The 72,089-nt window shown below is 38.3% G+C and overlaps 1 protein-coding gene across 1 annotated transcript; it reads left to right on the top strand.

The window, feature by feature from the left end:
- Nucleotides 1-24,934: 24,934 nt before the first annotated feature.
- On the top strand, nt 24,935-64,519 carry MAT1A (methionine adenosyltransferase 1A). The gene is made up of 9 exons (XM_036735224.1): nt 24,935-25,277; nt 32,909-32,986; nt 36,511-36,633; nt 45,090-45,202; nt 47,934-48,077; nt 55,293-55,511; nt 59,673-59,855; nt 60,614-60,747; nt 61,624-64,519. Exons 1-9 carry the CDS (start codon nt 25,184-25,186, stop codon nt 61,724-61,726), a joined length of 1,191 nt encoding a protein of 396 aa, XP_036591119.1. The 5' UTR covers nt 24,935-25,183; the 3' UTR covers nt 61,727-64,519.
- Nucleotides 64,520-72,089: the final 7,570 nt, after the last annotated feature.

The following is a 72,089-nucleotide window of genomic DNA, read 5'->3' as shown; positions in this document are numbered from 1 at the left end:
GTTTTGCTTAGGACTAATTTCTCTTCAATTTACTCTCGTTCTTGTTCCCCTTTTTCCTTCTCCCCACTTCCCACCTGTTTCCCTGTTGAGTGAAATGTATTTCTGTGTATGCATGTATTCACCCCTCTTTCATCTAATTCAGAAAAGAGTGAAGTTCTTGAACTTCTTAAACTTGAAGTTCTTCTATTTATAAATCCCAATTATGTGAGATAATTCTCCACAACCTTCTTCTCTCTCCCCTCACCCCAGAGTATTCCTTTCACCCTCATTTTCCATTTTTTCATTTAATATTACTAAAATATAATAAAATTATGATTACTTAATCATATTTACCTTTTTATGTTTCTCTTGATTCCTGACACTCTGATGTTTTCATCACAAATATTTAAAAGTCCTCTATTTCATTAAAAGTGAATTTCCCCCACCTGTAATATTATCCTCAGTTTTTCTGAGTAAGTTATTCCTATTTGTAAACCTATGTATTTTGACTTCTGGAACATCATATTCCAAGCTCTCTGCTCCTTTAAAATGGTGGCTGCTAAATTGTGTATGATTCTGACTATGGCTCTTCAGTATTTGAATTCTTTCTGCTTGAAGCTTCTCAAGGCATTTTTCTTCAATCTGAAAGTTCTAGATTTTAGCTATAATGTTCCTGGGAATTTTCATTTTGAGGTTTTAGGAGTTGATTGGTAGATTCATTCCATTTTTACTTTGCCTTCTGATTTTAAGAGATCTGGGCAATTTTCTTTTATGATTTCTTAAAATATGATGTCTATGATTTTTTTTAATAAATCATGGCTTTTAGGTTGTCTGTTGATTGTTAAATGATCTCCACTCAATCTGTTTCCTAGGTCAGTTGTTTATGCTATGAGACACATTATATTTTCTTCCATTTTTTCACTCTTTTGATGTTGTTTTAATATGTCTTGTTATCTCATGAAATCATTGGTTTCTATTTGGTCCATTCCAATTTTTAGAAAGTTTGTCGTTTGAGTAAGGTTTTGTATCTCTTGGTTCAAAATATTAATTCCCTTCCGAATTCTTTCTTCCAGTCTTGTTTCTTTTCCCATTTTTTCCTCCAGTGCTTTCACTTTATTTATTTTACCCTTGCTTCATCTCTTCGGGATTTTAGTTGAATTTGTGCCCTAGCTATTTTTTTAAAACTTTTATTGCAAATATTTTTGAATCATTCTCTTCATCTAGACGTGTGTTTTCAGTGACCCTGTTACCATAATAGATTTTTATGGTGGGATACTTTTTTGGTTACTGATTCTTCCAATTACTTCCTGGCTTTGGAGTTTATGTTAGAGTTAGGCTCTTAGCATGTCTGGAAGAAATATCTGGGCTGAGTTTGCATCTTTTTGGGTCCTATTTGGTTCAGATGCTGCTTTCTTGGAGTACTGAATGTTGTGTTATTCTAGGATCACAGGATATAGCTCAGGTTGGGGATCTACAAGCTTTAATTGACCCCAAATTAGTCTGATTTAGAGCAAAGTCTAATTATTGCCACTATGGTTGTAACTCTGCAAATTCCTGTCCTGGGTTTGAATTTGAGCAATACAACTGTGGGCTTTCCTTAGGTTGAAGTTCCAGTAGGATGCTGTTAGACTTAGCCATTATTAGCTAGCTGAAAGATTCTATGGGGTTGCTAAGAGAAAATTCACGGCTCTCACTAATCTGAGCTCCCTGTCATGGCTATCAGGCTTCAGACTGGGCTGAGAACTGGAACTTGAGACTCATCTCCACTTTTGGGGTTAGAGCCTTACAGTTGTTTTTGAACTTGCTTCTTGCTCAGTATGCAGCCTATGTCCTACTATTACATCTTACCATGGAATTCCATTTCTAGGGACACATGGCTTTCTCAGTTCATTCTGGATTTGTGACCCAGAAATGAGTGAATGACAGAGCTGCCAGCTGGCACCTGTTCTTGTACTCTGCACAAAAGTTTGACCCCTCTTGATCTCTTCTTGTTGGGGCACATAGCCTTGGTCGTTTTGGTTGCTGTGCTGAGTATTCAAATGGCTGTTACTGGTTAGACCTCATCTCCAATATCCACAGAATGTTTGTCTGTTTCTTTTTGCTGACCAGGGCCAGAAAAAAATGACGCACTTGATTTTTTTCTTGAATTTCCTAACCAGGATTCAATCTAGTGTATTTGCTAGGTCTTTGTGAAAGAGTTGTAATAGTACTCCAAAACTGTTTTCTTGAGCAGTTGTTCTAATTCACAGCTCTATCCACAGTGCATTAGAGAACCTATGTTTTCATAGTTCTCCCCTCCTTCCAACATTTGTTACTTTTGTAAAGATATCATTTAAAATATCAACACTTTATGATTCTCATTGAATTGTCACCAAAGTTCTAGTAAATCTATTTTTCCTCATATTGCAACTAGATCTCAATTTCTTTCTTGTTTATCTTTATCTTTGGTTTCTTTAGGTTTGAAAGGAGCATACTCAAATCAGCAACTATTGCTTTTCGTTTTATCTTGTAGACCTTGTTCAGCTAGATTTTTCCTTAAGTACTGAGATGATATGGCATTTGGTGCATATCTTTAGAATTAATTAATAATGTTATCCATGGTATCTTTAAACATAATGTTGTTTTCCTGTATTTCTCTCTTTACTATGTTTTTACTATTGCTTTTTTTTGAGATGATTATTTCCTCTCTTATTTAATTTTATATGGATCTTTCTATTTTAAATATATTTCTTGTAAAATGGAAATTGTTGTGTTTTGCTTTCTGATATATTCTATGACCCTCCTTTATTTAAGGGGAAGTTCATTTCATTCACATATACGGTTATGATTGTTAGGTTTGTTTACTCCTCAACCAGATTCCATTATACTCTTTCCTCTATTTGATTCCCCACCCTATTATTAAAAAGAAAAAGAAAAGGGGATCAGAGAGAGTGAAATCAATTCTAGCTTTCTCCAGTTGGAAGAGTATAATGCAAATTTTTTCTCTTCCCACTTTTGCCTAGCCCACAACAATAGATCTGTGTGGCCAGAGTGGCCTTTGTTTTCTTTGAGTGACTCAGTTTATCTCATTGAGCCTTGCTGGGTGCTGGGTCTGAAGCTTCTCTTCCGGGGCAGGAAGCCCAGAGACCCATGCCTGGGAGCAGAGAACTTCCTGTGTGATGATTCATGGGGCTGGCTGAGGGGAGGTGTTGACTCCAGAGCCATGCCCTATTGGGTGTTAACCTAGGGCAAGGGGCCAACTCAAGAACCAATCGGCCCTGGTCATTCAGGCGGCGCTTGATGATGTCAAAAACTCTGTAAGAGGGGAGAAGACGGCTTGAAGATCCCTTTTTTCCTTTCCGTTGGAGCCAGAAATGCCTATAGCTGAAGCTGACGCAGGAGCAGCAGCAGAGCTGACCCACATGTGGAGCGAGGAGTGCTGAGCAAGGACTTGAGGCCAGTGGGTAATCTTCTTACCGTAGAGGGGAAGCATGTACACTATTTTGATTTATACCATCATGCTTCTCTGTGGCCTCCTGATTTCTCTTGTGAGGCAGACTTATTGGGCCTGGAAGCTTTTGATCAAAATATCAAAATGGGGATGCTAGTTTGTGGGTCTGGTACTGTGGAGTTTAAATACGTGCTTTAGTTCTTCTGCCTTCTACCTAGAGAATTCCTTATATCCTGCAGTTCCGTACCTTTCAGGCATATATATGATTCTCTTTGAAATCATAAATTCTGCCTTCATAATACAATCTGTCTTTGTCTCTCTCACTAATCCCTCTGTGAAGTAGGTTTTTCTTGTTTCCTCTTTCTCCTTTAAACCTCCCTCCTTCTGACCCTTTTTATACTTAGTTACTTGTTTACTTTATTGCATTTCTATACTAAATTTTATTCACCCACCCTACCTTTTCTTATCTGACTCTATTTGAGCTGTGTGAGGTTCATGAAATCACCACTCTTCTCTTTCTCCACCTACGTGCTTGTATAATCTTGATTTGTAATGCCTTAATTTTGGCAAATAGTTCCTCCTCTTTCCTCTACATTTCATCCCTAATTGTTCTTCTTTTTTCCTCTTCTCTCTCCTTTTAGTGGATAGAATATTAGATCCAGAGTCAGAAAGATGTGAATTCAAATCCAGCCTCAGACATTTACTAGCTGTGTAACTCTGGCAAGTCACTTAACCTGTGTCTGCCTCAGTTACCTTGTATGTAAAATGAGGATAATAAAAGCAGCTCCCTCCCAGAATTATTGTGAGGATATATGAGGTCATATTTTAAAACACGTTGCAAACCATAGCATGATATAAATGTCATAATAATAATTTATTTATTATATACCCTTGCCCTGTGTGTCTATCTTTGTTCCCTCAATGACCCTTATAGTAATCTGACCAATACTCCTTCCTCTCAGAACTGTCTTAGACTAGGTTTTTGAAGAGATAATAGTGTAATTTCTCCTTTCAGATTATAGACATTTGATCATTTAGCTCTCAAACTTGTTTATTTTTCTAGGTTTCTCTTTTATATTTGTATGTCAAAAATTCTACTCAGCTCTTGTTTTCTTAACAATTCTTCCATTTCATCAATTCTATTAAAGGTCTATTCCCCCCACACCCCAAAATGGCTTTTAATTTTGCAGAATAAGTTATTCTTGGTGTGTACCTTTTTATTTTGCCTCTTGAGAGATCATATTGTATTTATTTCTTTTCTTTTTTATATTTGTTGTACAATCTCAAGTGATTCTGACTTAACCCATGGCATTTCTTCAGTCTTAGTAATTTTTTTATTGCTCATTTCTTTAATCTCTCCAAAATTTCGTATTATGTGATTTTTTTTCCTGGTTGCTTCCAGTATTTGTTTGGCGGTAACATTTATAAGTATATTAAATTAGGAATTTTTTTTAGAAGGTGGCATATGGATTGTATTTTTTATTTGCACCAGAGTCTAACAGTTTGGGGGTATTTTCCCTTAATGGGTTCTTGAAACTTGGTGTGTAAGTTTTTTTTCTTTTAGTTTCATCCTGCTTTTCAGAATTCTCAGAGATTTTTAAATGATCTCACCTTATCCTACTTTCTTGTTCACTTTTTTTAACCCTAGGTATATTAAATATTTTTCCAATTTATCTGCCTTCTGAATTTATGTTTTCTTTTTGAATTATTGAGTTTTTAAATTCTGATTCATCTGTTTTATTTTTCAGGATATCAACAGCTTTGGAGAGGTTTTCCAGCTTCTCTCCTAAGCTATTTATTTTCCTTCCAAACTTTTTCCCTTAAAGATTCTAATTAGACTCTTCAGAATTACCTTTATCCCTTCCTCATATTTTTTAGTAGACCTTCCATCTACTCTTGAAGTTCTGATGTTCTGTTCTCTTTTCTGGTGTTCTACTTAAAATTCTTCTCAAGTCATTCTCTTCTCTTGGAGTTATATCATGGGGTTCCCTTAACCCATGGCATTTCTTCATTATCTTAGCAATTTTTTATTGTTCATTTCTTTAACCTCTCCAAAAGAGATGTCTGGTGAGGGTTCCTTCCTTTTGCCATTTCTTCTGAACTAAATTTGCTTTTGTAGTTGCTAAAGTTACAGCTGCAAATGCCCTTCAGAGCAGGGTTAGTAGTGATTTGAGCAGCAGTATAGCCCTTGCCTATCATCCTCAGCCCTAGGTTCAGAAATATGGCAGCTTCTCTTCCCCTTCTGAACAGCCAAACAGAGGTTTCAAAAGCCATCATTGTGGCCCCTCCATCTCAGAACTGTCTTTGAGTAGGTTTGATTAGATCAAGTTGAGGATCAGTGGTATAATGGATGGTAGTATAAGGTTCTGTAGTGTTACCATTGCCTCTCCTCTTAGCTCTTCCAACTGTCTCAGAGTAGATGGATTGCTTATAGTATGGTCCTTTGTTGTTTTCTCTTTGTTGTTATTTCTCATGAAGCCTGCCTTGCTGTAGAGTCTTTCTATTCATTTTTTTTACTTTAATTTCATTTGCACATTTTTAAAAATGTGGTTTTAGAAGGGAACTGATTTCAAATGGAGTTTTTCATGTTGCCATCTTTTTCTCCCAAGATTTTCAAGAAAGGATTTATCTTAAATGAGCTAATGTATATGAATGTAAAACACATGGCATAATTTATTTGTAATAAATTATCATGACTATTATTAGAGGACTAATTGGTACTAATTATGACTTTTACTGCCAAGTAAAAGTGCTATTTGTACACTAGTACAGCATATTCCATTGTTCTTCAATAGGTATACAACTTTTTTGTCTTCAAAAGGTCATATGAGTTCTTTCTCTACCAAAAAGACTCAAATAGATGATCACTATGTGTCAAATAGTGGTTTCCAACCTTTGTGAAATAACAGTACTCTATCAATGTTAGTTTGATTTTGTGACACAGCACCTTCATGTGTTATATTTCACATATTCAGTATTTTAGTTTTAGTGAATTAAAATTGATTTTGCCCTTACTGTTTTATAAGATAGTTGGAGATACTCTCTTAAAACCTCATCTAAAATGAAATATCAAAATCTCAAGTGATATCTCTGAATAAATTGTGATTTCTTATTATTTACTTTTATTCTCCTTAAAATTGAGGCATGAAGGCGTGTTGTCTAAACAAACCTATTGATTATTTTCAGATTATTTCTGAATATTTTTGATATTAATTCATTCCTTGCTCTGGTATCTTTAAAGTCACTTTGGGGCTTGAGTAGGACAGAAGTTGCCTACTGTTTACAATACAAGAATTTACTTTATCCCAAGTGAATTCTGATTCTGGGACAGAGTTGAATAATGACATATTATCAACTCATTCAGAAGAAACTCTGGGTATTGCATCAAATAAAAAATTTTCATCCAAATCAAATGAACAAATACTTATTGGACACATAGAAGATACGGTGGAGATGAGGTGAGGAGATAAAAAGACTTTTTAAAGATATGGGTCTTGCCCTTATGTATTTCTAAAGATTATGCCCCCCCCCAAAACACTATGTCCTCATAACTTTAACTATTTAAAAAATTGGTTTTCATTGTTCATTGACTTTCTTTTGCTCTTTATTCTTAATTTTAAAAAAAACCACTGTGATTTAATTAGTATAGATGTCTCCCAATGAGGAAACATCACCTGCCAATGCAAGTAAGAACCTGATCTACAATTTATAATGTTAGGGAGCTCCCTGGAACAAATTTTGAGAGGTGAACACTTGCCCAAGGTCACCTGTCCATTCTGTTGCAGAAGTTCTTGAACCCAGGTCTTCCTGGCTTCAGGCCTGGCACTCTACCCACTGTGCCACCTAGCTGCCCTTATGCCATACCTCTTTTTCTAACTCCTAAAACAAGTTGAAGACTGAAGTGAAGGATAGCTCTTTAGGTAAGCAATGATTAAACACTGAGAAATCCAATAGAACAAGCAACAAAAAAAAGCTTTTTGGGTTAATTGGAAACTCATAGCGCCTTGTTGACACAAAACATTAATGTTTTACTTATATGAAACCCACTTTTAAAAGGCCAAAGGATATTGAGTTATTGTACTGACCTTGAGATTTTGGAGGGATTCCAAGTTCTCTTCTGTTTGATCAAGAAGAAAAAAAAGATAAATAGAAAGAAAGAAGAGGAAGAAGGGAGGAAAGAAGAAAAGAGAGAAAGAAAAAAGAAAAAAAAAGGAAAGTATGCTCTGCATACCTACTTGCTTACCTAATAGAGGAATAATTCTGTCCCAGATGAAAATGTCGACCTATCACTCATTACCAGTTAATTTCAAGTTTGGGGGCTTTGGTGCTCTGTTTTTAGGATTTCAGTTGTAAAACATGATAATGTTGAATTCTCTAGGATTCATTTGATCTGAATTTTTCGAAATATCTTTATAAGTAAATATTCCTCTCCATGCAACCATATCTCTTTCCAGCTTTTCTTTTCTTTAAGCTCTATGGTCATAATTCCTGCATAATTTTCTCAATTCTATCTATCATTTATTTAGTCCCTTCCAGTCTCATATGGCCTAGTCATCTTAATCAAACTTAGTATTTGAGGGAAGAATGTTATCTATTTCAGCATGCTACAAAGGCAGAAGAAGGGGAAGTTTTTGAATCAAAGAAGATGACCATCAGAAAGAGAACTGACTCAAGCCTGGCTGTTTCATCAGTAGATATGTAGTGGGGCTTGTTTGGACAGTGCAAAGCTGACATGAAACGTAAAATGGCTAATCAGTGATTGGACAAACTGCTTTATGTTCTGATGGGGTTCAAGGACCAGTCATCCAGTAGATTTTAACAATAGTTATAAGTTAAGTTACTAAATCCTTTTTGAAGTCTGTTTTCACCAAATGCAAGTGTTCTATTTTTAGCATTTTGTCTGTGTGTAGGAAATAAATAATTATTCCAGCCCTGATTGTTATATATTTTGAATGCTTTTCTACTCTCCCTTTTGGAAAAAAACCCTAGACATGAGCCTAATCCTGAACTTTTAATGAAAAAAAGTAAATGGGAAGTTAGGAAGGACTATGTGTTTTGGATAAAAGGAAGTAACAAAAATTCCAATTTTCTTATTTACAAAATGTTTTCTTCATAACCATCCTGAATATCATTTTCTCATCCACAAAATGGGGGCATTAATACCTGTAGTACTTACTTCACAGTCTAATATATATGTAAAATGCCATTCCACAAACATGACAAGATTGTTCTAATGTCTGTTTTTGGAGCCATGTTGTTCCTTGTAGGGGTCTACTGGATGTGTAAGCTTTTCCTTTAGGGAAATGGCTCTGAATCTCTGTGTGTAGACCCTCTCCTGTCCATGTTCCCTTTGGAACTGGATTTTTCTAGTTCTGTTTTGCCTTTTTAAAAGCAAGGTCTAACAGTATAGCTCAGTTATTACTTTTGTAGCAATCATTTATTGACTGGGCAAGTATCAACTTGTACATTTCATTAAGATGAGGTTAATTGAGTGGTCCTCAGGACAAAGGCAGTTCATACATTGTTAAAAAAATAGATGCCAGAACAAAGGTTTTACCCCTGTTAACCTTTTTATCAAGGAGTTAAATCTAACAAGGAATTAACTATCTCAAGAGAACCTCAAACTTCAATAGGAGACACAAGAGGGATTGATTGATTTTTCATTACTCCCCAACAGGTAGTCTCTGGACCAATAAATATAGTCTTCTCACTATCCTCCTAACGAGGGAGGTTGTGTAGCAGAGTGGATAGTGTCCTGGAATTGGAATCAGGAACACTTGGGTTCAAGTCTAGCCTCTGACATTTACTCAGCTAAGTCACTTAATGACCCTTACTTTGCAGTTAAATGTTTGCCATCTAAATTTTATATCTAATTCAAAAGAGTAAGTACCATATTTCCTTGTGTATGAGAGGCACCCTTTTTCAAAAAAATTTGGGGTCTAAAAACTGGGTGCGTCATACAGTGGTTGTAGATTTTTTTACTTGCATTTCTCGCTTTTTTGCACTTGTTGTCTTTGCGCTCATTGCTTCACATTTGTTACTGGTATATTAGGTTACTTTTTGCCACGTTCTGCCCAGAAATGGCTCAGAAAAGATTTTTGCACAGTGCTGAAATCAAGTTAAAAGGGATCCAGTTTGCAAAGGTGAATGGAAATTGTGCTGCTGAATGGAAGTTTGGTCCTCCTCCAACTGAGAAAACAATCTGAGACTGGCTACGGGAAGAAGAAACCCTACTGAAAACACCATAGCAGAAGGCCACGAGAGGCAACTCAGCAAAAAGGGAATTGAAGATATGGATTGAAGAGCAAGGCAATTGGAATTCCTGTGTCTACAAACATGGTTCGGCATGAAGCAAGAAGAATTGCTGATGAAAAAGAAGTTACTGATTTCAAAAAAGGACACAATTGGTGCTTCAGGTTCATGAAACTGAATGGACTAAGCATGTGTACATGCACTAGACTTGTCCGAAAGATGCCTGAAAGCTATGAGCAGATGAATAAAACTTAAGTTCAATAACTTCATGTAATACATTTTTTTTTCAAATTTCGGGCCCCCAAATTAAGATGAGTCTTATACATGGGGAAATACGGTACATATCTTTAGGGCAGGGCGTCTTAACCTGAGACGGGTAAGCTTGCTTTAAAAATATTTTGTCAACAATATTTCAATATATTGGTTTTCTTTGTAATTCTATTTTACTTTCTGCAATTAAAAACCATTATTCTGAGGAGTCTATAGACTTCATCAGACTGCCAAAGGGGCCTATGGCACAAAAAGGTCAAGAACCCCTACTTTAGGGTGAGATTTTGCAATACTGTTACAGATGATAGATTGTTGATGATGTATGCTCTACTTTTAAAATAAAATTTATTTCATGAGCCATGAATGGGTTGTTCAAGTTGAAGGCTGTCTCATGGAAGTAAAATTTATTGCGATCCTTTGATGTTAGGTTGCGCTTGGGTAATCACTGAGGGATAGTAGAACTAAGGGAGAGTTGTTTATATTTGTTAAAATCAAATAGGGGAATAGAATACCTTTGGGTTCACATCCCAAAGAAACATCCTGATTTCCTGAGCAAGGTCTGTCTGTTCCTTTCTGAAGGAGGCAAGGGGCTGATTCTTTGTGAATTTGAAATGCCCAGTAAGGTGTTTCTCCAGGTTTCTGGGTTGGATGAAAGTGAGCACAACACCACAAAGGAAACCTGGACCTTTCATAATCTGTCCTTTAACTATGAATTACATAAGACATTTTTGGAGCTATTTATATTCTTCACTTACCCCCTTGTCCCCTTGGGATAACAAATTCAATACATTTATTTTTTACTGTGTATATATGTTTATATTTTTTCTTACATATTAAAACAGTGTTTTCTGCCTCATGAGATTTTTCAGACTTGTTGGGATTTGTTGTAGCCGGGTGCTTTTCAGCATCACCTCCCTCTTCTGGATCTCCGAGGGATGTGATGGAGATTCTATACAATGTACTGGGAAAAGCAATCAAAGAGAGGAGACATCTTGGTTTAATTTTCAGGAACTGCAGCTATTTAACAGGGTTGTTGTTGTTGTTGTTGCTGGTGGTGGTGGTGGTGAGATCATGTGAGGGGTTGATTAGGGGGAAAATCCAAGAGGAAGAGTTAGAAAATCCAAGACGACATAACAGGGAGTCTTTTTTGTTGTTTGTTTTTGAGAAATCCAAAAGAAGAGTTAGAAATTCAATTTAAGAAAATAAGAAAATGCATTAACTATCTGGGAATTGGCCTATCAAAACACACATACCATTTACATAAAGAAAACTATAAAAACATTTTAAACTGAAATAAAAGAAGATCTAAATAATTGGAGAGGAAATCAGTGCTCATTTTTAAGCTATGTCAATGCAGTAAGAATAAAGATACTACTGATACTACTCTATTGATTTAATATATTAATCAAATTTGTTTTTGTTTGGTCATTTTTAGTCTTATCCAACTCTTCTTGATTCCATTTCGGATTTTCTTGGCAAAGATCTGGAGTGGTTTGCCATTTCCTTTTCCAGACCATTTTACAGATGAGGAAACTGAGGCAAGATGCAGTTAAGTGACTTGTCCAGGTCACATAGCTGAGACCACATTTGAACTCTGGCCTGTCACTCTATCCACTGTGCCATCTGGCTAACCATTAATCAAATTACCAAAGGGATATTTTAGAGAATTAGTCAAAATATTAACAAAACTCATTTAGAGGATTCTTCAACTCTCTTGATGGGATTTTTTGGTGTAGGAACCCATACAGATTGCATCTATGATTTAGTGATATGTCCTGAGACACATAGATGTTAAATGACTTGCCCGTGGACATGTGACTAGTATCAGAGGTGGAATCTAAACCAAGGTATTTTTGACCCTGACTCCTGAAATCTGTCCATTATGCCAGTCATGCTACATTGTAAGCATGGTCCTTCCAGGCTGCACTACCCATGGTTGGAGACGTCAGTTTGGGCTGTGCTTTTCCAAGTTGTTGGGTCCATTCTGAGGAACCTCATGAAGTTAAGTGATTTGCTGGGTTCACAAAGTTAAGCTTCTGAGGCAAGATTCAAACACAGGTCTTCCTGACTTCAAGTGCAGCACTCGATTCTATATTCCATGCTACCTCTCATGACTTTTGTCGACTTAACTAGGCATTGAATTTGGTATTGATTCAGGTATACTGTCTAGTAAGCCCAGGAATGGTGTCTGTAGGCTGAGGTCTTCATAATTCATGTCACATCAATACTGTCATACCCTTTGATGAACTGACCAGTCAAAGACTATCAGTTTCCTGGGGACAAATCAAAGACCATCTAGTGGTCCTAGAGCAACATCCAGGAGCTACCAGCATGTTCCATAATGGATACTTTCTTCCCTTCTAGAACTGATAGATCTGTTAGTTGGTGGTTTCAGCATCAGAAGCATTATTGAAAAACTTCCGTAACTCCTACTGGAAAGGTTAGGAACTTATTAGCAGGGTAGTTTTCTATCAGGTAGGGCTCATCCTAGACAGGAGCTCTTCTTCTATTAAACGGGCTGTCTGAGCATCCTTGGAATAAGTCTTTGGAGACTGGAAGCCAACAAGTTTTTGCAACTGGGCAATGGATCCATTGTCATTGTCAACTGTAGAATTAATGTTATTCACTGCCTTTACTTTCCTCCATGGAAGTTACTGTAGAACAGAAGGTAAATGATTCCAGGGGTAGAAGTTAGTTATGTGTTAAAATGGCAGCCCATGGGGTCAAAAGCTGGTGGGTATGGCAGGAAGTAAATCAAGAGTGAGTTGAGATGGATCAAGAGAATAGGGATAAGGGACAATACTTCCTGATGAGTTTAGGTTGTATGAATAGGTGTAAACTGACTGAGATTGGGCAAGGGAAAGGGGTAGGGGGCTTGTTTTTAGGGATTAGAATTTCAAAATTCCCAATCTTAGTTTACAAGTCTGAGAGATGATGAGGCCTCATGAGTGGTTGTAACAGAGACAGGATCAGAAGGTGGTTACTGAAGTTGGGTAGGTTGAGGAATTAGCAGATCGGGTTATTGGAGGGGATATCAATATAGATATGGACATCCTCAAGAATATTACTAGGGGATGGTATGGAAAAAGACAAGATACTGAAGTCAATATAAAGTTGGGAGAGTGACATGGATAGGGAAAAATGGTATTAAAAAATCACTGCCATTAAAATAAGATGTCACTGAGAGATGGTATAGAGGAATATTGTGAAAGTGGCCAGTAGGAGAAAGGATTTATGTTCATCCCTTCTTTTAGCCTTGTGAATTTGGTGAAGTAGAAGAATGGATGGCCTCCAGTGAAAAGGGTAGGAAAAGATGTGGTATATTAGTTGAGAACCAGATTTCAGTTAAAGAAAGGAGGTGGAAATATTGCCAATTAAAAAGCTTGAGTATAGAGGGGAGTTTGTTAAGAACAGAGCAGGGAGTCCAGTGAGTATCATGGAATGGGCTAGGATATAGCCAAACTGGGTTGGATTGATTAGAAAAGAGATGTGGTTTTGGAAAGTGAAAGTATGGGCATACTGCTTGTACACAAGGTAACGTGGCTAGATCACTGGGATTGGGTACCCAGTACAATGCAGTGTAGTTTACAGGTGATATGCTCTGTTGATAGAGTTTAACCAATGGATTATATTTCTTCCCTTGATAGGGTGTAAGTCCCTTAAAGGCAATCACTGTTTCATTTCTGTCTCTGTATCCCTACCACCTAGCACAATGGCTGGCATGTAGAGAAGGAGGCACTTCATAGATATTTGATTAATTAATAGAATATTTGTAGATTTTCCCCAATATTTTGAAATAGTTTGGGATATTGTTTTTGAGTCTCATCTCATGGTTTGTTGCTGCCCACTTAAGGGTTGGAAACATTGGAAAGACAGCTGATTCAAGGAAGGGCCTATACCAGGAGTGGAGATCCTGTAACCTCTAGGCTACAGTCTAGATGGTGATAGTGGGGTAAAGCAGTAAATATTCAGTTAGAATTAAGGTCCTCAAGTGTAATCCTTTGACTGAATCCAAACTTTACAGAACAAATCATTTTATTAAAGGGATTTATTAAGTGGATCTGTTCTGTGAAATTTGGATTCAGTCAAAGGGCTGCACTCGAGGACCTAGAAGGCCACATGTGGCCTCAAGGCTGCAGGTTCCCCACCCCTGGGCCCTATACAATATCTCATCTCCTGGTGCTCTGCTGCTGCTTCCCTGAAATCTGGTTACAGATGTTGTCATTATCTCAATATCAGCTAGATGTGAGCAGTCATATTGAAAAAGGATTAGTTGACAAGGGTCAAAGTTAAGGCCTAACTTATAAGACTGAGTCAAAAGGTAAAATGGCAGACATATATCAGGACCATCTCAGTCCAGGTTTGGGACATAGAGAACAAAACATCACCCTAAAAGACAAAAGATTTGGAGAAATAGGCCAAATGAGCAAAATATCAACCCCTCTGATGTATTCCATATCTTGCCTTCTGATCCAGGACCCATCTCCTAGACTAGATCTCTTCTCCTGTAACTGGTTCTCCTGCTTGTCTCACCCCTTGCATCATACATTCTGAAGCTATCTTGGTACTGACTCAATGTGACCTTTTGGTTGATACTTTTGTATTTTAATTCAAACCCCAACCCTCTTCCTAGGAGGAGACTGCTTTCCTTCTAACCCTGATCTTGCCCAATTCCTGGCATGTGAAGGCCTTCCCCTTGGTGGTGGCAGTAGGGATGGGATAGTAGGGTAAAGCAGTAAATATTCAGTTAGAATTAAGGATGAAGATAAGATGGTATATATGATTAAAGAAGCTACAAGTTATCAACTGTGAGAAATGGGAAATTTCCACAAATAGACATTCATTCTGAATGTCAGCATTTCCTTTTCCCTCCATTTTCTGTTTTCATTTTCATTTTCTTTTTATTTTGAACATCACAAAATCAAATAAAATTATTATTTCTGTATACAATTGTAACGTAGAAACAGAGTATTATACATGAAGCTATGACTTTCCACTATGTAGTACATGCTTTTTTTTAAAAAAGTAACTTTCAAAGCTATACTGCTTGTCTATGATTACTTCTGACCTTTTTTTCTGTTTTCTTTCTTTTTTGTTGGAGGTGGGAGATTGAGTAAAGAAGGACAGAGGGTAGGATGCCCTGTCCCTAACGCCCATTCCCTCTCACTTCCTGCTCCAAGTGAAAAGCAAAGCAACAAATATCAGGATTTATTAGCAAACTTTAACTAATGGAAAATAATCACAATTAAGAGGCCAAAAGAGACATGGAGTTAGTCAACAAACACTTAATCATTATCCTAAATGGAAACACATGGCAGCCAAGGAAACACTAGCTGACTAGTTTAATATACAAGCTTGTTTCAAAACATCATAGAAGAAGATGATGGAAGACTATGAGTAGTATGACCTTGCAAGACAGTGAAAATGGTTGAGGAGAAAGCAAGCATATGTAGAGTTGGTATGAGAATATCGTAGATTGTAATGTCAGAATTATTACAAATATACAAGAAATAGAACAGATTTGCCAATATTTTTATAGTGATTTATTTTTATTGGTGACAACATATGGACTCATCTCCTTTAGACTTTATGGTATTCATGTCCAATATAATACAATAACAGTTGACAATGGTAATTAAGAAGGTGAAGTTGGGGAGAATGACTACATATTACCCAAAATGATTTGAACACATCTGAGTTGATAAGCACACTGACATCCATGTTTCAAAGAGCTTCAAAGAAAATTATGAAAGAAAAGGTCACAGTTGGCGCTTTACTCCCACCTATTCCCTCTAACTGATGAGAAAACACCAGCAAGTACTTTGCTTGCTTTCTCATTTCTACAAGCTTTTTATGAGGATGGTTTATGTACACATTGAAAATATCCTTGATTTTATTTGGAGTCAATTCTCAACATCTGTGGGGGAAACGTTCCTAGAAAATGGCATGAAAGCAAAACACTCAAATGTTGATACCTTGAATTTATGGAAAAATAGGGGGTTAGGCTCCCGTGACCACTAAAAACTGTAATCTTTGGCTGGAGAATGCTGAAAATACATGTTTATGTATACAATTCTTTATTACAAAACATTAATTCTGACAATATGTACTTTTCCTAATATATTAACTAGGAAATAACCCATAAGATGCAGTACGAAAAATAAAATTGGGAACATGCAAAACATTTTTTTCTGGCTAGTAATTCCCTAGAATTCTGTGACCTTTTGTGCTAACATCTTAATAACAATAAAAAACCCATGTGAATTTCAGACAGCATTTACATTTCATTACATGTGAAATCTACAATACCATAAATAAGGTACAGCAAATACAATTCTTAAAACTAAAACATTTTAAAAATCTGACTCTTGCCTTTCACTGTCAGATGGTAGTGTGCGTCTGTTTTACTGTATACTATATTGATGTAAACCTCTACGTTGGCCACCCTTGGTTTTTCATGAAGGGAGAGGTTGCTAGAATTTTAGTCACTCAGCCAGTCGGCCAGCACCCCAGGAAGGCCAGTTCCCTGTTCCCCAGTCTCTATCTCCATTTAAGCACCCCAACAGTTCTGGAAGCAGAGCCAGTGCTCTCCAAAAGCTTCCCAGGGAAGAGTGCCCTCCCCCTCCTAGCTAAGCACCTCAGGCCATGCAGCTGTGTTCCTTCCCTCCTGAGCACAAGAAGAGTTTGGCTCCAGGATAAGCAAGGAAAAGCCAAAGGAGGCAGTCAAGTTTTGCCCCTAGCAACTTCCCCATTTGCTCAGAAGATGCAGAGACTGGTGAGGTCCTGATATCACCACCCATATTCTTTCTCTACTGAGCATAGCCATGAATGTGTGTGGCATTGCCAACCTAAAAGCAAAAAAGAGGCTAGTAATAAAATCATACGAATGCTTGAAGTTACAAAATTTAAATGCACAGGAATATTGAAGATAGATTATACACACATATGTATATATATGTATATATATATGTATACATGTATATGTATATATATATATACACCTTGTTGTTTTTGGTCTTTTGTTTTTGAAGAAGACTAATGACATCATGGGGTGATATCTTGACTTGCCCATGATTAAGTGAAACAGAGATGCACAAAGTCATCAGTCTCACTGTCTCTTCCAGAGTCAACTACGTCTAGTGGCAAGACAAAAGTCATGATGACTGGTGATAGTCTGAAATGAAGTAAATGATCTTGACATCTTTGACATCTGATCAAACTCTAAGTGTTTCGCAGCACCTGCTTCAGCTACTTTTGTGACCTTTGGAAAAAATTATTCCCATCTGCCCATTCCACCAGGGGAAGTCTTCATATGTTTTACATAGGCATTCCCTAATTCACTGACAGGTTTGAGGCCTGTTGGTTAACCTCAACTTGTTTTAGCCCATCTGCTGAGGCAGTTTCTTGTGTTATGGCTGCTGTGCAGCTTCTTGGAGCCACAGGTGAGAGTTGGGTGATAAGTGGCAGGTGATAGGTAGAACTTATTCAGTGGAATCCACAACAATGTGAAAATTATTTAAACTATCCACATTGGAAAAACAAAGTGGATGAAAAATACATATTACCACGACTATGACATTCAGCTGGATAAGCAGCCATTCTCTCTCTCTCTCTTTTCTGTACTTTTTTCTGTTTCCTTCCTTCCTTCCTTCTCTCTCTCTTTTCTTCTTTCTTTCTACATGTGTACACATACACACACTCCAATGGACAGACATTACAAATTGACAATGAACTGGGCTCATAACTAAATAGGAGAGGATATGAGGTTGGATGACATTTGGGAAACTGTATAGTGTATTCAATTTTTCAATGACTCTAAATGACAACAAAGGCTTATTTCTTTAACATCAGTATTTTTCCGGTGTTGGTATGTGACTAGAAAAATTTTAATTTTGGAAAAAATCTAAAATCTAATGGGTGGGTTGAAGCATGCTAATAATGGTTCTCATTGAATGAATGGCATAAACAATGTAATCAAGAACATGAATGACCAGAAATCAAGATGGTCTTGTCAAGTAGTTAGAATGGAAAACAAGAAATAGACAGAATATATGTGGAATTGGTAACACTAAAATAACCAGAGGAAAGCTTCCTTGACGTTGATGGATCCTCTGTGGAAGACTTAGAGGAAGGCATGGGCATCAATTGCCCAGGATAAGAAGTACAGATGGAGTTGCAATCTGTACTGGTGGAGGAAGTGCTGATACTAAGGCAATCTCAGACTCAACTCAACAAACTTATTAAGTTCCTGCTATGTGTAAGGCTCAGGATCCAAGAATAAAAATGAACCAGGCTCTTCTCTCAAAGATCTTACATTCTATTTCATGTAGGGGAGGGGCAGAACCCTGATATGTATGTGTGTGCTACATGGCTTGGGAGTCTTTCCAAGGTATTCACATACTCACAAAGACCAAATTCATCTTATGGGCCTAAGCCTCTCCCCCAACTTCCCTCCTTTAAAAAAGGTCAGTATCTTCCTCTGCCTTTGCCCCACCATGGAGGAAAATTCCAGGGAATCTCTAAAACCAAGCTGAGATAACATAGGGGAGATAGGGTTTCCTCATGTGGATAAAAACTCCCCACTCCTACCCTACAAAGGCACTCAGTGTACAATGTGGACATCAAGTATAGGTACAGGTTTTTATTGCTTCTATTTTAGAAAATATGTAATTGCAAGGGACTCATGGACATTCATAAAGAAATGGTTGGTTGGTTGTCCTTTGTTCCCAAAGGGGATAAAATGACATCACCATGTTGGGGTCAGGGTACAGTATGTCCAACTGTGACTGATGAGATCGATACGAGCTCGGAATGCTCTACTACAGGTTGGGCACAAATAGTTCATATGAACATTTGAAGTAGAACATTTGAAGAAATCTCTAAATTTGTGCATCTCACCTTTCTTTTGAGCTAGTGAAATTCTTCGATGTGGGCACACCATACTGAGCAGTCCTGTGCCAGTGTTTCCCATGTCTCATAATCAATTCCAAAGTTCTTCAGAAAGACCTTGAGAGTATCCTTGTATGTCTTCTTCTGACCTCCATGTAAGCACTTGCCTTCTGTGAGTTCTCCATAAAATAGTCTTTTTGGAAAACATATTTTTGGCATTTGAACTTGTCCAGCCCATTGGAATTGTACTCTGTGCAGTAGAGTTTGCGTGCTTGGCCCTTCAGCTTAAGAGAGGATTTCAGTGTCTGGTACATTATCTTGCCAGGTGATCTTCGGAATCTTCCTAAGACAATTAAAATGGAAGCAATTAAGTTTCCTGGAATGGCTCAGGTATGCTGTTCAGGTTTCACAGGCATACAACAATGAGGTCAGCACAATGGTTCTGTACACCTTCAGGCTGGAAGGCAGTCTAATACCTCTTCTCTCCTGCACTTTCCTTTGGAGCCTCTCAAACACTGAACTAGTTCTGGCAATGTGTACATCAGCCTCATTATGTATCTACATCCCTGGAAAGTATACTGCCAAAGTAAGTGAACTTATCCACGGCATTCAAAATTTCTCCATTTGCTGTAGCCAATGGTTCCACATATTATTGTGCTACTGGCAAAGAACCTCTGTTTTCTTGTTGTTACTCATCAGGTCAAAATTAGCACAAATAGTAGAGCTGCATTTCAGCCTCCCTCAGAGGCTTCACTGAGTGCACAATCATCTGCAAACAAACAAACAAACAAAAAAATCATGCACGAACTCACCCTCTACTTTAGTCTTGGCTTGTAGCCTTTTCAAGTTAAATAATTTACTGTGAGTGTAGTAGCTGACCTTGACACTGTTTTTGCCCTTTTGTTGAAGGCTTCTGCCAACATTGCTGAAAACGTCATGCTAAAAAGCATGGGAGCAAGCACAGATCCCTGCCATACTCAATTGGTGACTGGGAAAGTGCAAGAACATCATCCGTTATTCAGAACCCATACAAGCATGCCTTTGTGAAACTGATGTACAATATTGATGACTTTCTCCAGGCAACTAAATTTTTCCAGGATCTTTTATAAGCCCTGCTCACTGACAGTAGCAAAGGCCTTGGTTAGATCAACAAATGTTGTGTACAGACATTTGTTCTGCTCTTGACATTTCTTCTGGAGTTGTCAGGCAGCAAACACCATATTGACTACTCCTCAGCCTTTTCTAAAGCCACGCTAAGGATTCCGGCAAGAATCTTGCTAGCAATGACTAAGAAAAAGAAAACCCTTCACCACCCCTACCCATGTTTGTCACAGGACAATCTATTTCCTTTTCCTTTATAGAGATGCACAAAGGAGACATCTTTGAACTCTTGGGAGATAACTTCCTTTTGCCATGTAACCCAGAAAATTTCAGTCAGCTTTTGTATGGGAAGTGGACCCCCTGCCTTGCAAATCTCAGTTGGAATAGAATCAGCACCAGGCACTTTGCCACAAGAGAGGAGCCTAATGGCATTCAAAACTTCTCCTTCATTTGGAAGTTGGGCTAGAAAAAAGGATACTACATAAAACACTCAAATAGCTCATTACACTCAACACTGACCCTGCAAGGTAAATACAACTCAGTAAAATATAAAAATCCTGACTGGGATTTCTACCAACTGTTCTTCTGCTATAGATCTGTATTCCCTTTTACTTGTATTGTAAATGTATGCTATTGGTTGAAAGGAGAATGGGGGAATGGAGTGTGAATGGTTCAGTGCAAGCTATCCCTACTGTTGCAAGAACAGTCCAAAGTACATTCCTTATTTAAGTGGATCACTAATAGCATCATTGCAAACAAAAGATGGAACATTTAGGAATCTTAAGAACAGGGATTATGTCTTTAAAATTATATTGTCAATTTCACCTAGTGCAACAGCAGGCATAAATTGTATGTTTCGGGTAAAAAATTCTAAATCCGACGTATCAAATTAAGGCATCTTAAACAAAAGTCATGATTTCAGGAACTGGTTTGTTGTTATTGTTGTTTGGTTGTTTTCAGTCTTGTCTGACTCTTCATGACCGTGTTTGGTTTTTCTTGGCAAAGATACTTGGGTGGTTTGCCATTTCCTTCTCCAGCTCATTTTACAGATGAGGAAACTGAGCCTAATTGGGTTAAGCGACTTGCCCTGGGTCACACAGCTAGTAAGTGTCTGGAATTGGATAAAGCATCAGAAGAAAGTAAACCCAGTATATAGTGAGTAATTTCCAGTGGGATGATCATCTCAACTATACAAGTCAGAATTTCTTAGGAGACACTCCTTTTTTCCACTTTGTGTGGCCTTTCCTACACAATCGTCTCTAGGAGACAGCATGAAACCTGAGATTATGAGGAGGGTCAGGAGACTAGATGGCCTGGGACTGCCCTTCCATGCCTGGAATAATTATAGTTCCTCAATGACATCCCAATAGAGGATTTGAGATCCTTGCATTTTTTATATAATAATTTATTTTTCCCCACGTTAAAGCAATTTCAAAAACATATTCTTTTTAAAATTTGAGTTCCAAATTCTATTCCTCCCTCCCTTCCTCTCCTCTCCTCTCCCCTCCCTGAGATGGTAAGCAATCTGATATGGGTTGTACATGTGCAATCATGTAAAACATTTCCATGTTAGTCATTTTGTACAAAACTCAAATAAGAAAGAAAGAGAGGGGAAGAGAAGGAAAGAAAAGAAAAGAAAAAAGAGAAAAATAGCATACTCCAGTCTGTATTTAGGCAGTATCAGTTCTTTCTCTGGAGGCAGATAGCATGCTTCATCCTGAGTCCTTTGGGATTGTCTTGGATGATTGTATTGCTGAGAATAGTTAAGTCATTCACAATTCTTCATTGTACAATATTGCTGTTACTGTGTACAACATTCTCCTGGTTCTGTTCACTTCACTTTGCATCAGCTCATGTAAGTCTTTCCAGTTTTTATCTGAAATTATCCTACTAGCAATTTCTTACAACACAATAATTTTCCATCACACTCATTCTACAGCTTGTTTAGCTATTCCCCAATTGATGGGCATCTTCTTGATTTCCAATTCTCAGCCACCACAAAAAGAGTGGCTATAAATATTTTAGTACAAATAGGTCCTTTCCTATTTTTTTGGATATATTTGGGATATAGTCTTAGCAGCAGTATTCCTGGATCAAAGGGATCATAGTGCTGAATCATTGTTTTATAGGCCTTTTGGGCATACTTACGAATTGCTACCCAGAATGATTGGATCATTTCACAACTCCACCAGTAGCTTGCGTAACTTTCTAAAGGATCACTTTTCTATGCCTTTAATATTATAGAATACTAGGATTCCCAGAAGTAGCATAGCCCAGTGAGTAGAATGCTGGAATTGGAGTTCAGAAGACTTGGATTCAAATCTAGCTCTTGGCACTTACTAGTTGTATGACTTTGGGCAAGTTGCTTACCTGAACTCTAAATTGCTTATCTTTAAAGGGGAGACAGTCATCCAGAGGTATCAACAGTCTCCCAGCGTTGTCAGGAGGCTCAAAGGAGACAATGTGTATCAAGCACTTTGTAAGCTTCCATAAAATGACAGCTGTTATCATTTTGAGGTAGAAGGGACCTGAGAGATCAATCCTCTCAACCAGCAGTTCTTAACTGGATAGATTTCAGGTGGTATGAGCATCTTTGTTCTCACCAAACTTTCATTTCCTTCATAATCCTGTGTTTTATTTTATACATTTAAAAATATGATTCTCAGAGGGGGTTCATAGCTTTCACCAGACTTCCAAATGGATCTATGACACACAAAATAAGCATCTAGGTGGTACAGTGGATGGAGTGCTGGCCTGGAGTCAGAAAGATGCATTTTCCTGAGTTCAAAACTGGCCTCAGACACTTATTAGCAGTATGACCCTGAACAAGTCACTTAACCCTTTTTGCCTCAGTTCCTCATCTATAAAATGAACTAGAGAAGGAAATGGCAAATCATTCCAGTATCTCTGCCAAGAAAACCCCAAAAGGGGTCACAAAGAGTCAGATATGACTTAAAATGACTTAATGATTTAATCCAACCCTCTCATTTTACAATTACAATTGCAATTTTACAATTTGAAGAAACTGTGACCCATTTGAAAGGATTACACAAAGAGTAACAAAGTATCATTGAATTTTTTTTCTCTCTTTGCATTATAAGTGATAGCTGTCTTTTAATGCTATTTAAACTATTTTAAAAGGGGGGGCATCAATGATTCTTTTGCTAATTTTATCCTCGCAATATAGAGGACAAAGAGAACACTAGTTTACTTCATTCTAGAAAATTGTTTGATACTTCAACTTTGTCTTAATTTTTGTTTTTTACTGTTTAGTAAATATTTAAAAAAAACCCCACCAAACAAAACAACTGATTGAGGGAGGAACCTGGGTCTACAGTCCAAATTAAACATTAGCCCACTATACCTCCTGGTTTGAAACAAATATACGCAGAAGAAATTTGCTAAATCACACTGATGATGAAACATTTTAGGTGAAAACAATGTAAATCCCAATATACTGATGGTATCAAAGGTTATCTCATGTCCTAATGTGATTCTCCTTTTTTATCTAGCTTCTGACATTGCCCTTTCCTTCTCCTTTTATGGATCCTCCCTCCTCCCCCTCGAAAAACCTCCCTCTTTGTTAAATATTGCTAAATAAAAATCTAAGGTCCCATTGCTTCACCTCTGGGGAGTGTTGGTTTTGTTTCATTGGTGGTAGTAAAGTATTTAAATGTAGCTTTTGTTACTAAGCAATTAGCAAAAACCATCAATGTGCTGGTTGTTGCTACAGAGACTGGAATTCATGCCAAAAGGGAATGGTGACTTTTCTTAACTTAAAAAGATAATTCATATGTGGGAGATACATACAAATGTAGTCATCATGGTTCCTAAATTCATGGCTTTCACATTTTGCTATATTTGAAGTGCTTGACATTAGGTTCTGCATGATCTTTTGTTCTTCCCTAGTCCAAATTTATTTCTCTGTCTCTGTTTTCCTTTCAGCCTGATTACTTTGGATTTTTGTTGCCTCAAATTACAGAATAATCCAAACATACTTGGAATGTAATGAGAAATTAGAAGGTGTTGCTGTTAGGAGTGCAGTATCTTCTTACCTGTATAATATGGTTTATTTATTATTTTGGCCATCATAGAAAATTCTAAGATTAGTGTGAACAGGGATTCTCTAGAAATGATTGGATCTAGGCTACTATACATATAAACATCACAGCTCTACCCTGAAGGCTCTGGAAAACTGTACTCCTCCACAGTTGAAATGCCTCAGGAATGGTTTTTCACTTTTAAAACCCTTTCCTGAAAAAAAAAATCCTTGTTTTTTTCTGCTGTAACCTGGGAAACTTGATTCAGTCACAGTCCATCTGGTTGTTATGTAACAACTTCATGGAGGCAGAAATACCTTTTACAATAATTAGCGTGGGCAAAGAAGACTTGAAAACAAAGTAGGAGCATACTTTCCTTCTAAGATGGAACTATGTTAAAACTATGCTTCAGCAACTGAAAACCAAAGGCAGAATTTAGCTTTGGCTTTCTTTTAGTGATAAGCTCAAACAGATAGATGCAAACAGAGAAGTCCATACTAGACAAGAGAAAAAAATAAACAAATAAAAAAGAAGAAAAAAACACTGAAAAGAAACAAGGGAGAAACACCTCACAACAAAGACAAGTTATGCTAGAGTCCCTCCCCCCACCCCAAACCAATTATTAGTCTCTCATATTTCCTTAGGAGAGTTTGATCCCACATTTTTCTATTTTCATGCAACAACAGTACACGTGTGAAAACATTTCTATCTGTCTAAAGGGGATGTTAAAATTGGAGTAATTCATAAATTCCTAATGGAGCCAATCGAGGATCACATAGGTAAATTTACTTTTGTAAAAATAGTGGGGTTTCTTGGTGTGCAATGCTGAATTTTATGCTGTGGGGGATCAGAGTTCACTGAAACTTCCCCAAAGAAAGGAGGTTCCCCTCCCCTCCCAGCAAATGGACTCCTCCAATTTTCTCACATGATTATTCAGGCACTTTCACTTTTCCATATATAGGAGCAACTGGAACTAATGATCCAATCAGCCAGAGACACCGATAGGGGGAAGAGGCACATGCCGGTTCAGTTTACTCATTCACTTTCTCACACATCCTTGCTCTACTCACACTTGCTCAAAACTCTGCAGGCAGAGGAAGTCTCCTAGATAGAAACAGCTCTGCTGGGGGGGAAATTCCTTTTGGCTCCCAAAGGAAACCAGGGTGCAATCAGAGTCCTCAAGCTGTTCCTTTGAAGAAACTTACAGGGAAAGTGTTGCAACATGAATGGACCTGTGGATGGCTTGTGTGACCACTCTCTGAGTGAAGAAGGGGCTTTCATGTTCACTTCGGAGTCTGTAGGAGAAGGGCATCCTGGTAAGTTAGCTTGCCTGGGCAGCTTCACAAAGTTAAGTCACTAGCAATTTGGGATAAACATGGGATAGAAGAGGTGGGTGGTTGCCCAAAGAAGGATATAGTTAGTGTCAACAGCCATGGAAGAGGACAGGTTGTATTAGCTTATATTACTTTTGTGATTACTTCTCTAAAAACAAACAAACAAAACGGAACAGTTAGACATGCAGTAGATAGAGCCTTGGTCCAGGAGTCAGGAAGTTCTGAATTTGAATCCTGCCTTAGACATTCATTATTTGTGTGACTCTGGGCAAGCTGTTTATTGTTTGGTTTCCTCATCAGTAAAATATGGATAATATATTAGCATCAACTTCTCTAGGTTGTTGTGAAGATAAAATGAGGGTATGTGTAAAGCATTTTGTACTCTTAAGTTACTATATAAATCTATTATTATTATTGCTAATGATAATAATAATGATTATTCTGTCATGAATGCGAATGGATTGAGTTTGGGCTCCATAGTCTCAAAGTCTTAGAAGACATATTCATAGAAAGGTTAAACTCTCAGCTATCATAGAAGAAACAAAATAACAGGGCACAAAACAGCAATATAAACAGTATGTTTAGCCCCACTAGCATCTTGTTATATTTTTAAAACAAGAAACTGTATGGAATTGCTTGAACTGGTAATGCAAAATTAGTCGGCTGAATGTCTATGCATACAGTCAGAACATTTAAAATTATATATTTTTTTAAAAAATCAAACAGTCATCTGCCACCAACATGCAGCTTGAGTCAACAGAAAATGTTCCCTCAAACAAGGGCAAGGGTCACTGAGTTTTCCATGTTAAGTGAATGTACTTTAGAAAGAAAGAGATCAAACGTCTGTTATTTTAGGAAATGTGAAGGAAAAAAACATTGCCTGAAAAGATAATTATTTGTCCTTCTGCTCCTGCAAAAGAATATTAACAATAAGTACCTTAGAAAGGGAAATCATCATTCTCGACAATTATAACTATGATCAAATTCATAAGATCAAAGATTTTGAACCAGAGACCTTTGAGATCATAGAATTATAGGCTTTGAGCTCGAAGGGACCTTGGAGGTCATCTAGTTCAACCTCCACATTTTACAGATGAGAAGACTGAGGCTCAGAAAGTGAAGTAATTTGCTCAGCACCATACAATCAATGGGTCTAGCAGAAGCTATATTCGCACCAAGGGTCTCTGACTCAGACTCCACTTCTGTTTACTTTATGCCATGCCTTCCCAAAGACACAACATGGCACTATGGATTGAGTGCTGGACTTGGAGTTTGGAAGAACTGGGTTCCAATTCTGCTCCTGACACTTATTAGCTGTGTGATCAATGGCAAGTCACTTACCTTCTGAGAGCCTCATTTTCCTTGTCTGCAAAATGTTTATCAATAATACCTGTAGCAGCTATCTTACAGGACTATTGATAATCTCATATGAAATGGCCATAAAATGCTTTGCTAACCTGAAGGTACTATTGAAATTCCAATTGTTTCTAGTCTCTAGCATTATTCTTGTAGAAGTTTTATAGACATAGGGATATAATAAAGTTCAAGGGTATTTTGGAGCTCTGCATAAAGTTTATTTGTACTTTAGACTAACATGACAAGACATTTTGGCAACCCTCAAACCTGCGGTTCCATCATGTGCTTGTGTACTACTTAGAGGCTTTGTTGATAACTTGGAATATATTGCAACATAACACGTTTACTCACTCAAGCAAACTCGATCCAGTAAACATTTATTATTTCTCTTTCCTATATTTCATTCTCCTAGTTTGTTTTTTTTTTTGTTTCTTTTTTTTTTACCTGACATTTCCTTTTGGTTCATTAGTCTCTTCCCCACCTCCCTGTGCAGTAGGTGAATGCTATTATGCCTACACCCTCCTATTTTCCACTTCAATTTTTTGTCTGCTAATTTTGAGGTATGGTGTCTGGGATTGTCATGGCATTTATTTTCCAGTATACTGCTTTGTCTCATGCATTCTAGAGAGCTCTTATGAAGTGCTGACAATTAGAGGTTCTGATTCTTTGTTCCTAGGGGAAAAACTTCGGACCATGGATATCCAGTGACCAGTTTGGGCCTTCAAAAAGCCCATGATGATATAATATTAATGTGATGAATGGTTGAAAAATGAAAAACTCAATTAACAAATTATTTTGATTACCAAATACCACCATTTAGATGAATTCCTATCCAGCATTTTCCTTCACTCCAAATTCATTAAATTGGCATTTTATTTTTTCTATTATATAAGAATAGTCATAGGCCACCAAGTCTGGGGAGACTTCCATTTGTACCATGTTTTTGAAAAACAGCAGAAAGGAAAAGTGGCTGCACATTACCAATGAAGAATCATGCATGGAAGTTTTGTAAAGGACATTATTAAAGAGATGCTTGCCTAGAAAAAGAAGTAGGATGATCATATCCTGGGAGCCCTTACTCTCAATGGAGGACAGTCTGCATGCTTGATTGGCATTGGTATCCATCAAGAGATCTGGAAGAGGGCCCCAACATGGTAGGTAGACCCCCTGGACAAGAGTAATACAATATCAGCAAGCATGGATGTATGGACTGTGATTTTAATGGTTAGAGTGAGTACCCATACCAATGAAATCACAGTTTCATGGATATATCATTGAAGGATCAAAGTAATAACTGAAAAAGTTAGAATTTGTGTTTATTTCAAAATAAATTATTTTTTGGATAATATAAACAATTTCATCTTACTATGGTGTTGGTGCTAGAAAGAAATTAAGACCGCAACATTTATATGAAGCTTCAGATTATAATTATGGTATTATCTTTACAATATTTAACAATACCAATAAAAAATAAACATAAACAGAATGCACATCCCTTTTGTCCCTTTCATTGGACTTTGCTCAAGTGTCTATTGACACCTTCAAGCCTTTACTATCTTCTACCACTCATTTGGGACTTCTATGTATTCTTATTAAAAAGCAAATGTTCAGTCTCTCCAGATGGATTATAAGGTACTTCAGTGTAATAATTATATCTTACTCATGATAGGAGCTTAATAAATAACTCATCCTGCACCCTTCCTTAGCTTGTACAGGAAGAATGATAGTTCTTTAGTAATGAAAAAAGATGTTCCTTCTCAAGAATGGAATCTACTGCTTATTTGGACCTTCAGAGGAGGCATACCACCAGATTTATGGCCCTCTGAAAGATTCCTGGGTGGGGATTAGCACATGACAAGCCATATATAAAAGATGGTTGCAATAGCTAACAGCTGGAAACTTTTTTACCTTAAAGGCAATGTGGAAAAGGAATTAGTCATTCCTTTGTGAAAGGAGCATCAGTATAAACGATAAAGGCATATACACTATTATAATATGAACTAATTTATGTATTGAGAGAGCTTCTTTCAAAATTATGAGAATAATAAGTACTCACATTTCACATGAGCAAGCCTGTGAATTAGGAAATACAACTATTATCATCCCCATTTAAAAGATGAGAAAAGTGAAGATCTTAGAGGTTAAGAGGCTTTTCCATGGTCACAAAGCTAGTAAGTCTTTTAGGGGGGGATTCAATCCCCAGTCCGATATGTTTAACACTATAATATATTGCTTCCTTTGATATTTTGACAGTGTTAATACTTAGAGAGAAAAAGAATATAGTTAGCAAAGGCTATCACCATTCTTTACTGTAGCTTACTCTTTAGCAACAATCACAATGAAGATAGTAGCTAGCATTTCCACAGTTTAAGTTTTGTAAAGTGCTTTAAACTGTATCTCACTTTATTCTCACCATCCTGGGAGGTAGATGTTATTATTAACTTCATTTTACAGACAATGAAACTGAGGCAAATAGGTTAAGTGACTTGCCTAGTGTCACACAGCTCACATGAGAATGGATTTGAACTCAGGTTCTCCTGACTCCAGGACCAGCACTCTATCTATTGTGAACGCTTGCCCTTTCTTCATGAAGACCAGGAACACATACTCAATTGACTGTCATCAAGCTTAGTTCACTCTGTTTAGCAAAATGGGTGACCCCCATAAGTTCAGAGGATTTTGAAGTAGGCATTACATGCAAAAATGTTCTATCAGACCTTAGTTGTAGCCTATAATATGCGTATCATAAATTCTTATTCTTCAATTCCTTTAAATCCTTCAATTCCTCAGCAATTCCTTCCTTGGAAGGAATTCCAAGTCCTTGAAGGCTATGCCAGTAGAGTTGAAGTTCTGTTGGTCTCATCCAGCTGGAAAAGCTCTAATATGGACCTGATGATGGGCCATCTATCTGCTGTCTGAGAACTAGACTAGCTAAATTTTAAGAGGCTCAACACCATGTCATTGGCCATAGGGTGATACATTTTTTGGCCTCACCAATTCTTGAAGACTAATTACTTTGTTATAGAGGGGTTGCAATCTGTACTTGTGGAGGGAATACCATGCCAATAAAGTGAATATTGTCAAACTTCTGAAATAAGTACTATTGTTTTCATGTTACTTAGAGCTTCTTTTTCCTCCATCTAACTAGATACTTGTGTAAAACTGACTGAATTATTCAGTTTGGTCGTAGCATACTCATAAAGTAGATGATTTTGAGATCTATCTCCCATAAGCATTTGGTTCTCAAGCTCTTGTTTTCATAAGGGAAGGCTCCTTCTTTGACTGACTGGCTGATAGCCATACGTAAATAGGAGCAGGCTTTGCTTCTTTACTCACTTGCTTCAGTAGGCCTTTATAGAATCGGCATATAATTTTTGTTCGTTGTTGCTCGTAATAAAGAACCTAGGAGACATTGGCCAACTTTGAGAGAAGGTTTGTGTGCCCTGGACTGGGCTTCCACTCCATTATCTTGTACTGCTCTGTATTGTCCATGGCACTTAGTACACTTCTAGGCACACACAGAAAATATATACCAAATGTTTGTTGATTGATTGCATCATTCATGATTGCATTCACCCCAGAGGTACCCTGAGGTGTCAAAGAACATAAGGTGCTTAAAGGAAGGGATTGTTTCATTACTGTCTTTGCAATCCCCCAAGCCTAGCATTGTGCCTTACATATAGCAGACATTTAATAGATGTTTGCTGAATTGAATTTTAATTATTACACCCTTTCTTTAATCAAGGACAGTTTTGACTGCTTCTTCTGAATGTACTAAGTATATCTAGCACATCCATTTTGTTTCCTGTTTCCTGTTTCCTGTCCTACCCATGTAAATGAGACACAGGGAGGCAGACAGGGGGATATTGTGGTGCTTCGTTAAATTGTCATTGAGGTTATTCATTCTAATCTATTATTATTTCAAAGATACATAGCTCTTGAATGGCTCTCTGATTTCTGATATGGTAGCTGTTCAGATGCTCTGTGTGTTAAAGCAAGATGAGGAATTTTGCTAGTGTGAGTGCTGGATTTAGAATTTAAAAAAGCCTGGGTTTGCCTTGTACCTCTGCTTACTACCTGTGTGACCTTGGATAACTCACTCCCCTCTCTGTATCTCAGATTCTTCATCTGTAAAATGGAGGGGTTGGATTAGATGGTCCCTCCCAGTTCTTAATCTATTCTGCTTTGAATGTATACAGGTAACTAAATTCAAAATTTCATGTTGGGGCATAGTGAGTGGAGCTCATTCTAAGTTTGTTTTTTGATAGTATAAACTATTTTTAGATGAATGTGAATAGATATGAAATTTTTAAAAAGATAATATGAACTATTAGAGGAACAGCAGAATGTTTTAGTGGATATAGTTTTAAAATTTTGTTTTAACAATACACTTACAGTGAAATGTATGATGCACAATGAAATGTAATCCTTACAGTGTTGGAGCATGAAATGATCCCAGACATGTTTCTGCTTTAGTTTCATTAAAAAAGATTCTATACAGGAAAATATTTATGTATATGGTCAGCTTTCTACTTCCAGACTAGTGGATTATTTTATGCAGTAGAAAATACAAATTCTATTTGATTTGAAAATGTATGGTATAATATATTGCTTAAAACAGATTTACATCCCAATTAAATCCAGACATAGTTCCTAGATAATTTTTATGTAAATAATTGAAAGTCACTTGTAGATGTTTTTAACTATTGTGAAAATCAATGCTGAAAACTAAATATGTTAAATAAATAAATTTAAATTAATAATAATAAAAAAATGTTTAAAACATAAAAAAAATAGAAGCAAAAAGTATTACAAGCCAACTCCAACTTGTAAAATGAACCTAAAATATGAAGAAAGTAATGCCAGGTAAATTTTGTATAAAATAGTGTAGAGGAAAAGGCAACAGTATGAACACGTTTCATGTTGTTTAGTATCTATCTCAACCAGAGCCTAACACAATCTAGATAGAGTTACTATGGTTCCATGACTACACTCTTAGAAATTTCTTGGCTTAAATAATAGTATTCACATGATTGTGTGGCCCTGTTCTTAGTAGTGATTTCAAGAACTGATCTTTGTAGCTAATTTGAAACTTGAACTTGACATCTAAGACTGTGTGTGCAAGGCCAAAGTGCTTTTTATTCTTTAAGTTTTGAACATGGGCAGCTCAGATTGTGCTGAAGTAACAGTGATATGATGATTTTTTTTTTCTGGAAGAGTTTTCCCCAAACGTGATGTTCTTCAAGACGTGCATAATGGTTTAATGGGAAAATTTTATATTCTTTCTCTAAAATATTACATATCAAATAATGTACATATCAGATATATATGGATATGGTGTTTTTGGTATGAAAATACGGTTAATCTGCTCAATTCAGAAGTTATCTGATCTCTCTTTATGCCAATGCAATTCCACATGCCTTGACCAGAACATATGATTTTGCTGGTATATGTCAGATTCTGAAGTGCTCTGTGGCCAAATTAGTTTGGGAAATGAAGCTCTTGGGTCCCTCTTTATTTACAAGTATCCTTGATGCTGAAAGACATCCTAGGTAAATATGAAAAGAACAATGCCAAACTATGGGTTGGAGCTTTCTTGTATGTACTGCAACTAACATTAGACAGGAGTTTTCAGTAAACTGTTGATTTCATTAAAAACAATGAGGATATATGACATTTTGGGACCATCTGAGAAGGCTAGAGAATTTATGAAAATATCTTAAACTGTTATATTGATCTAGAGGTATTCTCCTGGTCACTTTTGTTTTAGAATTTTCACGTGCTAAGGCATAACATTTTGAACTTAGTGCATTGAATCTTAAAAAACCAAACAAAAAACCCCATCTATTGTCCGGATTTCACTGCCCTAACTTTAACTTGTTACTCTTGAAGTGAGTGCTCGAGTGTCTGCCTTTAGGATTTTTCCAGATGTGCGCTCAGGAATTAGCGAATATATGTTGATGGATGAAAACATTATTAGAAGAATGTTTATGAATTACCCTGGAGGTCTTGGAGTAACTATTTTTGGCATGCATTTTTTCTCTACAGGAAATTCCTGAATTAGGACAAAAATCTACATCACCCCAGAGCTGAGATGGGAGAGGGGTGGTGCTGGAGACAATGTTTGAAATGATTTCTCATTTCTTAAATATCCAACATTGTAGTATCTTCTTCAATAGCTAATGATATATTCATATTTGTCCATTAATAACTTATCTATTTACTATTCCAGACTCATAGTTTCCTTCTTATTTCAGATAAGATCTGTGATCAGATCAGTGATGCTGTGCTGGATGCCCATCTCAAACAAGACCCAAATGCCAAGGTTGCTTGTGGTAAGAACCATGAAATCACATGAGTTTGTGAGAAATTATTATTTCTCTCTTATATTTAATAACTAATTATTGGATTAGGACCAAGGTTTTTTTTTTTTTTCCTTTTCTTCTTCTTCATCAGGAAACCAATCAGCATGGGAAATCTCACTTAAAGATTTACCCAGGCCAAGATCTAATCAGACAGTAACAGAAATTCTAAGTTTGGGCTAATTGGTGTATTCCTGCTTATTGTGTTTGCTCAGACAGATCCGAGAAAATGTGGGTCTTCCCTTTTGTCAGACAGGTGATATCAAAATTGATGTCTCTCTGACCAAGTCATGTACCCCAAGACCATCATTTTAATATAGCCCACCCTTTTGTTATGATATTCATTCTCTCATTAATTGTTAGCCAGTCAGAGTTGATTGCCACCCCTCTGGAACACCTATTCTTTGAAGGGCATAACTGTGATCCTACCACCATGAGGAGTCTTTGGTTTAAGAGAGACGGCCAAATGAACCTCCTTTTATTGCTAAATGTGCTGGCCTTATAAATAAAATGATTAAATTACTCAGAAACTGTGTCTTGCAAACTTTTTAATTGTCACAATTTCACAATTGGAAGGAACCTCAAAGGCCATCCAGTCCAACCTATATTTGAACAAGAAACCCCTCTACAATGTAGCCAGCAAGTGATTATCTAGCCCTTCTTCAGAGGCCTCTGGTAGAGGGTGTGTATGTGTGTGTGTGTGTGTGTGTGTGTGTGTGTATACTTGAGTGTTACCTCTCAAAGCACCTATTACACTTCTGGTTGCTCTAATTCACAATTTTTTTCTTAAGTCAAATCTAGATCTACATCTCTATAAGTGCAGCCTGTGGCTCCTAGTTCTGCCATCTACTGTATTAGCAACTACTTGGTTCAGTGGATAGAGCACTAGGCTTGGAGTCAAGGGAGACCTGGGTTCAAATCCACCATCAGATACTTACTAGCTGGGCAAGTCAATTAACTTCTGTTGGCCTCAGTTTCCTTATCTGTAAAAAGGAGAATAACAATAGCCCCTAGATACCAGGATCAAAGGAGATAACAATTATAAAGCACTTAGCATAACACCAGGCACATAGTTAGCAATATATAAATGTTAGCTTTATTCTTGTTGTTATTACTATTATTTGGGTGTGAAGAGGAACAAGCCCAGTTCTACTTGTACGTGACAACTTTTCAACTACTTCAAGACAATTATCATTTTTTTTCTCCAAGACATTTTTAGGTGAAACATTCCTGTTTTCTTCTCCCAAACCCTCATGTGGCATGTTCTCCTGGTCATCCTCCCCTGGATGCTTGCTGCCTTATCAACATCCTTCCTAAAATATTGTGCCCATAACAACACTGTTTGTTGGATGTAGTTTGATATGGATGGAGTACAATGGAACCATCACCTCTATGATACTGAACATTGCACCTCTAAATGAGAGATGTTGACATGATCTTTTTGGCAGTCACACCACACTGTCAACTCACAGTGGTTTCAGCCAACCTAACACCCCACTATTTTTTCAGATGACCTGCAGTTTAGCTACATCCCTCCATCTTACATACTCCTGAAGTCATTTTTTTTAAACCTCAGTCTAAAACCTTCACCATTTTATCTTATTAGATTAAGCCCGACATTCTAGTCTGCCAAGGTCTTTTGGGATCCTGATTTTGTCATCAAGTGATGGCTGTCACTTCTAGTTTTGTGTCATTTTCTAAATGTAATAGAGGTCCTATCTATTCTTGGGTAAATGTAAAATTTTATTTTCTTCTCCTAGAGATCTGAATATCAAAATGAGCATTGAGTGGTGCTTTCATGCCTCATGGGACATAGTGTTTCAGTCAGTCAACAAGCATTTATTAAGTGCCTACTATGGGATAAGTACTGTGCTAAGGTGCTGGCTTAAAATATTAGAGGTGAAAGGGACCTTAGAAAAAATCTAGTTCAATCTTTTCATCTTAAAAGGGAGGAAGATGAGTCTTGGAGAGGTTATATCTATCTCCAAGTCACATGCTAAATTAGGGTCAGAGCCAGGACTAGAATCCAAATAGCCTATCTCCTAAATCCACTATCTTTCACTAGTCAGATTTTTTCCCATTTCTACAGGTGAAATCATCATACTATATTAAAAATGAGTAGTTTTATCTTTTTGTTTGTTTTATAGAAGTTCTTCTTGGTGTTTTTGTGGTCCTAAAACAGGTCACCTTTTTTGGGAGAATAACACTATATATAGCCTCTCTCTATATATCTATCTCTATCTCTATCTCTATCTCTATCTCTAGCTCTACGTCACAATTAGAAAGTTCCAGAGATTTTGTCTGATTGGAAATGAGGCAGGTTATCTTCATTCAGGGGAAACACCAATGCAGATTTTGGGCCTTCTGCAGGAAGTTATCAGGCAGTTCCTGGGAACAAGGAAAGCCTTTAAAGTAACTCTTAATGATGCCTTCACTGTACCAAAAATGGGACATAAAAACAGATGTCTCTCTGGTTTAATTTTTTTTTCATTTATGATTTCTAATTCATGATAGCAATCGATAGAAAAGTGATTTTCCAGGGGATTATTATTTTGGCACTAGTCTGTTGGTTAAAGTTAAATTATGTGACAATTAATTCATTCTCCCATATATATCATACTATCCCCTTGTGGTTCCTTATTAAGCCAGTAGATAGGCCAAGGTACATTATTGTTTAATTAAATCAGAGTCACCATCTAAATTTCATTCGCATCATTATCAGCCTCTACCAGTATTTCTTAGACCTGAGGAAGGTACAAGGTTCTTCATCTTGACATTAGGGGAATGCTCTTTTTCCATATCGCTTTGATTTTAATAAGACTCAGCATTATAATGATAGGTTTATGGACTTTTTGAGCTGGAAAAGTTTTTAAAGATCAATCTTGTCCAATTCTATCATTTTATAGGTAAGAAAACTAAAGTCCAGAAAGGTCATAAGATGAAAGGTTAATTTCTTATTTTGGGAATGGGGAAATTGAGACCCAGGGAGGTGGAGGACTTTTCTAGTCATAAAGACAGGAAACAACAGAGATAGACTCTGAGCTGGGCCCTCGGACTCTAGAGACAGTGTTCTTTACACAGGTGTCTTTTCTAAGGTCACAGGGCTTATTTGGTCTTATGCTAGAACTAATTTCATAGTACACATACAAAGCATAGTTTGACCAAAGGTGCAGGTGTGCAAGGGGGACAGCCTGACTTCAAGGCTCCACACATTCTGCAGGAGTTGAGAGAGGGATTATGGGCCACTGCCAGCCCTCTTTGGTGGGGAGGAGGACATAGTGGTGACATAGAGGATGACAGGTAGGATGGTTGCTAAGGGTAGGAAGCATGCTTTCTCCCCTGGGACAAAGCCCCAGTCACTCCATAATAGTTACAGCTTTGCCATCCTGTCTCCTTCAGATTTTTCAATGTCTCTCTGAGGTCCATGTCAGGCAGTATGGAGTCTTCACTGTCTTGCAATGTGTGTTCTAATATTTCCTCTGTTTTCCCCTTTACAGAAACTGTCTGCAAAACTGGGATGGTCCTACTCTGTGGGGAGATCAGTTCAGTTGCCATGGTGGATTATCAGCGTGTAGTCCGGGACACCATTAAACACATAGGCTATGATGATTCAGCCAAAGGTAGGGGAGAAAACATTGGGACCAAAAAAAGCATATTTGTCTTAACTGCATCTCCATGTCTGCGATGAGAACAGATTTATCTGGAAGCTGTTCAGATGCCTTTATGGGCGAAACAAATTCACAGGCTGTCTCTTAGGAATTCAGGGGTGGTGTAAAAGGCCATGTCAGAAAAAGATGAGCTCAGTTAGCTATGCCCACACCTCCCCATCCTGACAATAAAGCACCCGAAGAGAACCTGCCTATAAACAAAATACTCCCGATTATTATGGAAAATTAGAATTAAGTGAATACACATTTCTGTTTAGGTTATCTGCTATGGCATCATTTGACGCCAATGGTGAGTAACCTTAGTCAAAAGCTTATTTAAACAAATAAGCAGCCTTGTCTTTGGAAGCACAAACATCACCTGTGAATGTTGTTCTTTCTGAGGACTTTGTACTCTTTCTGAATGCTTTCCAAGATTAGTCAGCTGTTGTAAATATTAAAGAGTGAAAATCAAATGATTAATGACAAAAGTGTACTTGGTAAAAAACATCAAGGGCCTGAAGTTAAAGTGCTGATATCAGGTTTTTCACGAGGGTGGGTGTCCCTAGCTGCCTGAATGGCAGAAAACTCTATAAATGAGAGCAATTTAGCTCTCTTGAAATAGTGGCAAATGCTGTGTGGCTTTATATATGCTTCCCACAGGCAATTGAGTGAAGACTAGCATAAGAATTACGTAACAACACATAGAGGTATGATGTGATATTATCTGTCTTCTCAATCAATGGGGGAGAGGCTGGAGGAGAGGGGAGGGAGAATTTGGAACTCAAAATTAAAAAAAAAGAATGTAAAAATAAATACATAATAAATTAAAAAATAAAACAATTGAAAGGGGGAAAAAGGAACACCTAGAAGCAGCCTGGTGGAAGAGAACCAGCGGTCAGGAAGGCGCTCTACTGACACACACTAATTCCACGATTCTGGGCAAGAAATTTCTCTTCTCTGGGCCTTGAAAAACTCTCTAACATTATATATTGCAGAGAAGGCCTCTCCATTGTTACTTACCACTTGTTCTCTACATTAATGAAATCCCAGGAAAGTCCCCCAAACCACAAAATGTCATAATAATACTTTGAATACAAAAAAAAGACTATAAAGACATTTTACCATTGGGTTCACTACCTGCTTTTTTGGTCCTCAGCACAGCCACATGAGGAACATGTTAGGCTAAAGCTAAGTCACTAGACTGGGAGTCAGGGAGACCTGAGTTCGAATCCTACCACAGATAACTTACTAGCTGTGTGAATCTGATCAACTTGCTTAACGTCTTTCTGCCTCAGTGTCCTCAAATGTAAGATAGGGATAATAATAGGATCTATCTCATAAGGTTGTTATGAGGATCAAATAAAATAATATATAGTGTTTTATAAACTTTACAGCAATATGTAAATGCTAGAGATCATTTTTATCATCACTACCACTACTACTAATAAAGAACAAAGAAGAGAAAAATATTTAAAAATTCACTGATATTATTTATATTTTTATCAAGGTTAACTATTTGCTTAAGATATCTTGTCTTTATTTTTTCATATAATCATAGTTTTAAAAATTGTATTTATTTTTAACATTCTTTTAAAAAATTTTTAGTTCCAAATTCTTTCCCTCCCACTTGCCCCTCCCCCATCCACCGAGAAGACCAGTAATATATCAATTATACATGTGAAATCATGCAAAACATATTTCCATATTAGCCATATCACCAAAAATTAAAAAAAATAAAATAAGAAAATTATACTCCAATTTGCACTCAGTTCATAAGTTCTTTCTCTGGAGGTGGATAGCATTTTTTACCATAAGTCCTTTGGAATTGTCTTAGGTCATTGCCTTGATCAGAGTAGTCAAGTAATATTTTGTCTTTATTAAGGTCATTAGTAACTACCTCAAGTTCTAGCTTCTCAGTGAAAACTTCTTGGACCACTGGAACCTACACTGATTTCCCCCTGCTCTGAACTTAACAGTTTATATCTATCATGGCATAAAATTTAGCACTTAGTCGTAGCATTTTATTGTGTTATTGTTTAAAATTATTATTGATAGTCTTGAGTTCCCAGGTGGATTTTCAATTTCTTGAAGGCTGGAGTAATTTTTTAACACTACTTTTGTATTCTGCCCCACCCCCAGCTTGGGTGAGATAAACCAATACTTGTTGACTGGTAGTAGAAAAAGTGTTTCCTTACTTACGTTTGAATTTCCTCAAGATCATTTTTTAATGGGGATTTAGGCTTAGTCTAAGAGCAGGGAGGTGGTGCAGTGGATACAGTGCTGGGCCTGAAGTCAGGAAGACTCATCTTCTTCAGTTCAAATCTGGCCTCAGACACTTACTAGTTGTGTGACCCTGGGCAAGTCACTTTACCCTGTTTGCCTCAGTTCCTCATCTGTAAAATGAGCTGGAGAAGGAAATGGCATACCATGGCAGTATCCTTGCCAAGAAAACTCCAAATGACTGAAATGAGTGAACAACAACAAAGGCTTAGCCTAAAGCATAGGCTGTTACTTGTATTGACAATTCTCCTTCACAGTAGGGGTGATGGCAGGTCATTGAATTTGCTAATTGTTCTTCGATATTGTAAATGAAATAACAAGTTAAAAAATAATTATTGAGCACCTACCATATTTAAGGCATGATGTTAAGTGCTATGAGAGATGCAGAAATGAGTGATACATAGAACTTGCTTTTAGGAAGCTTGCCATATAGTAGGCAGGATGAAAGAAACTTACTAACAATTGTTTGGGGGCAGAACACGATAAGAGATGGATTGTCACAGTGGAGGAATAACATTGGAGGCCAGTGTCACTGGATCACAGAGGGAAGTATGATGTAAGAAACCTGGAAAGGTAGAACAGGGCCAGGTTAGGGCTTTAAAAACCAAACAGGATTTTATATTTGATCCTGGCGGTAATAGGAAACCACTGGAGTTGGTTGAATGAGAGTGGGGTAAGGTGGTGACATGTTCTGACTTGTACTTTAGGAAGAACATGGACTATTTGTGCTTGACCTGTGGCAGAGCCTTCCAAGCTCGTAATGGTCTGATCAGCCACACTGTACCTTGACCCCAACAGAGTGAAGCTATTTTGGTCCTCTTTAAGAATGAAGAACAACAACCAACCAACTTTAGGAAGATTGATTTGACAGTTGAGTGGAGAATGGACTAGAGAGACTTGAGGCAGGGAGATCTATCAGCAGGCTGTTGCAATAGTCCAGGTACAAGGTGATAAGGACCTGCACCTGGATCTTGCATTATTAGAGGGGTGTATTTGAGAATATGAAGATATGTTTGTTATGAGACTTCACAGAAAAAGGGTCTTAGAACAATCTGGTGGGGTAAGTATCGTAGACCTGATTGCATTTAGGATGGATAGGGAGGAGACAACATGTAAATAACTAGGTATACACAGTACACACACAAGAGAACTATCTATCTGTCTGTCTGTCTATCTCTCTCTCCTATCATCTATCTATCCCTCTCTCTCTCTCTCCTATCATCTATCTTTCAGCTGTCTATCTAGATGTTTCTAGATATCTCTTGACCAATAGATATTGAGCAATATCAATATCTAGATAGATGATGTAGAGATAGATGGATTGATAGATACATAGATAGATTGATGATAGATAGATAGATAGATAGATAGATAGATAGATAGTAGATGGAAAGTAGTCTGAGAGGAAGGCACTAGTAGCTGGGGATACTAGGAGAGACTTCCTGTAGAAGGTGGGATTAAAGCTGGGTCTTGAAGAAAGCTGAGGAAACTCAGAGATGGAGGTGAGGGGGTCAAACATTCCAGGTGTGCAGAGCAGCCAGGGCAGGGGCACAGAGAGAGGAGGTGCAGTGTCCTGTCTGAGGAACAGAAAGCAGGCCTGCCTAGTTAGATTGGAGAGGATGTGGAGGGAATCAAGCCACTATAACAGAGCCAAGTGTCTGGCTCATTTGGTTTCAGAGAAATAAAAATTCCCTCATTGTTTTATATAATAATTATGTTCTGTTAACAGGCTTCCCTGTATCAATGTAACTTTAATTTGAATTCATGGGGCAGCCTACAGAATAGCTTTAAGTATGGAGGCAACTTGGCACAATAGACACTGTGCTAGATCTGGAACTGAGAAGACATAGGTTTGAGTTCTGTCTCAGACACATTGGACAAGTCAGCTCATCTCTCATTGCTTTAGGCAACTCACTGGGATTATTTAGAAATTCCAGACTAGGTGCTGACCTCCACTGGAAGTGGAAGTTCTCCCTATGCCAATTAAATCACATCTAGCCTGTATCCTCATCCTTTTTTCCAGCTTATGCCATTTACTAGTTATGTGACCATGGTCAAGTGACTTAACCTTTCTGAGCCTCAGTTTCCTCATCTATAAAGTGGGAACAGTAACTCTTGTAATAGCACATATACACATGTACACACTTGTATGCACATGTATACATATATACACACATATACCTACACACGCACACACATATACACATACACCATCTATTCACTACTTACATCCATCGGTGAAAGAGAAGATGCGATTTGAGTGCTGGAGGCACAGAATTTTAATAAAATCCTTTCCATGATAAAATACCTTGTAGACATACATGCTGTCCCCAAAGCAGAATTTTCTGGCTCCTTCCCTCTCCCCCTTTCCACGAATATCAGTGGTTGGCTGAGCTACCAACCAGTATCAGGTCAACCCAGAAAAGTTTTGGATGCTTTTTATTGGCTGTATACCCTTGAGAGTTTGGGTGTGATTGAAAGTTCAGTCAACCAATAATATTGGTGAGAAAGGGGAGGGGGGGGGAGGAGCAGCAAATTCTATATAAGGTAGGCAGAAGATTACAGGAATGCTTGAAGATGTAAAACTAGCCCTTGAACACCTTTGTTCTCCAATGAGGCAGCATAGCTTTGGGTCAAGTTGGCCGTAGTCTAGGAATGTGGGAGCAACATTAGACACTTCAGAATTCTTGGACTGTTACTAAATGTCTCTATTGACTTCTCTTAAAGGAAGCAAGGTTGGGGAGAGGAGAGAACACCCTTGAGGTTCTAACTATATCCTGGGTATAGCTAAGTGAGACAATACCCCCAAATGCTCAGCTATCACTCTGATTGATCCCTAGAAATAAGAGGATCATAGAATCATAGAGCATCTATTTAGAACTAAAAGGGACTGCAGAGACCAATGGACTTACTTTACAGATGAGGAAACTGAAGAACAGAGGGGATCATTGACTTGCCCACATTCCAACAGTCAGTATCTAAGACAAGATTAGGATCCATCATAGATCATCGATTTAGATCTAGAGGAGACCTCAGAGGTCATTGAGTCAAAACTTCTCATTTTTACAGAAGGGGACATTGAGGCCCAGGAAGGCTAAGAGGCATGTTTAAAGTAAATATTTCTCTCTACTCTACTAGTTTTTAGAAGCATTCTTTTATGACATCTCTCCAAGGAACGTACTGTTCAAAATTATTTAACCTTCCTGAATTCCGGGTGGGCATGTTTTGCCAGACAGAACTGTCAACATGTTCTACCAAGAAAGTCACTTTATTTTGGTTTATTCAGAGCTTATTCAAGAGTGACTTTTTGTTTTTGTCTTTACAAAAGACAGTTCCTAGAAGGGATTTCCCCTAGAAATGGTGAAGGGAAAGGAGAGTGAAAGAGTAACTTCAAAGCTCATTTTATTTCCTAATGAGCCCATCGTACTGTAGCAGATGACTCATGGACCGTTGTCTATGATTGCTAATTGGCACAGACCACTGAGCATGAAGTCAGGAAGACCTACAGCCAAATCCAGCCTCAGACACTTTCTGGCTCTGTGACCCTGACCAAGTCCCTTAACTTCTGCCTGCCTCAGTTTCCTAAACTTTAAACTGGGGGTAACAATAGCACCTATATCCCAGGGGTGCTGGAGGATTAAATGAGATAATATTTATAAAGCGCTTAGCACAGTACCAGACACATATTAGGTACTTAATAAATGCTTGTTTCCATCCTGTGACACCTGGGCAGCTCTGTGACTGTGTGTGTGTGTGGTGGGGGGGGGGGGGTACACTGTTGCACACAGGTGCTAGAGTCTCTATTTGATCATCATCTGGCATCGAGGATATTTCAGGAAATCTCTGGCTGTTGCAGTCAGGCAGAAAGCCATATTCCACTGTTCTCCAATGTGTTCGTTGCTTTAGGCCAGAGTCTTTTTTGTCACAGTCCTTTCTTTTTATGCATTGCATCTCCTTTTGTTTCTGTCTCATGGACTCTATCTTTTTTTTTTTCAATTTTTTAAGTACAGTTGTTACCTTTTGTTAGTACAGCACCATAACTTTTAGAAATACTGCCGTCCCTCAGGAATCGAACCCTGTCTTGTGACTAAGGAAAACAGTTAAGCAAAAATGCCTGGCAGGGGATCATAGATCTAGAGTTGGAAGGGGCCCAGAGGCCGTCTAGCCTAACTTCACATCATAGTTGAGGAAACTGAGACCCAGAGAGGCAAGCGACTTGTCCAAGGAAACTCAGGGAGTAATTGTCAGAGGGGACATTTGAACCCATTTTTTTCTGACTCTAAAGCCAATTCTCTTTTTATAGTACTATGCTAATGGACAGCAGGGAGGTACAGTTCATCCTCATCTGTTCTCTGGGACCAGGGTACACAGGACCACTCTGAGCTCCTGCTTTGCTTTCAGCTCTCCTGTGAAGCAATTCATTATTGACTAGTGAATTCCTAGAGAATGGGCCAGGCTTCCTCTGCCAACCGTTTGCTCGTTCTGCAATGAAAGACTCTGTTCACATCTATAGTATTGTTAGGCCCTTTGGAATGTGTGTCCATCATGCTCTCTGTCTACATACAAAATTCATGGCTGGCATGGAATGTCTGAAAAAGTTCTGGCTGTCAAGTTTCACCTTGAGGAGCCCAGGAGGTATTCTCAGCCCAGCCACTTGGGGAGGGAGTATCTCTTGGCCTTAATCTTGATTTACTTGTGTTGTTGGCATCATCAGGCCACCTTGACTACTAGGCTTTTTATGGAATTGCTCATATTAGACCATTTCTCAGCCTAAAAAAGGTAACAATAGCTAAGGAGGAATAAGCCTCTGGCTCTGAAATAGCATTTGATTGTATAGAATTCTAACCATGAGAGATGGAACTGTTTTATGGGATGAAGTGAGATTCCTTGGGGAGGTTTGTGCCATTTTAGGATCAAATGACTAGTGGTGTTTTTATTGTCCCATGCTGAGATAATCTTCTCTTCTCCCCCGCCCGCCACCTCCCTTTACTTTATAACTAAAGAAGTTGAGATTGGGTGGTGGGATTGCCCCAACATTATACAGCTGGTCTGTGGCTGAGCTGGGACTGGAACCCAGGTCGCCTATCTCCCAACTCAGTGCTACTTCGGGAGGACCTGAATTCAACTCCAGCCTCAGACACTTAATAGCTATGTGACCCTGGGCAAAGTCTCTTAACCCTGTTTGCCTCAGTTCCTCATCTGTAAAATTAGCTGGAGAGGGAAATGGCAAACCACTCTCACATCTTTGCCAAGAAAACCCCAAATGGGGTCACAGAGAATCAGACATGACTAATTGACCAAACAACAGCAGCAGCTAGAATTAGGGCAGCTAGATGGCAAAGTGATTAGAGTAATGACCCTGGAGTCAGGAGGACCTGAGTTCAAATCTGCCCTCAGACACTTACTAGCTGTGTGACCCTGAGCAAGTGACTTGACCCTGAAGGCAGTAAAAAAGAAGCTTTTTTGGGCCCCTTTATCCAGTAAAACTGGACAGGTTACATTTTCTATTTTATGACTTTGACTCTTTCAAGCTCTTACCTTTCTTCCTTGGGTTTACAGGAAGGCAGATGGTAACCACCATTACCACCACCACCACCACCACCAACAGTGCTAGAGCCTGCTAGATGACCTCCAATTTATCTTGCATATATCTTGATTGTACATAGTTGTTCGCTTGTTGCAGCCTTACCAAATTGTGAACTCCTTGAGGGCAGGGCCTGTCTTTTGTCATTCCATGCATTCCCAGTGCTTAGCATCATGCTTGGCACAAAAGAGGTGCTTAATAAATGCTTATTGACTGACTAGCTGGTGTTTTCAGTATTGCAAAGCATTTTACAAATATTATCTAATTTTTATCTTCCCCATAAGCCTGGGAGGAAGGTGCTATTATTACTCCACAGGAATTACAAATTTCTTGTATGGGTTAGTTTTAGGTTGTATCTGACCTTATCTTAGATGAATGAGGAAGAGAGAAGGTATTTCCCTGGAGGTATAAATGAGAAAAATATAAATTTTTTTTAAAAAGCTAGAAACCCTAGCCTGGGTTAGGAATTGAACAAGGGCATCATGGGTTCTCCTGAGGAGCAGGCCTCTGTTCAGCTCACCTGTGAAATGTGTATTAGCTCATATTTGCTTCTCTTCCCCTGCAGGCTTTGACTTCAAGACCTGCAATGTGCTAGTAGCCCTGGAGCAACAATCTTCAGATATTGCCCAGTGCGTCCATTTAGACAGAAATGAAGAAGACATTGGTGCCGGAGACCAGGTGACTAAGCATTATTCACCTTAGCAAAGCCATAATTCAGTCCCAGTTAGTCAATTACTCTGTTCATTCCAGGGAGGAAATGGTCTTTGTTTTAAGAATATTGCAATTATTTGGATTTCTTATCTATTGATATCACATGGTGTTTGCTTTTTCTATGTTCTTTTTTCTATCCAGTTACAAACTGTGGGGCAAGGCCAGTATGTTACAGGATCACAACAACTTTTCCTGCTCCTTATCCCTCCATTCCCATCTCCTCAAATAAAGTTCTCTCATTGATTTCCAAGCTGCCTGAGGACTTAGGAAAAACCTTCAGGCTTTCTAAAAGAGGATATTATTCCTTCTATTTTCAGTTCTCAGTATCCTCCCTCAAAGAAGGATTGATTTACTGTGTGGTATTTGCAGTTGATTGGATGGCAATCAATGTGAATATGACCTGACGGACGGAAAACTCTGAGAGAGTAATTATAAGTAATACAAAATAAGCTAGACCAGAATCACCATCAAAGTCTTATGTTATGTATAAATCTGATGATCATACCTCAAACACAGGATTCAGGGATGTGCTGAAGCCAATGCCTACTGGTTCCTGAGAACCTATTGTTAAAATTTCAATACATTGGAAATTGGCAAATGCTACAAATAAGGGCTTGATTAATTTTCTTGTTGATTGGACTTAAGAAACTGCTGGAGAAAATGTTAACAATGCAGATTCAACTAAAAATGTGCCATATATACTTTTTTCACAGAGCTGATTGTTAAATATTTACCGGAATACCTCTTATTATAGAGCATGAGAAACTCATAAACTCATATGATATATGTGATCTCTATATAGGGAAGGCCATGTGTTATGATAGGATGCATGTTGGAGTCAATAGAGACCTAAATTTGAATCCTACCTTAAATATTTACTAACTGGATGATCGTGGGAAAGTCACTCAGCCTCTCTGAGACTTGGTTTCCTCCTCTGAAAAATGGGATGATAATAGCACATATCTTATAGGGCTGTTGTGAGGTTCAAGCGAGACAACACATATAAAATGCTTCCCAAACCTTAAATCACTACATAAGTGTAAACTTTTATTATTGTGAGAATTAGCATGGTATGATGGATAACAAGGTCAACTTGCAGGAAGCACTGGATTCATAGTCCTGCCTATGTAACCCTGGGCAAGTCACTTCATTTCTCAGAACTACAAAAAATTCTCTAAGAGTCTAAATTGAAGAGAAGGTACCAACCTGCATTGGCAGAGGGATTTCCCCATCTGGCCATTTATCCTTGGTAGAACAGCTGAACAATGAACAAATGGTTTAACTTAGAGGAGACATTGGAGTCTAGAAGTAAATCATTCTGAATCATAAATTAGATCAAATCCCAAACTCTTATGTATTTGACATAGTTTCTATGATAAATCTTCAGTCTTACCCTGAGGAAAACTAAACTGGGTAGGTTGTGGTAATTGATGCCTAAGATAGGTCTAAGAACACCATTTGCCTTATTTGTAGTTGTGGGAACCTGTGGGAGACTGAGGAGAAACAGTCAGGCTGGTAGAAGAAGAACCAGAAGAAAGCAATGCCAGGGAGATCCAGGAAGAAGACACTCTTTAAGGGACATGGTCAGCAGTACCAGACATTGCAGAGAACATGAGAAGGGTGAGAACTGAGAAAAGGAAACTAGATAGAACAAATAAATGATCTTTGGCAGTGTTGATAGAATGGTGGGATCAGAAACCAAATTACAAATGATTGAGAGATGACTGCAAGATGAGAAAGTGGAGGAGATGAGAATAAAAAGCTTTTCTTTCTTGGAGTTTGGCTGTGAAAAAGAGGAGAGAGAGATGTGTGAAGTTCTATTTTAAAAAATAGATAATGAAGAAAAAAAAAAACAGTCCATGCACATTCTTTTTTTTGAACTGAAATCCGGATGTTTGGTATATAATATATTTAGTTCTAAAATCATAAATGAGAAGAGATGGAGATATAATGTCACAGCAGAATACTATGTATAAAACTACTTCCCAACTGGCAATGCGTCTGACTTGGAAAGTTTAAACTGAAATGGAATGCAATTGACTAGCTTCCAAGTGTAGGGATGCTCAACAGGGCTCAGAACTAATCCATGTCTATTTACTGTGTTTCAAGTTGATCAATTTCTCATTCTACTCATGGATAATGGACACTAATGTCCAAAATAAAAAATCCTTTTGTGGTTTTATTAGAAAACAAAATAAGCATTTCTCAAGTCTAATGGAGTTTCAGAATCTGCAAAGGTCAGCTTTGTGAGTTAAATTACAAGTTCGAGGAGTTCAAATGTTGAGGTATGCATTTTTTTTGGCCTTCATCTACACCTATGTGTTTATAAATGACTCTAAATTTAAATTTGATTGGTTGGAGACCAAATGGATTACTGCTTTTGAAATGACAGACACCTTCTTTTAATAAGCATGATGTCTGTCAAAACAGCAATTATTTTCTTTTTCATACAGCTGTTAACCACACTTTACATTTAAATGAACTTAATGCCTACCTGAGATTATGCCCTTCTTTGTCACTTACCTTCAGAATGGGGACATTTCAGCAGGACTCGTTAAGGAACCCAAAAGGAGTTAGCAGCTGAAGCAAGGAGTCATAGAAATTTAAGAGCCAATTAACTCCAGGGTATAACAACCTATAGTTGGGACACCAAACTGTTTGTTTCTCCTCTCCCTTTCTTCTTTCCTTCTTCATGTAGGGTTTGATGTTTGGCTATGCCACAGATGAGACAGAAGAATGTATGCCTCTCACAATTATACTTGCTCATAAGCTCAATGCCCGGATGGCAGATCTGAGGCGCATGGGGGTTCTCCCCTGGCTAAGACCTGACTCTAAAACTCAGGTAAGTGTTTCTTTGATTCTGTTTAGAGGGCCACGGAACAAAAATCTCAACAACCTCAAATTCTTCTTAAATTTTGTCCCCTGGTGGGTCAAAAAAGTATACTCAGAGACATAAAGATTAATTTTTAATCTCTTTTTATTTTGAAATTAAGAATTATCCCAAAACATGAATATTGCAGTGTACAAAGAACAGAAGAGAGTCGAACATTTCAGTGTACAAAGAACAGAAGAGAGTTGGAAGTTAGATTGTGGGCAGTCATTTGTGTAGTCTTGAGATGGGGTGGTGGTGGTAAATGAGTTATCAGAGCCCTTGTGATACAGTTATAACAGGCCACCCTAGAAAGGATGAGAATGAGGAGAAACAGCAGTAGAATGGTGGGGCACTCTCCAGAGGACCTTCAACCATGGTCAGTTCCAGTCATATTACTACTACTACTACAACTACTACTACCACCACCACCATTACTACTACAACTACTACCACCACCACCACCATTACTACTACTACTACTACCACCACCACTACCACTACCACCACCACTACTACCACTACTACTACTACCACTACCACCATCACCACCATTACTACTACTACTACTACTACTACTACTACTACTACTACTACTAGAACTACTACTACTACTACTACCACCACCACCACCACCACCACCACCACCACCACTACTACTACTACTACTGCTGCTGCTGCTGCTACCGCTACTGCTAGCTAGCATTTACATAGAGTCTTTGAAGTGCTTTACATGTTATTTTACTTGATCCTCACAACGACCCTAAAAGGCAGATACTATTATTATGCCCATTTTATAGATGAGGCTGAGGGAGGTTAAGTGACGTACTTGGGGTCACAGAGTAAGTTTCTGAGAGAAGATTTGAACTCGGGTCTACCTGATGCAAAGTCTTGAGTTCTATGCACTATACCTCCTTGCTGCCAAACTAGGCAATCACTTGGAGGAGGGGGATGGAGCAGGGAGAGGTGCACCTCAAGTGAAGAGTATCCTCATTTTACAGATGAGTTGGGGGTCAGGTAGCATGGAGGGATGGGCAGAGGTCAGTCTGCCTCTATTTGGGTGTGGTGGCATTGGGCGACTCCCAGGATAAGCTTCAGGGAGTTGGGGCAGGAGAGGGTTGGGGATCCCTCATTGAAAGATCCTCATGGTAGGAAGTGGAAACGAACACAGGAGTGGCTTCCTGCTTTTATAGCGGCACAGGACACCTAGAAAGGAGATGAGAGGAGGCAGGGAAGTAGTTAGGAGTGTGGTAGTGGAAGGAATCCTAACAGTGCCTCATGGGCCAATATTGACAGAGGACTAAGAGTGTTTAGGATGACTCATTGGGGAATCATTATGGCTCCGTTGTCCTAAGATGTTGGTGCCAGAGACTTCTTAATCACTAATTCCAGTTTTGTTCTCTATCCTCACTCTCCTTGACTTTTCTGCAGCACATACTATTGACCACTTCTTTCTGAGAACTTTCTTTGGCCTCCATGACACTATTCTATCATTTTCTTATCTCTGACCGCTCTTTCTGTCTCATTCTTTAGTTTTCTTTCCTCCTTCAGAACTGTAGTTAATCTCTATAAAATTTTTGTTACTTATATTCAAAATTTTGGAGTCATCTCGGATATCATTTTCTTCTTTCTCCTGATAATCACCAAAAAATGGGCAATTTTCACTCTGAAATGACTCTCAAACTCATCCCTTTCTTTATGTTGCCATTGCCATTATTAAGACCTTAGCCTTTACCAACTGACTCAAATCAATATAATAGCTTCCTAACTAGTCTTCCTATAACCAATCTCACCTTCTGCTAGGCAGCTAGATGGTATAATGAGAAAGACCTGAGCTTGAATCCTGCCTCAGTCACTTACTAGCTGAGTGACCCTGGGCAAGTCACTTAAACCCTCTCTGTCTCATTTTCCTCATCTGTGAAATAAGGTGATTGGATGCAATGGTCTCTAAGATCACTTCTAGTTTTAAGTCTATGATCCTATGATTTCCTCAATCCATTCCACACATAGCTACCAGATTAGATTCCTTAAAGTATGACTTTCATAATTTCATATCTCTGCTCAAAATTATTAGTGATTCTCTCTTTCCCATTAAATAAGGTCCACATGATTTAGTAAGATGATCATGTTCTTAGACAATGGATCTTAGTCCACCCTCCAAATATGATATCTACTCTTCCACATGGTCCCTCCCCACTCTATTGTCTCTTGAACATGCTTTTTGTTCAAGACATTCTCCCTTCCTGAAACACCTTCCCTTCTCTTGTCTGTCTATTGCATTCTTACCCAGCCTTCAGAGTTTAAGTCCTCATTTCTTGGTGAAGCTGCCTCTGACCTCTTACCAGTCCAGGGTAATCTTCACCTCCTTTGACTTGCTACCCCTAACTCTATCATGAAAATGACTCTTATCCATGTGCTGCTTTCCAATTTAGGTATTTTTATATGCAATTAAAAAATTCACCAACTAGATTGAAAACTTTTTGAGGACAAGGATCATTTTAAATTTTGTTTTATCATCCATAGAACTTGGCCCAGGGTTTTGCATATTGTACCACTCAATCAACACTTTGGATTTCATTTTTATGCCCTAGCAGCAGGAGCTGAGCGACCTTGCTTCTGGGCAGAGTTTTGAAGGTGAACTTTTTAATTGATTGGTACAATGGACATCAGTGTACATGTTGCTTAAAAAACCCCAAACAGGATGCTGCCTCCTGGTTTCTTTAATCATATACACACAATCTGAACTAGAGATTGCATCAGCAATGCAGATTTTTTTTAAAGGCCATTCTCAAGATCCCTTCCTTTGGGAGAGCAACATGGGGGTAGAGATTGGGATAAGAAATTTAAAACATTTTTTATTGTACCAAGAAAAATCAACAAACATGTTGTCTGATCTTACCTGTATGTACAGATATTAAAATAGAATGGGAGTCACAGAAAAGGAAATCCTGGAATTGAACTGTAAGGAAATAAGATGACCCACCTGAGTTTTCCTTTTTCTTGGGTGATTGATGGAAAATGAAATATATGCTTTCAGTGCAGAAATGCACTAGGAGAGGATTACCCATTTTACTTGAGTAAGAAAGCAAATTACCTCCTTTGCTCCTGTGCTGAGAAATGGAATGTTCCTGATCTGGAAAGGAGATAGAGAGGGCAAACATTGATCCAAAGCCAAATTTCTTCTGGATTTGCACTTCCCTGAGGACATGAAGGATCCACATACACATTTTTTTTTGGCCAAATCGTGCAAGGCTTTCTTGCCTTCTCAGTCAATTGCAACACGACTGAATTACTGTTCAGCATTTGTGCCAACGTAGGCTGTTCCAAAGATTCCTGAAAGGGGATTTACGTTTGTCCCAGGCTTTTCTCCATCTAGAGATTAGACATTTGACAGTAGGAGCTTCTCTACCAGTATTCTAGGTGACTCTCTGAGCTCTCCTTCTTTGGTCCCACCCCCAAGGAGTTTCCATTTTCAATCAAGATTTTTTTTGGTAGTACAGGTCTGAAGTCAAGAAGACAAGGTTCAAATCCTACCTCTACCTACCATGATGCCTACTGTTTGTGTGACTTTGGGCAAATCTCTTAACTTCCCTGGGTCTCAGTTTCCTTATCTGTAAACTGTTTTGATGGCCTCTGTGATTCCTTCCAGCTCTAGACCTATGATCATATGATAAGTTCTTCTTTCTAAACAACATTGGGCCACTTATTATTAATGATCAGATGGCAGCAGGAATGACTGAGTGTTGTTTAGTTTTTTCAGTTGTGTCTGACTCTTTGTGACCCCATTTGGGATTTTTTTGGCAAAGATACTAAAGTGGTTTGCCATTTTCTTCTCCAGCTCATTTTACAGATGAGGAAACTGAGGCAAACAAGGTTAAGTGATTAGCCAAGGGTCATATAGCTGGTAAGTGTCAAAGGCTGAATTTGAACTCAGGAAGATGAGTCCTCCTGATTCCAAGAGCAATGCTCTTTCCATTGCCCACCTAGCTGCTCCATACCTAAGAGTATGTACTTTTTTTCACCTGGTCAGTATAACATTTGTATTATTCTTCATAATGACAGGTAGTAATTACCCTTGTCTCCCTCTTCTCTCCTATCCCTAATTGCTTCAAGGGTCTAGCATGAAGCTCCACCAAGCCCTGGGTTGTAGCACTGAAACTTGGCTACTTCTCTTATGTTCAAAGAGAAGCAGATTTTTGGGCAATACTCTGATTTTTCCAGACCATATTTCTTGTGGGATAAAGCTAGGAGCCATATTTTTTTTATCTGTCTACAAAATGACCACTAAATAAGGATTTGAGAAAATCCTGAGGCTGTAAAGGACATGCCAAAGTCCTCTTAGAATCAAAGATATAGATCTGGAAGGGATCTCAGGTAGCATTTTAGAGAAGGTTAATTGAGGCCCAGAGGAGTGAAGCCACTTGGCCAAGGTCACACAGCTAGTATAAGCATCAGAGACAGGATTTGAACCCAGGTCCTCTGACTTTAGAACAAGTCCTCTTTGCCATTGTATCAAGTCTACTCACACATGGTGAGTTTTAAGCATGATTCTGACTGAAGACTGAAACACAAACTTCTCAAACTCCTTTTCCTAGCCCTAGGCTTTGGAGACTGTACTCTTGTTACATAGCCATTCAGGAGATTGTGTAATCACATATTTAAATACCTTGGAGGTCCTGCCATCCAGACTCCTCATTTTATAGATGAGGAAACAAGCCCAGAGTGCTGAAGGGACTTGCCCAACATCACACAAGTAGCAAGTTGCCAGGCCAGGTTTCCAACCCAGGTCCTCTGCTTCCTAATCTAGCACTCTTTCAGTGTGTTCATACTTCTAAATAGGTCAATGTTGGGGGTAAAGTGGGGAAGCTCCCAACATCTGGGAAACATTTTAGTCATATTTTCTTTGTGAGTCGTGAAGTCTTCACTGAGCCATGAAGTCAACCACTTCCATCCTTGACCCAGATTTGGTACCACCTCCTCCAGGGAGCTCCCTTGGCCAGTCCAGCACTTCTGGATCTCCTTTCTATAACAACTGTTCTTGTCCTTACAATCAGTATGGCACTATTTGCCCTTTAGCTGTATCCTGTTGTTTCAAACGCATTCATCTGGCTTCTCCAGCTTTTCGAGGGCAGGGGTCATTTTATACTTTTGTCTCCTCTCCAGTATCTATTATGGAACTGAACCCATATTGAGTGCTTAGTACCTACCATTTGATTGGTTGATGTTTTTGATGCCCTGGGCAGACTTTGTGCTATAAAACCCTCTTCCAATAAGTTGCTTTCATGGATAGCCTCAAAATAAAATGGGCGGCATTGAGGTTAACTATTGAATGTCTCCAATTAAAGTGTAGACATCAGCAATAGGTCAGAGAGACCTCCTTTTTGGTAATGGAGGCCCTTGAAATCATATTATGTTAGAGTAAAAGCTGACCCCGATCATAAACACGACAATACGCTTAGATGATTAAAGGATGAGGTAGAGCATTCTCCCTGAATCCAAGCTACTGCCTGATCCCTGAGGGAGGATATGTTTTTTAATATATACATACAGCTGATGAAAGTCTGTTCCTAGAAGCTGCCAGCGTGGAATATGTATGTTATATTATCAGAGGTTTCTTCTCGTCCCCAACACCATCTACTAGGAAGCCCCCTTCCTCAAGATCCTTACCCTTCTGTAACCAAGATGCTCAGATGATGGAGATTTAGAATCCATTTTTCCTGTGCCTTTGCCCCTTCCCCATGATTGACCTAGTTCTCCACTAATTCCGTACCTGACACATAGTGATGCCCACTCCTTGGGCAGTATAGACACAGATTCATGACCCAGGGTGCCTGGTAAATCCAGAATATTTGGACTTGAGTATTAGAGAACAGCTAAGCATTCTGTTGAAGACATTCTCGGTTAAGATAGCTGAATATAGGTATGGCAGAGGTAGCCTCAGTACTTCATAGGAAGGGTACATGGGGTTCTTCAGGTATTAGAGAGTTAGGACTACTATTTAATCTATTAAATGCAAACTTCCATCTTATTTGAGACTCAATTGGAAAAAGCCTCAGACTGAAAAGAATGCCACTGTAGAACTAACAGAATGGGAGGAAAAAACCCACCTAGTTTAATAATAATAACAGAGTCAGCCAGGTGAATAGGGCATATAGAGTGCTGGGCCTCGAGTAGAGAACTTATTTTCCTGAGTTCAAATCTGACCTCAGACACTAAGTAGGTGTATGACCCCAAGCAAATCACTTAACCTTCTTTTCGTCAGTTTCCTTATCTGAAGGAAAGGGTAAACCATTCCAGTATGTTTGCCAAGAAAATCCCAAACGAGGTCATGAAGAGTCGAACACCAGTTGACTGAAATGACTGAACAAAAAGAGATTAATAATAATTCAAGACATTTATGTGAATCACTTGCCATTTATGGCTAATTACATCTAACTTTACAGAAATTATTTGTCATTAAATATTTATCAAATGCATTTGTCTGTTGTTTTATTGTACCGTTAAACTTTGTTCTTATATGTGTTATGCATTATATGAAGAGTCTCACAGAGCCTTGCATTTAGTGAGTGCTAGCTAAATGTTTGTTGAATTTATTGATTATTTTGTTGATTTATTGATAAATTGAATTTATTCATGGTAGTCATTTCTTTCAGTGATACAGATTAGAACTAGTAGGCTCTTGTGACTTGCTGTGGAAGAGAAACATCTGTCGCTTTGGGTCACCCTTCTGCTTCCTAGCTGTGTGACCCTGGAAAAGTCACTTTTTTCATCTGTAAAATGAAGATAATAATAGCTCCTTCTCCAAGGGTCATTGTGTGGATAAAATACTAACATTTGAAAAGTGCTTTATAAATTTTAAAGTGTTATATAAATGCAAACTATTTTATTATTATTGGTAGTGGTGATATTATTTTAAATTTGGCCGGGCCGACTCTTGGATGACAGAAACATGGTATGATCTTCCTTTTTTTTCCAATTTGTTAGGACCTGACAGACCCTATCCTTTACTTGTACAGCCTTTGAGAACTCCAGGTTACCTTTCTGCTGTAATGAGACATGAGAGAAGAGGATCTTGTGTACTTAACCTTTATAATCTATCACCCATACAGAACCAACATATAGACTGGTCCTCTGCTTACAAAATGCAAGGAACATGGATGATAATCACCTTGGTCTTTCTCCATGCAGGTCACTGTCCAGTACACCCAGGACAATGGGGCTGTCATTCCAGTGCGTATTCACACTATTGTGATCTCAGTGCAGCACAATGAGGACATCACACTGGAGGATATGCGCCGGGCTTTAAAGGACCAAGTGATCCGAGCTGTGGTGCCTTCAAAATATCTGGATGAGAAGACAATTTACCACCTACAGCCCAGTGGGCGTTTTGTCATTGGTGGGCCACAGGTACCTTATTTATCTTTACATCCCAGCATCCAAATCAGACAGCAATTACCTTATTGATTCTATTCCATACCATAGTTTGAACATTTGTTCTGTCTATCTATCTATCACTAAAAGAGGTGATCTTTAAGTGCTTTGTAAACCTTAAGTCTAGTATGTATGTATGTATGTATGTATGTATGTATGATATCTCTTTCTCTCTATCCTTAAAAGAGGTGATCTTTAAGTGCTTAGTAAACCTTAAGTCTATTATCTATCTATCTATCATTAAAAGAGGTGATTTTTAAGTGCTTAGTAAACCTTAAGTCTATTATCTATCCAGCTATCATTAAAAGAGGTGATCTTTAAGTGCTTAGTAAACCTTAAATCTATTATTATTATAATGATCTATTTTGAAATGAATGAAAATCTATTTACTCTCTCTCTTGCATTCACCCTTTGTTGGAAAAAAAGAGAGAAACAACCCTTTTCTTTTTGAAACAAATATGCATAGTCAGGAAAAATTCCTGCATTGGCCATATTAAAAAGTCCCAATCTGTACCTTGTCAGCCATTTCTCTGTTGGGAGTGGGTAGAGTGCTTCCTCTTGGTTGGCATCTTTTAGGTCCTTGCCCACATGTATGTCCAGGGAGGCACAGGAGTTGATCTGAGGCACAGTGGGGTTTGGCCCTACCTAAAGTTGGTAATTTATCTTTATGTCTACTGTCTGGAATCTCAGGAACAAGTCTAATACTTCTTCCATGTAACAAGCCTTCAAATCCTTGAAGGCAGTTATCATATCTTCTCAACCTCCCCAGTTCTTTCAATGCCCTGTCTCCATCGTTTATGGATATATGATTAAGCCATTTCATCCCTCTAAGTTTTAGTTTCCCATCTGCCAAAAAAGAGATATTCTACTTTAATTCTAATGGGGAAAATGCTTTGTTAAATATTAAGGGGCTATATGAGCTTAATAATAATAATAATTGGTTTGCAAAGTGCTTTACAAATATTATCTCATTTGATCCTTACAACAACACTGGGAGGTAGATATTATCATTATTCCCACTTTATAGAGGAGGAGACCGAGGTACAGAGAGGGTGAGTCTTATCCAGGCTCACTAAGCTAATGAGTGTCTGAGGCTAGATTAGAACTCGGGTCTTCCTGACTCCAGGACCAATGCTCTATCAACTGTACCCCCTTAGCTGCCTCTTGAACTATTATAATATGACAGTAATGTAGAGTGAGTGAGCAGTATTAAGAGATGCAGAGGCAGGTGTCCCCAGAACACAGGTAGATTGTGGAGGCTTTGCAGGCAGACATGGAAAGGAGTTACCCAGGATGAGAAATGTCATCTTTGTTTTCTTTCATGTCTGTCCTTCTTTGCTGGCAAAATATTCGGTATATATATATGTATATGTATAATATATAAAAATATATTTATAACCACCATGCATTTCTACTTTGAGGTGACTTAGTTTTTCAGAGACTATGGTATTCCGTGACTCAAAATCATAGTTCTATCCAATCCAATCCAATAAACATTTGTTAAGTGCCTACTATGTACTAGACACTGCTAAGGACTGAGGATACAATGAATACAAAGATGGTCCCTGCCTTCAAAGAGTTTATAATCTGAAGGGGGAGACAACATAGCAAGGGTGTCAGGAAAGGGGGGACGTGTCAATCACAGCAGGAGGCATCTCATTCCTTTGACCTGAAACCAGGAGGAGCAGCAGATGCAATGTGGAGCGAGCTGGGAGTCCAGTTTCTAGCCTCTATAAAGGAAGGCATTGGGAGGAGTTACTGGAGGGGAGAGGAGGCTGTGGGAGGGAGTGTCCATCAAGGCTGGAGTTAGCAGGCAAGGTGGTAAGTTTAGAATTGATGAGCTTGTCCTGGGATGGGGCATCTTGCTCTTCAGAGTTGAAACGCAGTGGACCAGCAAAGGTGGAGCCAGGTTCTACTGTGAGGGTGTCAGTTTGGACCTTTGTTTTAGGGTGGAATGCTGCCTGGCTTTCCAAATGTAAATCAGCTGTCTTCCTCCTATTCCATTCTAGGCATGGTCCATTGGCCAAATTTTCTGTCCTATATATAGTCATCACCGGATGAGCTCCATGGCCTGTCTATACCACAGCTGCTTATCATGTGAGGCTTATTGTGATAGTGGACTGCCCTTTTCCTGTTCTCTGATGATTTTGTATTTTACACCCCCCACAAGGTTATAATACATCAGTGCCATTTCCCTTCTCAGGGGATATAGTACTGGGACTAGAGTTGGAAAGACTTGATTTAAATTCCTGCCTTAGATACTTACTAGTTGTGTGACCTTGGGCAAGTCACTTATCCTTTGTTTACCTCAGTTTCCTTAACTGTAAAATGGGGATAATAACAATACCTACCTCATAGGTTATTGTGAGATAACATTTGTAAAGGGCTTAATACAGTGCCTGATGCATAGTAGGTGCTATATATATGTATATATGTATACATATGTGTATATATATGTGTGTGTACATATATATACACATATATGTGTATGTGTATATATGTATATATATGTATATATATGTATATGTGTGTGTGTGTGTGTATATATATATATATATATATATATATATATATATATATATATATATATATATAATTGCTTTTCCCCTTCCTTCTTCCTCTCCTCTGTCCTCTTCCCTCTCCTCCCCAGCACTTAGATTATGTAGCTCCTTTGTTTATGTCAGCTTGTTCTCAAACTTTGGGGTGGGGGAAAGGGTCTTCCTTATCCTCCTCAGAATTTTCTGAGGTGAAGATTTCTTAGCCATAGGAACATAAGGTTGTACATTTCGATCAGGAAGGGGGCTCAGAGGCCATCTAGCCCAACCCTTTCATTTTGCAAGTCAGGAAACTGAGAGCCAAGGAAGTTAAATTATTTACTCAAGGTCACAAAGTAGTTAATGTCAGAGGTGAAATTTGAACCCAGGTCTTCAGCCTCCAAAGCCATTCTTTCCACTATATACATTAACACCAATGATGATGATAACAGCAATAATAATTATTAATGGCTAACATTGAAATAGCACTTCAGGTTTGCAGATATGTGCAGTGATAAGCAAACATATTCAAGTGTGCATATTTTGCACGTATGCTTTATGTATGCTATCTCATTTAATCATTACAACAACACTCTAAGTTAGGTGCTTTAGTATTCCCTTTTTACCCATGAGGAAACTGAGTCCATAGAGAAGTTAGGTGATGTTCCTGGGGGTCACACAGTTAATAAGTACTTGAGGAAGGAATTGAAACCTGGTCTTCCTGACTCCAGGTCCAGCACTCTCTCCACTGCCCTGTATAGCTGCCTCATCGTCACTATAATTATTACTTTTGCTCCATCCTCTCCCAGGTAGAGGATCCTATATCTCATTTCTCGTTGTCCCTACTAAGGGGTTAACTGGAAGCTAGGATATTAACTGAGTCAGTTTTAAGCAGAAGTACTGGCTTATCCTCCATGTTATTTGCAAAAGTCTTAAAGATCCAAAGAAAAGAATAAAGATTTAAGGGTAAACAGCAATTAATGGCACTGGTGTCCCGGAGCAGATGACCTTGCCTGGTGCCACTTTGATTCATATCATATCAATTATGTCCTGTTCTGCATGCTTTCACGGCTGGTGTTGGCCCTGCTTGGGAAGCCTGATTAGAAGCCTGTGCAGTAAGAGAGGACCTCTGGAGAGTTGTTCTAAACTCCACTGACCCAATATCACCATCTAGTGGAAAATTCTCAACACTAAAAGTTTCTTTGTTGGGCTGGTTTTCTCTTTGAGAATTATTTCATTAGCCATCATCTGATCTCCTCCTGCCCCACCCGCTCCACCCCTCCCAACCCTTTACTTTACAAATGAGGAAACTGAGGTCCAAAGGGGAAATGTGACTTGACTAAAGTCAACAGAGGCAGTTGCTCCCCTGAGTTCTGACCTACTGGTGGTGGCCACATTTAGGAGAATGGAACTGTGCCCAAAATATTCCTCTGAGCTCCTTGAGGACAGGGACTGTCTTTTGCCTCTTTTGCATGCCTGGGGCCTAGCACTGTGCCTGGCACCTAGTACATACGTAATAGATATTGATTGATTCTGGCTGCTATTGTTGGTTGTTTCTTGATCTGAAACTGCTCATATGACCCTTATTCTTGCCTTCTTGCAGGGGGATGCAGGAGTCACTGGCCGGAAGATCATTGTGGACACTTATGGAGGCTGGGGGGCTCACGGGGGAGGAGCCTTCTCCGGGAAGGACTATACCAAGGTGGACCGCTCTGCAGCCTACGCAGCCCGTTGGGTGGCAAAGTCCCTAGTGAAAGCCAAACTGTGTCGGAGAGTTCTGGTGCAAGTATGTTGGCACTTTTCTCCTTCCTCTCCACCTCTCCCATGCCTTTTCTATTTCAGGGGCCAGTTCCTGATTAAAAGCTGTGATCTCTGGGATGCTAAAGGCTAAGGTTATTTTCAATCAGTCAATCCTTCATCTGCAGAGCTCCATCTTGCCCCATTCTATCCTTTCTCCTTATATATTACTCTTACGATGAAGGGAGAAGACTAAAAAAAAAAAACCCTTATTTAAGCATTAAGGATATCAAATCCAGCAGTATTTGTGGCAGAGTGGTTAGCCTTAAGGTGGTGGAGGAGATGATTTAGGAAAATTGCTTTTATAAAGACCTGGATTATGATGAGGAATGGGCAGAGGTAAAACTAGGGTGGGACAATGGATGATTTGTCCCAGGGTGTCAAAATTTAGAGTTTCTCATAGAACTTACATTCCATCAGAAAAATAACAACTGAAACTAGCACCTATTTAGTATCATTAGTGAGAATAGGAAGCTAAATGATAGCCCACTTCCTTACCGTCATCTGCCTTGCAGCAGCTTATTTCTGCCCATACGGGCAGTGGCTTAGAATCTATCTCTCTATGGTCTGAGGTATATCCTTGAGACATCTCTTCTACCTGAACCTCAATTGAATTTGTTATTTTTTAACTGATTTAAGGGCATCTTTCATGTTGCTTACCTTAGCTTCCATAACTGCTAACTGTGGCTTTGGGGATGATAGACACTCCCAGCTGATCTGTCTCTTGTGCCCCATCTCCTTATGAAGGTTTCTTATGCAATTGGTGTGGCTGAGCCTCTCTCAATTTCCCTGTTCACCTATGGGACCTCCCAAAGGACAGAGAGAGAGCTGTTAGATGTGGTGAATAAGAATTTTGATCTTCGTCCTGGAGTCATTGTCAGGTAATGGCTTAATAGTTTCAAAGTTCTCATGAGTGGGCAAATGCATATACACACACGCGTACACGTACACACATGCAGACACATACACACTTTTAAAGAAGTAATAATCATTTCCCCTTTTCTACTCTACCTTTATTGCCCCCCTCCACTTCTCATTTGCTAAAGAGGAAACAAGAGAGATGATTTTCTTCCTTCTGGAATTAGGATTTTTGGAGGAAAAAGGAAAATGGAAAGGTTCACTCATAAGAATGAGCTGAATCATGAAGGAATCTAAGGACCCTGACAGAGCTGAACAAGGAGTGCATTCTGGGTAGGAGGGAATATCTAGGGCCAGGCAGGTCCCTGTGTCCTCACATAGGAAACGTCAAGAAGACCCAAAGTGTGTGCGAATAGGATTAATGTGCATGCAGTAAGTCTAGCAAAGTAGGCTGGATTCAGGTAGTAAAACACTTTTGCAAGCTGAGGAAGTCTGTGGTTCTTCCTAGAGGTAATAGGGAATCATAGAAAATTCTTGAGCAGGGGGGTGCTATAAAATATGGCAGAGCATGGCATAGGGAATAATAGTATCAACACATTATTCATTGTAGTAGCATACCTAAGTCCTCTAACAAAGAGTTTTCATGACACCCCAAACCTCCAACTTTATATCATAATAGCAATAATGTATTTTATGTTGTTTTAGAGTTTGTTTTACATATGTTAACTTATTCGATCCCCACAACAACCCTGTGAGGCAGGTGCTCTTACTCTCCCCGAACGATACACAGAATGAGAGTGTTCCCTACTCTTGGTTCTCTTGTATTTACAATACATGTGATTCGTAGAATGCAATTCTAGAGTAACAGAACATTTTCTTTCCTTTTGCTGAATTCTTAGGGAACTTGATTTGAAGAAGCCAATTTATCAGAAGACAGCATGCTATGGCCATTTTGGAAGAAACGAATTTCCCTGGGAAGTTCCCAAGGAACTCGTATTTTGATGTTGGCAGGAACCAGTCTCTTGAGGAACACACAATAGGATTCCACATTGCAAGATGGCCCCGGCTTTCACTCCCTTTGACCACTCTATATGCAGATCAGAGAGCTACACGATACTGACAGACTACTTACTTTCTCTATAGGAACTGGTTCTGTTCTTCACCATTGTCCTGAGTTAGTGGCAAAGCCACACCTATTTTTCGCATGTTGCCATCAGCAGAAAGCCTGGTAGAATTCATATTTCTAGTTTTGCTGGGTCAGACCTATTTATAAAGATGATAATGATTTTCCCTCAACTCTTGATTCTGACCCAGGACAATATGATTGATTACAAGGGAAAGAGTGTGTAGATACGTCAATTGCAGCCAATGGCCTTTATCACGCAGGGGCCAGGGGCCAGGGGTGGTAAGTGGGGTTTGGAATCAGGGAGTTCTAGGGTCCAGATTTATTTTTCTTCCAATGGCATCCTGGGTTCTTTGTAGATTGGTCTCCCTTTCTTGCCATGTGCTGAACACAAGGATTTCACAAATGGGTCAATGTCCCAAATCTTTGGCCTTATATTTGAGAGATAATCTCTATACCTGGGGTTCCTACCTGGGTCCCCCAAGATAATTCATGAATAGATTTCTGGAGGGGCTGTGAATTTAGCTGGGGAAAACCTCACATCTTTATTTTCACAAATCTCTAACTGAAATATATACAATTTCCTATAACAATTTAAAGACATGAGACGGGGTCCCTAATCTTTATTCACCAGACATTGCCCAAGGCACAGTTAAGAACATCTGAACAACTTGGATTTGGAGTCAGAAGTCCTGGATTTGGAGTCAAATTCTGACTTTGCCATTTAGTATCTCTGTGACCTCAGGCAAAGCACTTAACTCCTCTGGGCCTCAGCTCCTTCAACTTCCAGTTCTAATTCTATGATCATATGAGCCTAGGTGCCATACCCAATCTAGTTCAGAGTCATGCTTCTGAGGTCTCTGGCCCCTTCCCGTTCAGCCCTCTCTTGGTGTTCTGGGCCAGCTTTCTGTTAAGAAGCAAGCCTCAACGAAAAGTCAAGTTTGAATGGCACCCTAGCCCAGTGCCTTGCACATAGTAGGAGCTCAACAATATTTATCAAATTGACTGGGAAGTATGTCCACATCTGTCTGGAGAGAGGATTGGTGCTTCCATGGCCAACTGATAATCAATGATCCTGATGATTCAACGTATAAAAGGAGACAAGGCCAGGAAAAGAAAGTAAAGAAGTATTTATTTCTGTCTCAGCAATATTCCACACAAATCGTATAATGTGTTATCTAGCAAGGATATACCAGAGGTTGCTCTTGGAGGGAGAGTGGAAAATAAGAACCAGAGAAAAGCTAGAAAAACTAAAGCATAGACTGAAAAACTAGGAGGAAACCTTGCTAATCAAGATATCCATCGGATCAGGAGCCTGTGTCATTTAAGGGCCAGCTCTGGCTCAGTTTCCATATAGCTGCTGCTGTTACGAATGTGAATCCTGAAAATTCATTTTGAATAGACATGTTCCCTGAAGAGGAAATAGCAATGAAGCAAGTTCTTGACTAGAAAAATCACATCTATAAGGCACATAGATGTTTTTCATGTGAAGGACTGCCAAGCGCCAAACTGTGATTGTACTTTCATCTTCTCATCTGGTACTTTCTAAAGGCACATTGGAGAGATGATAGTTTTTAATTAAATGCATCTATAGCTAACTATGAAACCATTGCTAATAGGCAGGCCCACTGTAAAGGTCAAGCTGATTTTTGAATGTATAACGCTAAGCTATATAAAGTAGCAGATGTAATATACCTCAGCCTCTATTCCCCCCCTTTTCTAGCTGAAATGAAGGTGAAAAATAACTCAGACACTAAAGAAAGTGCTGATTTGAACCAAGGATGCTGTGATGAATCAGAACAGTCTATCAAGTTTCGTTCCCTGATACCCCATTGCCCTCACAGCTCACCTGCTCTTCATCAATTACTTATCTGCCTAGGAAACTAAAAACTTCCAGCATCCTTTGGTCATCGATAACCGGTAATGTTCTATCTTTTAAATTTCCCCTCACATCTGCTTAATCACTGATGCACTTTTAAAAAAAATTGGCCCCAGAGAAATAGCCAGGATAAGACTTTCCTTCAGACCCATAATTTCTAAGTATTTGCCAAGAATAACAGTGTTAGGCAGAGACCGTAAGACAAGCCAACCTATCTGCTCTGATCATTGCCGGCAGGAAATGTAGTTTTTCTTCACCTTAATGAAAGGCTGCTGAGAGATGAAATTCTAAGGGCAAAGATGCCCATTGGCTAGTGGAAGAGCATCTCTGTACTTGTCCTATGACACCAGCTAAATTTATTGCTAATATTTTTTTCATGTTCATGGCAAGATATTGCTTGAGCACAGAAGGAAAATTTATCTATAACCCCCTCGAGCCAAAATGGGATGCAGAAATACTAGATATTAGCTTAATAATATTTTACCAAAAAATCCCTGTGCTTCTAACAGGGTCTTACATTTAGAGCCAGATTTGGCCTTGGCCATGCTCTACTGGTTAAGTGCCAAAGGAGTAAATGACCTGATTTTTATTGACTCTTTCTTTCCAAAAATATAAAGAGCAAGTTGGTTTCTGAGCTTATTTGCAATTCATTGATTTTTCTACTTTCTTGTCCTCACCCCTCCCCATCAAATATTTTTTTTGAAGAAAGGTATTTGTATGAAACTAACCTCTTTCTTTCTTAATATTCAGCTCCTGCTAGTTCTGTACATAATAAATAAAATTTCAAACAATATGAGTCTTAGGCTTATTCTTTGACATTCTTCAAAGTCTTCCAAAATAGGAGATGGGGAAAAGCAGAATAATAAGCAAGATTGTACTTTGAAATGGAAACAAAGGGGTCAACTTCTGCATAACCACAATTTTCTCTGTACTCTATCATGTCGGTTTTCCTGTTTTCCCCTCAGATATTTCCCCAAGTTTCACAGGTCTTAATGGTTAACTATGTAGAACTGGATAAAGGCACTAAACCAAATTTAGTGCCAAATATATAAGCACAATCCACCATCATATCACTGTGTACACACTGGTTCACAACTGCTCACTGCTTAAAGGAATTGGAGGTTGGAGAAGATGTGCAAAAGACATTTTGTAACAGGTCAAGTGAAGGAGAATAAGTGAACTTGTTGAGCTGCTAATTCTTCCTTACTTTCTGCTCAGTTTTAACCTTAATGTAAAAATAGAAAAAAATACAAGTAAATATGAATGACTTCTTACAAGTTTTCTAGTATGAACAAGCATATACTGACCTTTGTATACCTTACCCAAAAAGAAGATTTGTATATTTGTGTATAATATATATGCATATATGTACATGTATATACACACATACATACACATACATAGAGTGTATGAGTGTTCAAGGAGGACAAGGACCTAGCATGAGGGCTTGCTGAGTCCTTTTTAGACCTGTTAATCCATGTTTGGTATCCACCTGTCCCCCAAACTCACTCATTTGTGGTTCTAAGAAACTGTAGTATGGCCACACTGTAGTATAGCCATCAGCAGATGGGCTAAACTAGGTTCAGGGTAATTGATAGGCCTCAAAACTGCCAGTGAGTTAGGGGAATGTCTACTCCAAGACTTCCCCTGGTAGAATGCGGAATTTGTTCCTATGGCCATGAAGGCTGCTGATGCAGGCACCGTGGAGCAATTAGAGCTTGGTCAGATGTCCAAGTGCCAAGGTCATCCTTTAGATCCTGGGCCATTGCCTGTCATCCTGATTTTTGCCTTGTCATTGGACTATGATGACCCTGGAAGAAAGAGTGAGACTGATGACTTTGTGTAACTCTGCCTTACTCAAATCCAATTCACGAATGAGTCAAATGTCATCCTATAATATCGTTAGTCCTCTTTGAACACAAAGTTCAAAAAACACACATACATATGTATATATTTGTGTGTATGTATATACATATACATACATATATATATGTATATGTGTGTGTGTATATATATATATATATATATATATATATATAACACATAGATACACATGCACAGTTTTTTTGGGGGGGGCAATGCTCTATAGACTTTAAAGTGTTAAAAAATCATAAATTCTCCTCTTCCTCCTCTATTTCCTTTTCCTCTTATCCTTCCTCTCTTCATCCTCCTTCCTTGTCCTCATTTTCCTCAACTTTCTCCTTCTTCTTCCTTGTATTCCCTCCTCCTTCTCCTGCAACTCCAAGAATCTACAATTTGTTGATGCATATTCACCAACATAGACTGCAACCCCACTTTGCTCTAATAGATGATCTTTGTGAATTACTGCAGCTGAAAAACCTCATCACTTTGAGGCCAGCCTTGTATTGAACTGATACCTCTGCACTTCGCTTGGCTACTGCTCAGAAGATAGACATTTGGCAGGCCTGTACTTGAAACTCCTTGAATTTGGAAGGACCCATCAAGCCAGGTGCTTCCATAACCTTCAAGAACCCAGGGCCATGGGGAGCAGCCAAGATGTCTCTGTGAAAGGAGGGAACTATTGGAGCTCTCTCACAAATTCTGTCAGATATATCTAAAAAAGTAAATCTGAGCAGATTTGAGAAAGTTAGAAGCCACTAGTAGACTGAGAGGGGCAGTAGTGCCCGGTACCCGGAACCACACCAGACCACACCAACCAGGAACAGCAGAGTAAACCAGCCAGGATGCCAGTTTGAGAGAGCATGGGGTGAGCAAAACACGGGAACAGGAGCAGGCTCAGGGGGGATGTATCAGCTATGGTGGTAATTGAACCCCAGGCCTCTCAGCCCAGGACAGGAGTCTGTAGGAGCTATGGGAGACACCAGTGCAGAGCCTGTGGCTTCAGGAGCAGCTACCCCAGAGGCCTCCAGTCCACAGCTTAAAGATTTGAAATACACCTTCTTGAACTTCCGGTTGCCATGATGGCCAGGTAAATTGGCTCTCCCTCCCTTCCTCACCCAGAGAATACTCCCTTGGGAGAAACAGAGGAGCCAGAAGTGAGGCTTCAGTAGCCTTTTAGTGAGAGAAGTTGTGGAGAGGGCCCTTCTTGTGGTGGAAGGAGACTAGTGCAGGAAGAAAGGTGTCCCAGTAGGCCCCACCTCAGCAGAACAAAGAGAGTTACTGAGCCCCAGCGGGGTGGAGCTAGCAAACATCAACACCAGTACCCCAGACATGCCTTTGCACAGCCAGGGGAAGTGGCAGACACCAGCACAGACAACAGCTGAGACCGCCTCTGGTGTAGAGCAGTCCCGGGGAAGAGGAGACTTCCAGCAGTCAGACCACTCCTCCCCCACACCTCACAAAATGAGAGGCCATAGCACACAAAGGCAGTGAGCAGGCCCACAGATATCAACACAAGAAGCTTGGGACAGAGTCCCTTGAGCTCCAGAAGTAGAGATCCACTTTAGAAGCCAGGATGAAAAAAAAGACACCATGAAAAAGCACGCTAAAAAGCCAAAGACCATTGATTCCTATTACGGAGACAGGGAAGATCAAAACACTAATTCAGAAGAGGACAGCATGGACACTATACCCATATCTGAAACCTCAAAAGGGAATGTGAACTGGTCTCCAGCCCAAAAAGCATTCCTGGAAGAATTCAAAGAGGACATTAAAATTCAAATTAGAGAGGTTAAAAAAAAAGGAAAAAATGGAAAAAAAATCACTGATGAAAACAAATCTTTAAAAAGTAAATTTGGCTAAATGGTTAAGGAGATTTAGAATATAAATGGAGAAAATATCTCACTAAAAAGTAAAATCAACCAAATGAAAAAGGAGACAGAGAAGCTAAAGGAAGAAAACAATACATTAAAAATTAGAATTGGGCAAGTAGAAGCTAATGACTCTATAAGACATCAAGAATCAGTCAAACAACATCTAAAGAATTAAAAGATAGAAGAAAACATGAAATATCTGATTGGAAAAACAACTGACCTGGACAACAGATACAGGAGAGACAATCTAAGAATTATTGGTCTACTGGAAAGCCATGATGAAAAAAAGAGCTTGGACAGTATCTTCCAAGAAATCATCAAGGATAACTTCCCTGAGGTGCTAGAACCAGAGGGTAAAATAATCATTGAAAGAATCCACTGATCACCCCCTGAAAGAGATCCCAAATTGAAAACTCCAAGGAATATTATAGTCAAATTCCACAATTATCAGGTCAAGGAGAAAATACTGCAAGCAGCCAGAAAGAAACAATTAAAATATTGTGGAACTACAGTCAGGATCATGCAGGATCTTTCAGCTTCTACATTAAATGACAGGAGAAATTGGAATATGATATTCTGAAAAGCAAAAGAGCTTGGACCAAACTCAACCAAGGATCAACTACCCAGCAAAACTGAGCATAGGTTTTCAGGCAAGGAGATGGACATTCAATGAAGTAAGGGAATTCCAGACCTTCCTGATGAAAAGGCCAGAGCTCAATGGAAAATTTGATCTTCAAATACAAAACTCAAGAGAGACATAAAAAGATAAATGGGGGGAAAAACCTTGTTAATCAATAAGGCAAATTATTTACATCCTTATATGGGTTTATATTGTTTTATATGTTTTATATATACATAAATCTTGAGAATAGGACAATTATGAGAATTGAAAGGGATATACATAGACAGTGGGTGTCAGTATAAAATAACTGATATAATGATAAAAAATAATTAAGAGATTTAAAGGGAGAGTTCTGGGAGAAGAGGTAAGGAGGTAGTAGAAAATGGTAAATTACATCAAATGAAGAGGGACAAAAACACATTATAGTAGAGGGAAAGACAGGAGGGAGAAGAGTAGTATTTGAGCTTTACTCTCATCGGATTTGGTTCAAGAAGAGAACAACATACTCTGATAAGTCTAGAAGTCAGACTTGTCCTATAGTCAGTAGGAGGGGAAAGGGGAAAGAAAAGGCAGAGGGTCAGAAGGGAGGGAAGAAGTAGCAAGGGGAAAAAGGTAAGATATGGGAGGATAATCAAGAGGGAGAGTAAAATGAGGAAGGTGGTAGTCAAAAGCAAAACTCTTGAGGAGTGGAAGGGAGAAATAAAAACATAAATGGGGAAAATAGGATGGAGAAAAAGACACAGATAGTAATCATAACTGTGAATATGAATGAGATGAACTTTTCCATAAAACAGAAGTGGATAGCAGAATGGATTAAAAACCATAATCCTATAATATGTTGTTTACAAGAAACACATTTGAAACAGGGGGATACACACAAGGTAAAGGTAAAAGGTTGGGGCAGAATATATTGTGCTTCAGCTAAAGTAAAAATAGCAGGAGTAGGAATCCTAATCTCAGGCAAAGTAAAAGCAAAGATAGATCTAATTAAAAGAGATAAGGAAGGACACTATATCCTGCTAAAAGGCAACAGAAATAATGGGCAATATCATTATTTAACATATATGCACCAAGTGGTATAGTATGCCAATTCTTAGAGGAGAAGTTAAGGGAGTTACAGGAAGAAATATACAACAAAAGTATACTAGTAGGGGACCTCAACCTCCTTCTCTCTGATCTTGATAAATCTAACCTCAAAATAAACAAGAAAGAAGTTAAGGAGGTGAACAGAATTTTAGAAAAGGCAGATATGATAGATCTCTAGAGAAAACTGAATGGAGATGAAAAGGAATATGCTTTTGTCTCAGTGGTACATGGCACATACTCAAAAATTGACCACGTACTAGAGCATAAAAACCTCACAATCAAATGCAGAAAGGCAGAAATAGTCAAAGGATCCTTTTCAGGTCATGATGCAATAAAAGTTATTTGTAATAAAGGACCATAGAAAAATAAAGTAAAAATTAATTGGAAACTAAATAGTCTAGTCCTAAAGAATGAGTTGGCCAAAGAACAAATCATAGAAACAATTAACAACTTCATTCAAGAGAATGACAATAATGAGACAACATATCAAAACTTATGGGACACAGCAAAAGCAGTTCTTAGGGGAAACTTTATATCTCTAAATGCTTATATGAATAAAATAGATAAAAAGGAGATCAATGAATTGGGCATGCAACTGAAAAAGTTAGAAAAAGAACAAATTGAAAATCCCCAATTAAATATCAAATTAGAAATACTGAAAATCAAAGAAGAGATTAATAAAATTGAAATCAAGAAAACTATTAAATTAACAAATAAAACTAAGAGCTGGTTTTATGAAAAAACCAATAAAATTGATAAACCTTTGGTCAATTTGATTAAAAAAAGAAAGAAGAAAACCAAATTACCAGTATCAAAAATGAAAAGGGTGAATTCACTTCCAATGAAGAGGAAGTTAAAGTAATAATGAGGAATTATTTTGTCCAATTGTATGCCCATAAATTTGACAACATTAGGGAAATAGATGAATATTTTCAAAAAATATAAATTGCCCAGGTTAACAGAAGAGGAAGTAAAATTGCTAAATAACCCCACCTCAGAAAAAGAAATTGAACAAGCCATCAATGAATTCTGTAGGAAAAAATGTCCAGGGCCAGATGGTTTTACATGTGAATTCTATCAAGTATTTAAAGAACAATTCCTATACTTTATAGACTATTTGGGAAAATAGGTGGCATCCTACCAAATTCTTTTTATGACAAAAATGTGGTACTAATACCCAAACCAAGAAGAGTCAAAACAGAGAAAGAAAATTATAGTCCAATCTCCTTAATGAATATTGATGCAAAAATTTTAAATAAAATATTAGTTAAAAGATTGCAGGAATTTATTATGAGAATAATACACTATGACCAGGTAGGATTTATTCCAGACATACAAGGCTGGTTCAATATTAGGAAAACTATCAGCATAATTGATTATATCAACAACAAAACTGGCAGCAGCCATCTCAATAGATGCGGAAAAAACCTTTGACAAAATACAACACCCATCCCTATTAAAACACTAGAAAGCATAGGAATAAACGGAGCTTTCTTTAAAATTATAAATAGTATCTACCTAAAACCATCAGCAAACATTATATATAATGGGGATAAGCTAGATGCATACCTGGTAAGATTGGGGGTGAAACAAGGATGTCCATTATCACCTCTATTATTCAATTTGGCACTAGGAATGTGAGTTGTAGTAATAAGAGAAGAAAAATAAATTGAAGGAATTAAAATAGGCAAAGATGAAACTAAATTGTCACTTTTTGCAGATGATATGATGATTTACTTAGAGAAGTCTAGAGAATCAAGTGAAAAACTACTTGGAATAATAAACAACTTTAGCAAAGTTGCAGGATATAAAATAAACCCAAATAAATCCTTGGCATTCCTCCATATTACCAACAAAGCCCAACAGCAAGAGATAGAAAGAGAAATTCCATTGAAAATTACTGTAGACACTATAAAATATTTGGGAGTCTACTTTCCAAGGCAAACACAGGGCCTATATGAACATAATTATGAAACACTTTTCACACAAATAAAGTCAGATCTAAATAAATGGAAAAACATCAGTTGTTTGTGGTTAGGCTGAGCTAATAGAATAAAAATGACAATTTTACCTAAATTAATTTATGTATTCAGTGCCATACCAATTGAACTACTAAAAATTATTTTACAGAGCTGGATAAAATAATAACAAAATTCATCTGGAAGAACAAGAGGTCTAGAATATCTAGGGAATTAATGAAAAGAAATGCTAGAGGAGGTGGCCTGGCTATACCAGATATTAAACTGTACTATAAAGCAGCAGTCATCAAAGCTACTTGGTACTAGCTAAGGAACAGATTGGTAGGTCAGTGGAATAGATTAGGTACTTAAAACTCAGTAGTCAATGACTATAGCAATCTACTCTTTGACAAACCCAAAGAATCCAGTTTCTGGGCTAAGAATTCACTATTTCACAAAAACTGCTGGGAAAATTGGAAAATGGTAAGGCAGAAACCAGCATAGACCAATATCTTACACTGTATACTAAAATAAAGTCAAAATGGGTTCATGATTTAGGAATAAAGACTGATACTATAAGCATTTGGGAGATCAAGGAATAGTTTACCTATCAGATTTATGGGAAAGGAAATAATTCATCATACAACAAGAGATAGAGAGCATTACAAAATGCAAAATGGATAATTTTGATTATGTTAAATTGAAAAGTTTTTATACAAAAAGGTCAATGCAACAAAAATTAGGAGGGAAGCAGAAAATTGGAAGAAAATCTTTACATCCAGTGTCTCTAATAAAGGCCTCATCTCTAAAATACACAGGGAACTGAGCCAGATTTATAGGAATACAAGTCATTCCCCAATTGAGAAATGGTCAAAGGATGTGAACCAGCAGTTTTTAGCGGAAGAAATTAAAGATATATATATATATATATATATATATATATATATATATATACATATATAC

This window comes from Trichosurus vulpecula, chromosome 8 (assembly GCF_011100635.1).
Source record: "Trichosurus vulpecula isolate mTriVul1 chromosome 8, mTriVul1.pri, whole genome shotgun sequence".
Lineage (NCBI taxonomy): Eukaryota > Metazoa > Chordata > Mammalia > Diprotodontia > Phalangeridae > Trichosurus > Trichosurus vulpecula.
The sequence above is the reverse complement of the archived record's forward strand: the minus strand, read 5'-3'. Positions and strand labels throughout refer to the sequence as shown.

Coding starts and splice junctions, on each gene's coding strand:
- MAT1A (XM_036735224.1), top strand. CDS start 25,184: ATGAATGGACCTGTGGATGGCTTGTGTGACCACTCTCTGAGTGAAGAA. Junction 32,987..36,510: donor AAATGCCAAGGTTGCTTGTG/GTAAGAACCATG, acceptor TCCCCTTTACAG/AAACTGTCTGCAAAACTGGG. Junction 55,512..59,672: donor TTGTCATTGGTGGGCCACAG/GTACCTTATTTA, acceptor GCCTTCTTGCAG/GGGGATGCAGGAGTCACTGG.